The sequence below is a fragment of the Gymnodraco acuticeps genome, unplaced genomic scaffold (assembly GCF_902827175.1).
Source record: "Gymnodraco acuticeps unplaced genomic scaffold, fGymAcu1.1, whole genome shotgun sequence".
Lineage (NCBI taxonomy): Eukaryota > Metazoa > Chordata > Actinopteri > Perciformes > Bathydraconidae > Gymnodraco > Gymnodraco acuticeps.
This window is the reverse complement of record NW_022991582.1, coordinates 11,632-72,579: the sequence shown is the minus strand read 5'-3', so window position 1 is coordinate 72,579 and position 60,948 is coordinate 11,632. Positions and strand designations below refer to the sequence as shown.

General features: G+C 40.3%; 4 protein-coding genes across 4 annotated transcripts in view; 2 read left to right on the top strand and 2 right to left on the bottom strand.

Annotated features, from left to right (window-relative positions):
* The first annotated feature begins 1,097 nt into the window (after window positions 1-1,097).
* On the top strand, window positions 1,098-12,549 carry LOC117533708. The gene is made up of 10 exons (XM_034197605.1): window positions 1,098-1,180; window positions 6,641-6,679; window positions 7,238-7,511; window positions 9,060-9,211; window positions 10,051-10,202; window positions 10,386-10,662; window positions 11,570-11,715; window positions 11,855-12,083; window positions 12,239-12,414; window positions 12,533-12,549. Exons 5-10 carry the CDS (start codon window positions 10,085-10,087, stop codon window positions 12,547-12,549), a joined length of 963 nt encoding a protein of 320 aa, XP_034053496.1. The 5' UTR covers window positions 1,098-1,180; window positions 6,641-6,679; window positions 7,238-7,511; window positions 9,060-9,211; window positions 10,051-10,084.
* A 6,603-nt stretch (window positions 12,550-19,152) lies between these two features.
* Window positions 19,153-44,054, bottom strand: LOC117533735 (crossover junction endonuclease MUS81-like). Its single transcript, XM_034197641.1, has 9 exons — window positions 44,036-44,054; window positions 22,526-22,614; window positions 22,187-22,384; window positions 21,500-21,667; window positions 21,290-21,417; window positions 19,932-20,104; window positions 19,622-19,698; window positions 19,412-19,508; window positions 19,153-19,237 (listed from the first exon to the last, which is right to left on the bottom strand). The coding sequence occupies exons 2-7, from the start codon at window positions 22,549-22,551 to the stop codon at window positions 19,666-19,668; spliced, it is 726 nt and encodes a 241-aa protein (XP_034053532.1). The 5' UTR covers window positions 22,552-22,614; window positions 44,036-44,054; the 3' UTR covers window positions 19,153-19,237; window positions 19,412-19,508; window positions 19,622-19,665.
* Window positions 44,055-47,114: 3,060 nt separating this feature from the next.
* Window positions 47,115-56,229, bottom strand: LOC117533707 (FACT complex subunit SPT16-like). The gene is made up of 5 exons (XM_034197604.1): window positions 56,159-56,229; window positions 53,417-53,546; window positions 50,218-50,347; window positions 50,004-50,078; window positions 47,115-47,970 (listed from the first exon to the last, which is right to left on the bottom strand). Exons 1-5 carry the CDS (start codon window positions 56,227-56,229, stop codon window positions 47,858-47,860), a joined length of 519 nt encoding a protein of 172 aa, XP_034053495.1. The 3' UTR covers window positions 47,115-47,857.
* Window positions 56,230-56,950: 721 nt separating this feature from the next.
* The window catches only part of LOC117533734, a 6,861-nt gene continuing 2,863 nt past the window's right edge, over window positions 56,951-60,948 (top strand). The window contains exons 1-6 of the mRNA XM_034197639.1: window positions 56,951-57,159; window positions 58,143-58,216; window positions 58,429-58,657; window positions 58,813-58,988; window positions 59,245-59,631; window positions 59,754-60,086. Coding sequence (XP_034053530.1) covers window positions 56,951-57,159; window positions 58,143-58,216; window positions 58,429-58,657; window positions 58,813-58,988; window positions 59,245-59,631; window positions 59,754-60,086 — 1,408 coding nt within the window. The remainder of the gene's footprint in view (window positions 57,160-58,142; window positions 58,217-58,428; window positions 58,658-58,812; window positions 58,989-59,244; window positions 59,632-59,753; window positions 60,087-60,948) is intronic.

Here is a 60,948-nt window from a genome sequence, read left to right as displayed (position 1 = left end):
TTTTAATCAAATAAATACATAAGTATCAACTAATGTATCCATATATATATATATATATATATATATATATATATATGACATGACTTACCCCAAATAAAGAAGAATGTCCACCTCCACCCCATCATCTTCTGAGCGTTCTAGTTGTATTCGTGGTGTCAGGCAGAGAATAACCAGCTCGAATCCAAAATGTGTGATATAATGTATCGACAATGGTTGACATTGAGTTGCTGACATCCTGTGTCCTTAATTATTTCTGTGATGTTCAATATAATTTACCTACACACAAATTAATTCAAAACACATTGAAATGATAATGTGCATGACTCACTCTGAAGTGTTGTCAACACCTGCCTGGTGTACGAATCAAGTGTTTGTTTGTGACACAGACACGAGAGCCCTTTCAAAATAAAATGGTAGTATTGACTGCAGGGGGCCGTTGTAAATTAATTGTAAAAAAAATTGAAATCCCTCCATACATACAGTATATGTATGCAGACTAGAAAAGACAAACTAAATCTATTGATATATACATCATTTGACTTTCAAAAGCTGTTTCTTTAAAGATCTCCTATCATGCAAAATGCACTTTTGATGTATGTACAGAAGAAATTCAAAAATGTTTACAATGAATTTACAGCGGCCCCCTGCAGTCAATACTACCATTTTATTTTGAAAGGGCTCTCATGTCTGTGTCACAAACAAACACTTGATCCGAACACCAGGCAGGTGCTGGCAACACTTTAGAGCAGTGGTTCTCAACTGGTGGGTCGCGACCCAAAAGTGGGTCTAGGACCCGTTTCGAGTGGGTCGCGGATGTGTGAGTGAAGAAAAAAACATTGGAGAAAAAAAAAAAAACTTTTATTTTGAAGGCCCGATTTTCTAACGCTGTGCATGCAGTCGGCGTTGGACTGGAAGTACCGGAGACCATAAACGGTTTTGAAAACTTCTGTCACATAGTGATCATTTTCTCAATACAATATCTTCGAGTATTCTGGCCAATCAGAATCAAGATTGTTGCCGGAAGTCCCCACGGAGAATAACTTTGCGGTAGAACTCTTCTTTATACATCCATGGTTACAACTTCAGATAAAAATGAACACATAATGAAATATGACCCCCGGTCTGATGACTGACAGGTCACAGAACAATGGGAGCTATCTACCCTTACCCACAATTTAAAGTAAGTCACACAGACTATCTCCTCTTTACTCTTCTCGCAGCAAGATGTCAGAACAAAGTGAAAAACAAACAATGGCATAAAATATTATTAATATATCGGGTAGTAATAGATTTATTTATTTTTCTTCTCAGTGTACCAGAATGCATAGTTTATGTTAGTATTTCTAAAAATCTCCTGGGGGAGAATCCCCCCAGACCCCCCTGCTGGGGTTGGGTTTTCAGCATGCGTGCCTTTTTATGTTAGTTCAGCTTTGATTCCATCATCTCATTAAACATTTGTTCAGGGTCGGCTCTAGAACAAATCGAATGGGGGGGAAATCATTTACCAAGGGGGGGCACACACTGCCGTCAACAACCAACACACAAACACCAACGCAATTTCAAAAAACATGCTGTAAAGTCTATTGTCTTTCACACACATTGCAGGGGTGTAGTGCTATTGTATAGCGCACCTATGACTTGTGCATATATGCACGGTTGTGGCACGACCACCAAAACAGAAACATATAAGGACAGAGGGTGTCGTTTTCTCATACTGATATTCTGCATAAACTGTGCCGTTGTATTTGCTGTAAAGTGTCTTTACTGTAGGTTATTTTTTATTATATGTAGGCCTACAGCACTTTGGCTCGACCAAAAATCGTTGAAAAATGTGCTATATAAATAAAACTTGATTTGATTTGATATGGACATAGGCCACCATATAAAAAGTGTGCAAATGTATTTAGTATCCTATCCATGTGAACATGTTTTAGGTGGGGGTGGACCTAACCTCCTCTAGGAGGGTCTGGGGGCATGCTCCCCCGGGAAGATTATTTTTGAAATATTGAAGTTAAAAGCATCAATCTGGTGCACTTTGAGAGCAAAGTGAAGAGATCTATGGATAGCCTACATCTCTCAACATACATATGAAACAGAACTGTACACAGATTTACTTTTTCTTTATGGATATTTTACTAATCATTCCCCTTTTAAACTGTATTCTTGTGTTACTGTGTTACTGTTATAGTATTTCATACCCGTTTTTCATTTATTCTCTCTTTAATAACTATCATGATCATATAAAGGTATTCCTCGAAAATACTTACATAAATGGTGACCAAACCGTTTGAGACCCACTGAGATAACTTACACTAAAGTGAACTATCTAAACGAGGAGAGAGTCCTTACCTCACTGAGCTGACGTTATAAGATCCTCTCAGTCTGACAGGAGAGGACTGTCCTCCACCTTGGTGTAGAAGCAGCCCTTTATATCCGTTAGCATAGCTAGCTAACCAGATGCTAACAACAACATTCCACGTTACCGCTCGCGCACTCACAAAATGCTCTCGTGCCACACACACACAGAGATTGAATGAAACACAGAGACCCATGTACTTGTACTGTACTGTATATCATATTATTTTCGATGGCTTTACTGTATAATCAGTATAACAGATGAACAGATCGCCACTGGGCTTTCATCTAAACACACAGCCACGTAATGATAACAAAAAAAAGGTCGGGGGTCATTGGTCAAGCAACACACCAATCAGAGAGCAGCAGTGAGCACACCTCAGGCTGTGTTTTATATTTGTATTCTTTATTTCTGATGTATTACACACAAAAAACCTTTAGTGGAAACCTTTTCACTTATATGATTAAAAAAAGAAAACAACGGCAAAGTGGCAAGGCTTGCCCTCCCTGCGTTGGGGGGGCATGGCCCGTGAATGACCCCCCATGACGCCGACCCTGCATTTTTTTAAAGCATACTTTAGTTCTGTGAAGGGATATATGGGATATATCAATCCAGTCTCACGGCATTTCGTGTTCACCAACACGATTTTTAATCTATTGATTCGTGTTCACCAACACGATTTGCCCCTTTTTTTCGTGTTGCACAGCACGATTTGAAAAGCAATGTATTTCTACTGCGTGCAGCACGTCTTTTTCTCCGGTCGGGTCGAGGAAGACCGGAAACTGTGTGGTTCATAAAAACACAAAAAAATACTCAATATCAAGCCACAGTTATTGCTTTTATTTGAAATCGTATAATTTTGGACTTTTGTTGCAGTCTGTGAGGAAACTAAATGGGGCTCAGAGCCTCAGGATACTGAAATCTGTATTTTTTTAAATCTTTTTTTCCTTCTAATTTGTTATTCTTTTCAAAATAACACACTGTTATTTACTCACCAATAACACACAATTATCCTTGCTTTTATTTATTGGTTTAATTCCATAATCTCTGGCTTTTTTGGCGTCCGTCAGGAACTGAATTTCAAAATAAAAATAACCGGAAACAGACGTAGGCATTTCGAGCGATTACCCAAGATCCTCAGCTATGGTTTTAAGCTCGCTTATTGGATGTTTTAGCCGCAATGCATGCTGGGATTTGGTGTTTATATGATATGAAATCCAGAAAACATTTTAAAAGAATAAAATAATACTTAATTCCGAGCGCTCTTGCTTTTCTCTTTGAAAGTCATCACATAACGGCATTGTAATACACGGTTCGGCTGCATTGTATATTACAGATCTGCCGTAGTTCTTTATTTATAGAGCCCTGATGAGAAGACCTTTGGAAAAACTGAGAAAAAATGCCGCCGAAACTGAATACTTGACGTGGATCATAAATATATTCAACAATTAAACAACATCTTCAATTTCTCTTTACACAATACGTCTCCTTGCAGTATCAACACTAATTCGGCTGACTTTTACATTTGATCTAATTCATAGATAGGTTATATTTAAACCATAACGGTGCACAGCTGATATAAAAGGACTGTAGTTTTTAAAGATATTACTGATTTTCTTTGAATGTAAGAATGTAAATACTGAGTCTGAAATAGTATAGCAATATGCTGTAAAATTATGTGAAAGCATGCATAAAACTACACATCTTCAGATGTTGTACTAAAACACAAGTGTCCTACACTAATAATACAAAGTTATTATGGCTGTGTGTACCTTGTGTGCACCTCCTAGTGGTTAAAGCACGTTATTGAATTATTGTGTTTTATTTGATTAAAAAAATATTAAGAGTACATACTTTCATAGGGGGAAAGTATAAATATAGAATATAAAAAATCAAGAAGATACTATAAGTGATCTCTACAATAAAACAGTTTAGTGCAGAATGTACAAAGATATTAATAGGAGGAGGTGCAAAACAGAACAACGAATTAACCTTTATTTAAATATTAAATAACAGATTAAGGTCTTCTTTTAAATAAGAAAAAAACGTTGGGGGTATCTATCTACAGATAAATATTAAGCCTGACAAAGTACTTAACGTCTAATATATTGCTTTCCTGCAATGTTAACTATGTTGAAGCACTTAGCAATTATACTCTTATGTATATTATGTAGATAGAATAAGAAATGTGCAGAATATGACAGTTTAATAGTGGAGGTACACACATATTGATAGATGTCTTGTAATGCACTGTTGAGGAACCTGTGACCCAAGTGTTTCATTCATTGCATAACTACACCGTAGTTGTGTATATGATATGTCAATAAACCTTTGAAAATCTTGAAAGGGATGTGCAAAATAGCCATAATATACAGTCTTTAATTAACTATTAGTAGAGAATAACGAGTAATGAATATACTTTATTACTCGCTTCCATTCATGTCAATTGCAGATACATGTTTAGTCTTCTCAAGCACCAACTATCAAATATCTCTCCTGATTGTTGGCACTTGACAATCACCTTACCTGCATTTTACTCAGGTGTAACTAAAGTCTGATTTAAGGGTTGTTTATATTTCACATAATTAATCAGAATCTGCAAAGTAACTCAAATAAATGCAGTGGAGTAAAAATACCAGGTTAACCTCTGAATTGTAGTGGAGTAGAATTACAAAGTAACAATGACCTGTCATGTGGGTATTAATGCTGCGCATTAATATGGACACAAGCGATTTTCACCCATTTATTAATTATATGTTTTACATTTGATAACACCAATGTGTTTAATACTGGCAACTTCTAATTGTGGGGAAAACCAAAACGTTCAGTAGAGACGTCCCATAGAACATTTTGCGAAACACAATAGCCAGCATGTGTAGTTCTGGGGGGGCGTTCGATTCCAGTTTTGGATAGTCTGGCGTGGTTTCGTTCCATTTCACACAGCTGTTTGACGCTCTGCGTAACCTTACGGGGACTGTAGTCCTAAACGATAGCTGGGGATTATGGGTAGTGTAGTGTCTTCGGCCATCCTAAACTCAGAAATGTTGACAATCGCAATGATGCTCGAAATGTCCCTTATAGGCCTACGTCTGTTTCCGGTTATTTTTATTTTGAAAATCAGTTCCTGACGGACGCCAAAAAAGCCCGAGATTATGGAATTAAACCAATAAATAAAAGCAAGGATAATTGTGTGTTATTGGTGAGTAAATATTAGTGTGTTATTTTGAAAAGAATAACGAATTAGAAGGAAAAAAATATTTAAAAATACAGATTTCCGTATTCTGAGGCTCTGAGCCCCATTTATTTTCCTCACAGACGGCAACAAAAGTCAGAAATTATACGATTTAAAATAAAAGCAATAATTGTGGCTTGATATTGAGTAACAACATGTTTTTATGAACCACACAGCTTCCGGTCTCCCACGACCCGACCGGAGAAAAAGACGTGCTGCAGGCAGTAGAAATACATTGCTTTTCAAATCGTGCTGTGCAACACGAAAAAAAGGGGCAAATCGTGTTGGTGAACACGAATCAATAGATTAAAAATCGTGTTGATGAACACGAAATGCCGTGAGACTGGGTTGGATATATGCACTGTACTTCACTTTTATTAATATTGTATGCTGAAAAGCGTATATATTACAGCATGATTTTTTGTTGAATAGATTTGAGTGCTTCAAAATGTTGGGTATTGACCAAGTAAAAAGTGGGTCCCGAGGCCTGACTAGTTGAGAACCACTGCTTTAGAGTGACAGACATGCACATTATAATTTCAATATTTTTTGAATTCATTTGTGTGTAGGTAAATTCAAATGAACGTCACAGAAATAATTAAGGACACAGGATATCAGCAACTCAATGTGAACCATTGTCGAGACATCATAACACACATTTTGCATTTGAGCTAGTTCATAAAACATTCTCTGCCTGACACCACGAATAAAACTAAAACGCTCAGAAGATCATGGGGTGGAGGTGGAAATTATTCTTTATTTGGGGTAAGTCATGTCATACATTTATATATATCGATAAATGAGTTGATTCTTAGGCCTTTGTTTGATTACAAAAAAGGATAAAATCACTATTACACAAGAATACATTTCTTTATTTTAAAGAAAGCATGTTATTTCACTTCATTTGTCTCATTTACAGATTAGATCCTAGATGGTGACATATCAGATTTGTCAGTAGGCCACATTTAGAAACTAAAATGTATTTTTTAGCCACATGGAAACTATAATTGTGTATCGATCAGACTTCATTAGATATATATTTGTTTTTGCAGGGGCGATACTTCTCAGTTTGAGGATAACTCATCAGGCAAGTAAGTGACTGTTTAGTATGAAAAGCATGGATAGAAGAAATACTCAGACCCTTAAGTTATAGTATAAGTAACAATTCAACAATGTCTAGGTATTGTCCTGTAGTAAAATGTCCCCTGTTAACTCTATACGATTTGTGATATGAATGTAAAAAGAAGTAATGCAAAGTTCTGTGGCTGAAAATGACTTTTATCTAATGCCTCACATTGAAAATATAAATAATTTGACCTCTCGGCCTTAAACAGTTACTTACGATATCTGCAGGTCTTGAAAAAGTATTTTAAGAGCATTTTAAAAGCATTTGTATTTTAGTTTTGTGGCATTTAAAACAAGGGAAGTAACTTTTTGGTAGAACTGCTAACTTTTGAGAAACCATTGGTAAGCATACTATTTGTTTCTTTTGATGTAAAACCTTAATCAGACAACAAAACGACAGCTGTCAAAAATGTACTGGAGTAAAAAGAAACATATATGTAAGCTTCTCAACAAGTGTATTCCTGTCTAGATGTTTTACTATTTGGCATGGTGAACATATCTTTGTCACTGTCCTTACCCTGCAGCTAACTTGGCTCTGGGAGGAGCGGCTGTATCGTCAACAATGTGGGACTACGCCCATCGACCAAGCAATGCAATTGATGGCAGAGATGAAACAAACCAATTTATCCACAGGAGCTGTTTTGCCTCTCTGGTGGAGAAGGACCCCTGATGGAGGGTTGATTTGGGGGGTCTGTTTGACATCTCAACCATTGAAATCCTCCGAAGAACAGATTGCTGCGGCTATGAACTTGACTCGGCAGGAATCCTCATTAGTAGCCCACTGGAGAACACTACCAGGTGATCGAATAGGTTAAACTAGCCTGACAATCGGACAGGGTTTTCATTTTCTTCTCCCCCCAGCATAACATTACATTATATTTCATTTGGCAGACGCTTTTATCCAAAGCGACTTACAGTAAGTGCATTCAACCAGGAGGGTACAGATTAACAAGAATCATGTAGGTACATTAGTTTGAACTATGCCAAATCATTCGAAGCGCTAGTACCTTAGCTTCAACTAAGCCAAACCATTTGAAGTGCTATACCTTAGCTTCAACTATGCAAAACCATTCTAAGCGCTAGTACCTTAGCTTCAACTAAGCCAAATCATTCGAAGCGCTAGTACCTTAGCTTCAACTAAGCCAAACCATTTGAAGCGCTAGTACCTTAGCTTCAACTAAGCCAAACCATTTGAAGTGCTAGTACCTTAGCTTCAACTAAGCCAAACCATTTGAAGTGCTATACCTTAGCTTCAACTATGCAAAACCATTCGAAGCGCTAGTACCTTAGCTTCAACTAAGCCAAATCATTCGAAGCGCTAGTACCTTAGCTTCAACTAAGCCAAACCATTTGAAGCGCTAGTACCTTAGCTTCAACTAAGCCAAACCATTTGAAGCGCTAGTACCTTAGCTTCAACTATGCAAAACCATTCGAAGCGCTAGTACCTTAGCTTCAACTAAGCCAAACCATTCGAAGCGCTAGTACCTTAGCTTCAACTAAGCCAAACCATTTAAAGTGCTAATACATTAGCTTCAACTAAGCCAAACCATTTAAAGGAGACCTATCATGCTATATTTGAATAATATATTGTCGGGCCATACCTATATAAGGTATATTTATACGTTTTCTTTTTGAAAATACCAAACAGATCATGCCTTTTAGCCATGCCTAATTTCGCTCTATTTTGCTCTCCTCCACCCCTGTCTTTGCATGCACTGCAGCTGACCACGCCCCCCTGCAAAGGAGGGGGCCGAGTTACGAGCGTCATGTTACCATGGTGTTACCATGATGCCACGGCAACCTCTCATTCCCCTGATTGGTGGAGAGTTGCCCATATAGGCGGAGCTCCTCGTCACTGACGTCAGACTATTTTCAAATCTGTATCAGTCTGTATCAGATCCGTTAAAGCCCAGTTTTTAGAGATTTTGGGTTTGGAGGAAAAGAGAGAGGGTTGTGTTTTCTGACACTTAGTGAGTTCCCTGACACACCGGGGACACATCTTCATGTATAAAAGACGTGCAAAGGTGCATTTTGCATGATACAGTAGGTCCCCTTTAAAGTGCTAATACATTGGCTTCAACTAAGCCAAACCATTCAAAGTGCTAGTACCTTAGCTTCAACTAAAACATTCCGTTCTAAGTGCTTGAACATTATTACAATATGTATAGAGATTTCATTGGCCGAGGTGCAGTCAAAAAAAGTGTGTTTTCAGTCTGCAAAGGAACTTATCACATCACACTTACTTTATGTTCATGTTGAATATTTTTCAGGTGAGTTAAGTTGCCAGGAATCACTGATTGAGGTTTTAAATCTGTACTGTACTTCCTGTCTGTCCTCCTCCCTCAGATGTGCAGTCATTCCTGTGAGCAGTTCAGTTAAAATGACCTTCCATTGCAACCAGAAGCAAGTACGCTACGTCCACATTATCCGTCCAGGAAATGATACTACACTTCAAGTTTGTGAGGTCAAAGTGTTCGCTGCAACCCCCATCACAGGAGGTAACAAACACTAAACAATGGCACCTAAAGCTGATTCAATTAAGCACTGGGAACATAATTAAGTAGATATCTGAACAATATTGTTAGTGTTTTGATACTTACATAAAGTGATCAGCTCATTTTCAGACAGGTTTTTATATAAATGGATCAGGACAAAAAGTGGGAGAATCTTTTTTCCTGAAACTTTCAGAATCTCTTTACGAAGAGGGGACACATGTTGATGTAGAAGAGACATGAAGAAGTGGATTTAGCATAATAGGTGACCTTTAAGGGCTTTCATGTGTAGATGTTTTACATATTTTGCATTGCAAACATAAATCTTTGTCACTGTGCTCACACTGCAGTGAATGTGGCTCTGGGTGGAGTGGCTGCGGCGTCATCACAGTACGACATTTACCATCGACCAAGCTTAGCCATTGATGGCAAACCTTATTCAGACCATAGTCTGTACCAGAGCTGTTTTAGCTCTTTGACGAATAGTAACCCCTGGTGGAGATTGGACATGCGGGGTCTGTATGACATCTTATCCATTGAAGTCCTTCGAAGAACAGATTGCTGCGGCAATGTGGTTAATGGGGCAGAAATACGCATTGGTAACTCACTGGAGAACAATGGCAACAACAATCCCAGGTGATGAGAAGACATTTTGTTTTCACAATATTATTCACACTGACATTGTGTTCATGTGGGATATTTTCCTCTGGATAAAGTAGGCCGACTTTGTTTAGTTTGGCCTTAACCAATCAGCATAAGGCATCTTGTTCCTAAAATAGTGACATAATGGGTACCCATTGCTAGCCAATATGCATTTTCTAACTGTCCCTTTTACCCTCCTTTAGATGTGCAGTCATCACCGTGACCAGTAATGCTACCATGACCTTCAACTGTAACCACATGCAAGGACGCTACGTCAACATAATCAACCCTGGAGTAGGAAAAGATCTTCATCTGTGTGAGGTCAAAGTGTACACCACTACCCAACTTACAGGAGGTAATGCGTCACTAAACAATGGCATCCAAGCTTGATTAACTGATGGAGTGTTTCTTATGGGAACATCATGAAGTATACATTTACACAATTTGGTTAAGTATTGCTTCTATGGTTAAAGCACCGATTTCCACCTGATTGTTTTCATTAATTTTGTCATAACTGCCTTTATACCACTCTTGCCAGCTAATGTTGCACCAAGAGGAATAGCTACGCTGTCTTCAGCACCTGCTTCTACACAAACTTCTCAACATATGGCTATTGATGAACACCCTGGGCCGACGGATGCTCTGGAAACCTGTGCCTCCGTCGCACTGCAAGACAACCCGTGGTGGCAACTTGACCTGAGGAATATCTACCGCATAACTGCTGTGTCTATCCTCAGCTCAGGAGACTGCTGCTCGGAGCAGCTGAACGGGGCGGAGGTCCGCATCGGCCTCAGCAAGGACGTTACCAACCAGAGGTGATACAAGCACGAACAAAAGATACAGTAACTTACTTGCCGCATAGCATTAAAGATATTATACTGTTTTTCATCAATATACTATAGGTCTCAGATATATACAGAACATGTCTCTGAAGTGTTCTGCTCGAAATACCAAACAGATCATTGCAGCATTACCCATAATCCCCTCTGTTTCAGCCCTGTTTCCAAAGTGCTGATTCTCTGTCTGTTACTTTAGATGAAAATAAGGAGCCACTCCCCACGCCCCTCTGAGAGACATTTGGTTACAAAGAACACAATGGTGCTCTAGGAGGAGATTCAGGTGATAAGGTGGGGGGGGGGGGGTTACCTTGGTTGCTGATTGGCTAATGGTTACACAAGACAAAAAATTGGGCAAAATCTGATCAGCTCATTTTCAGACAGGTTTTTATAGAAATGGATCAGGACAAAAAGAGAGAGAATCTTTTTTCCTGAAACTTTCAGAATCTCTTTCCACAGAGGGGACAAATGTTGATGTAGAAGAGACATGAAGAAGAGGGGACACATGTTGATGTAGAGGAGACATGAAGAAGAGGGGACACATGTTGATGTAGAGGAGACATGAAGAAGAGGGGACACATGTTGATGTAGAGGAGACATGAAGAAGAGGGGACACATGTTGATGTAGAAGAAACATGAAGAAGAGGGGACACATATTGATGTAGAAGAGACATGAAGAAGAGGGGACACATGTTGATGTAGAAGAGACATGAAGAAGAGGGGACACATGTTGATGAAGAAGAGACATGAAGAAGAGGGGACACATGCTGATGTAGAAGAGACATGGAGAAGAGGGGACACATGTTGATGTAGAAAAGACGTGAATAAGTGGAATTTGCATAATAGGTGACCTTTATTCTCCCTTTTAACATCCTCCTTCTTTCAGGTGTGCCATCATCTTCGTTTCAGAGGGAGAGCAGAAATACAACTACCAATGTGGAATAATGGAAGGACGCTTCGTACATGTTTACCTTCCTGGTCTACAGAAGACTTTGACTCTTTGTGAAGTAGAGGTGTATGGTACTCTGCTTGGTAAGCTCCAAATGATAATGGCTGTTTAGACTTCTCCTAAATCTCCAGACTGCATTGTTTACTTGACATTAAACAGAAGCCTTTGTTATATTTCTTCCAGTAAAGAATGCTTTTCTTGGTTCTGTTTGACCCTCACTAGAAAACGTTGCTTTGAGAGGACTGGCTTTTCATTCTTCCTCAAGTCTGGAAAACAGTGTAGCCAGCAAAGTCATTGATGGCAATCAGTCTTCCACCTGCAGCGTAGCCATTGAGCAGCCAGGTCCGTGGGTAACAGTGGATCTACTGCTTCCTTACAGTGTGACTGCAGTCCAACTCGCCTACAGCTCCGACTGCTGCTTCAGGTACGATGTCCGTGTAGACGACACAAGGTGATATATAGTTGGACAATGTTGGAGGAATGCATAGCTCGACCTATTTCTCATAATTTGTCTCGTGGGTAGAACACTTTTTGAAATTATATAAATTAAGTTTAAAGGTAAATCAAGCAGAGTTTCATATACTTCTTCTTCTTTATCTTTTTCAGCTGTAAGGTCATCTCCAGTAATTCATATTCTTTGATGACCCTGGATTGCGGTGGGATTGTGGGTCGCTATGTGACTGTGATCCATCATGGCGTAGCACCGCCTCTGTGCGAGGTGGAGGTCTATAGCACTTTGGAAAATCTTCAAAACAGATTCCCTCAGCTGCCCCCGCCCCATGGTAAACATATAACGCTGTATTACAATCTCTTTACAATACAAACATCCAACCAGGATTGTAAGGCTCATACCATTTGCAGACGATACTGTCATCTATCAGTATCTTGTTAAAACCAAAGATCAAATCATCTACTGAATGAAAATGTAAAATGTTACTCCAACAAAGACTTTTGGATTGGGCTGTATGAAGACGTTGCTACCTGGAGGTGGTCTCTGTCAGGTTATTATGGAGCGAGTGAAGCTGAGTTCAGGAACTGGGGTGCTGGTGAACCCAATCTGGAGAGGGCCACCCAGGACTGTGCAGGCATACAACACACGGGAGAATGGAGAGACCTGCAATGTGACTTACTTAACTTCTTCCTATGCTTTGATGGTAATATGAAGGAAAATATTATGCACACATCAACATTTATTCAAAGCTAATGCTCTTTTATTCCAGGAACGAGTAGGTTTTCGTTGTGTTTCGGTGCATCATGATTCTTTCTGTGTTCACAGGCAGAACAGGTGCACTCAAAAGCAAGATTCTCCTGGAAACAGCTATGAATTGGGCCGACGCTCACAGCTACTGTAGGAAACACCACACAGACCTGCTCAGTGTGAGAAACCAGGCGGAGAACCAGGAAGTCCAGAGCATGGTGCCGGAAAGAAAGCTGGCCTGGATCGGCCTCTTTCAAGACTCCTGGAAGTGGTCGGACGGGAGTTACTCCTCGTTCAGATACTTGTCTCAGGAACAACTCCTTTTAGGAGAGGGTCCCAACTGCGCTCATGTTTCCGACAAGAAATGGAACGCCAGGTCCTGCGACACCAAATCTATGTTTCTCTGCTACAGTAAGTGCTACAGGGGGTCAGACAATAAATCATTTTGTTTTTGGCACTTTTTAATAGCGGGTAGCTGGCTCCTCCATCAGAACTTTTTCATTTTTCAAAATAACAAACATTAATCCTAGGGCTTAGGGTTATTTAGAGAGTCTGAAAAACACAAAAATAGTGCGTATTTAGAGAGTCTAAACAAAACTAAAATGGTTGCGACAGATAACCCACTAGTACAGTTTTTTTTAAATGAAAGGATTTGGTGCACCATAAATATTAAATTCAATTCATTAAAAATATAATTGTTTGATTAACTGATGATGAAAAATAATAACATAGTTTGTATCCCCACTCACATTGTTGACATGCATTATTGTTTACCTTGATTATGTTTATTTAATACATGTATATAGAGTATATGGATTTGATGTAAAGTGCCAGGTACCCAGCTATTTGTTAATATATTTGAAATGCACACGTTTGTTTCTGTGATAAATAGGGATGGGTATCGTTAGGATTTTATCGATACCGATACCGGTACTGCTTATAGGTATCGGTATTTTTCGATACTCTTATCGATACTTTTCAATAATTTGGTGCTCAAAATTATAGACATGAATACAAGATGTGAAGATTAAACAGTCATTTTATTGTAATTTTCTTGCAGGAATAACTGTATAACTTATACATTAGCTTCTCAGAAGCAGACACAAATAAATAAATAACTTAAAGGGGCCTGGCTCGCCCTATCATGCTTGTTGGGGTTTTCCCTCAGACAGAGGATGAAAAGAGGCATTTGTTTTGCGCACCCAGACCTTCGATCGCTTCGCTCTGTCCGCCATGCCTGCGGGAGTCTCACAACAATAATAAGAGCGCTGTTGAGAGAGATGACGAGTGGCATTTACAGTGGCCAATCAGAGGGGTCTCAAACAGGATACATCACACAAGATGAAGGTTCCCAACCAACCAGAATGGTTTAAAGTAAAACTAAGGAAGTAGACGTAACAGATATAGGGTGGCGAAGTCCCTCCCCTTCCGGTGGACCTCCATGGGACCTTGGCCCTTTCTAATTTCTCTAACTCCCTCCTCGACTCCTATCCTCGAGACTTAGTCCCGCCCACAGGAGATGCGAACGGAGGAGTCGAGGAGGGGAACCGAGGAGAGAGGAGGGGAAGCAGCAGGCGGTTAGAGAAATGAGAACTCCTCTCCTCTGAGCGGTCATTTTAAAGAGACGTCCATCAATGATGACAGGAGGCACAGCAGCCCTCTGTCTGATGGACAGATGTGTTCATGACGACTTATATATTTACTTTTAATTCATTCACAGTGCGGTATAATGAGACAATAACAGGCTACAGATGTGGACACACACATACACATATATATTTATATAAATATATACCATTTCAGAATCAAACAGAGCACTCTCATAATAACGTAACACTATCAGCGACTGGATATATCCCCCCCTCTCTGGTCGCTACAATGAGGGAAATAAATATTACGGGCCAAAAGTTTTATTTACAAGTATTAAAAGTAAGCAGAGGACACCAAACCAACTGAGACCTGTCTGTCCGCTGCATCTGCACACACTGTACCACACACACCTACACACTGTACAACACACACACATACACACTACCACACACACCTACAGCTCCTAAAGCATAATCAGGCTACAGCCGTTGTGTATTTTATTATGTGAAGCACTAAATGGTCTTAGAAAAATATCAACTCTTTGTTTGTAGATATCTACTAAACTAAAGCAAATAAAGAGAATAATGTTGTTCTGTTATACTGAGTGATATATATTATACACACGGCTCTGCTTTCTGCACGGACCTCACAGCTGTTCTCACTGTAAACATCGCGTTGCGATGAGAGCAGTTAATAAAATAATATCCAGGGGATGCATGCAGAGCTGTCATTGGCTGAGATAAGTCCGGCCGTGCGTCACGACTCTTTGAAACATCTCTGTTCCCGGAAATGCATCCACGAAGGAGCCGTGGAGAACCGTGGAGGACCCATCAGTGTATCCTCGGTTATAGCTGAGCCTCCTCGACGCTCGATCCTCGAAGTGCATTTAGAGAAATGAGATGTCCTTCAACATGGCGCGCTAAAATTCATTTCCGGGTCACTACCGGAGGAGTCGAGGAGTCGAGGAGGGGGATTTGATGAAATGAGAAAGGGCCCTTATTTCGAAAAAATTATGTATTGAAGTCAATGGAGAGAGAAAGATTATCTTTCGATCCCGTTTGAATTGTGCCACAAATTACACATATGATGTTTGTCAATTTAAAAGATAATTTTGCAAGTCAAAAAAAATAAAATGTGTCGTAAAACTGTGAAGTAACACATTTGTTTGTGTGAAACGCTCAATGAACTACATCTCCGGTCTAGCAGAACAACACACGTCACCAAGATGGCCGTCACTACTGTCTTGTCAACAAAACGATTGACTACCCTCACTATCACCACAATGAACTCTTCAGAGGGTTCACGAAATATGACTACTACTCTTACTGTTTAACATGTTGGGTTACTTAATGTTACTTCATGTTAAGGCTAATCAAAATGACACGGCTGTAATGCTAACCAACGTGCTAGCTACTAGCTAGGTAGCTAACTTGATCCAGCCACTCCTGGTCCTTTCATCAGACGGGAAGCGAAAGAACAAGCAAGACCCATTGCTGGTATGATAATAACCTGGTACTAAGCACACAGGCATCTTGTTAAAGTTATCTTATCTTAGCCAGTGCCATATAGATCGATTCTATCTATATGGCGCTGATCTTATATCTCTTAGTGGAGGAAAACAATTGTGACATCACTTACGCGACTTTGGGATTTGTAGTCTTTATAGTTGCATATTTTTCATAGTCTTATATTTCAACAGTTTTACGACAAACTGTGACTTTTTTGACATGGAAATTATTTTTTAAGATTGACAAACATCATATGTGTAATTCATGGCACAATTCAAACGGGATCGAAAGATACGTTTTCTCTTTCCATTGACTTCGATACATTATTTTTTCGAAATAAGGTCCCATGGACCGGAAGTAGATGGGCGTGACTTCGCCACTCTATACCGATAGCAGCACCGTTTGTCCAGCGGCTTACCGGTATACCGATACCGTCCAATCAGGTACCGGTATTGACTTAGTACCGGTTCTCGATACCCATCCCTAGGGATAAACCTGAACCATTGTCTGCCTTGGATGGATACAATTCATCTTAAAGTCACTTAATTAAAGTCAATTTACTAGAACAATGAACAAATACTAGGGCTTCTAAAATCATAAAATTCAATAACATTACCACTATTTTCCAGCGTTTAAGAAGAAGACGTTTGTGAGGATCAGTGCTGACTTTGACATAAGTGACCCAGCCGTTCAACAACAAATCGTGATCCAGGTGAGAATAATACATCTTGTTTCATATTTGCATTTATAACAGTTTACTCCCGTAGTTATTAACAATATATAAGAACTTTAGCGTATGAGTGGCTGGATTTCAAGTTGGGACAAATGTAACTCCTGGTATTTGTGTATGTTTCTTAGCTGGAGGCAAAGATGAGAGACATGGGAATCACTGATTTCAAGATCAACTGGAAGATGTCCGGACAACAAAAACAACCATGACAACCTCCCATTGAATTAACTTGTTTAGTTGTACATGCTTGTTCACTTGTATACATTCTGCAATGTTTAAGTAACCCTCTCAGAGAGACATTTTATAAAAGTTGATGTCAAACTCAAATGTTAGTTGTGTGTAAGAATATACTATACTATAAGTCTAAAATAGACAGTGTCTAAGCAAGGTGTCATAACATTTTACATGTAACGTACTTTTTTTGGCAATTTAAGTTCAATATGTGAACAACATTATGATTTTTTAGTAATGAAATGTATCTAATTTCAGTTTGACTTGTGCATTTAGTGTCGGTTTTTAAATATAGATTTTATTTGTTTTTAATCCTCTTTCGTTTTCTGTGTAAGGAGCCTTTGTGAATAGCTGAGTTTAGAAATGTGCTGCAGGAGAGTTTGCCTGTTTACTGGCTTGTAAAAACTCCAATATAAAGCCCAAATATCTTGAAGTCATCCTCAATATAATTGACCTTTACATTTTGGGCCTTGTTTTTCAAGCCTTCTATTGACAGATAAATATGTAAAGGGGGAGTAGTTGAAAAAATGTGAACTTATTTGTGTACTTGCGTAAATAAATGCAGTACCTTAAACCTCTTTGTTTTGATTTACTCAATGTAACTGGAAGAAAAGCATTGTATATTAGTTGCTTTTTGCCATGTACTGTTAAATTAAGAAGTTAATTGTCACAAAATGAAAGAGATAAGCTAGCCTGTTTTTGCATTTCAAAATGATGCATGACTAATATGGTTAATACTTGATTATTTAAGATGCATTTTGAGATCAGACATATGTATAATTTGCCCCTTCAAATGTTTCTAATACTTATTGTGAATAAAAATAAACACATTTAAAAAGAGGAATGAAAAAGCCCATTTTGTTAAAATAAATATTTTCCGAGTAATGCTCGCACATCAGACAACAGAGAGTTAAAGGGGCCTTAATGCTCTAATTTTCAGGTGTATATCAGTATGTAGTGTCTCTACTTTAAAGAGTCCTCTCCTGCTGATGTTCAGGTGTATATCAGTATGTAGTGTCTCTACTTTAAAGAGTCCTCTCCTGCTGATGTTCAGGTGTATATCAGTATGTACAGTATTTGTATTAAAATACAAATATTCAGGACGCTCTGATCAGGGTACCCTGATGTTATGGTGTATTATAAACAATAAAAACAAAGTCAATTTATTGTGGAAAAAACTGATTCAACGTTACATAGAAACCGAACTGACATTCTCAAATTAAAAAATTATAAAAAAACAAGTTAAGTAGAGTTATACAATGTTCTATCTACATTATCTTTTGTTTAATACTTTGGTGTGTGGTAGAAGAACAAAAAATAATCAAAGCAAGATTTCAGCCTCTCCTTTCTAAAATCGTTGCTGGTTCTTCATTTATACCACCGTCTAAGTCCGTTTTTTGTTATTCTCAGCGTTCTCTTCAAGCCCACCTCGATGTTTGTAGGAAGTCCTTTTTCTATCAGTAGATTGCGAAACTGACAAAGCACAAAGAATTTAATTTAGCAATAATTATTCGAACAATGGATAATTACACTGATTAATTTATGGATAAAAAACCTAAATAAAGTCAACATTAACTTACAAACTGAATGGGGATTGGCATTCTTTGTTATTTACCTGCACTTGCACCAGCTTGTTGATGTCGTCTTCACTCAGCTGTGACGTAGAGGTGAATTTGACTCTGATGTTGATGATATGTTTGCCTGTGAACACACATGTATTAAAACACACAATTACAAAGTATTAGCAAGACTTATGCTTAGCTGTGAGAACCTATAAAGGTTTTTGAAGGGTTGTTTAAGGGAATAAAGTTGACTTGGCACAAACTTTGTCAAAAATGAATAGAACAATAACATTACATTTTAGCATAAAAACTAGAAATTGTCAAATTAGGTAAAGAGACTCATTGAAGAGTTGTGGATGTGAGGTTTTCTCTTATCATGACAACATTCAGAATTAGCAGGCATACTTAATGTTCTCTCACCATTAAGGGATGTTGTTTGCAACGACTGTAAAGTTGAAAGCTGCTCAGGAGAAGTACTCTCTGTACTGGTTGAGTGTACCTTGATGGTGGTTATCTGACTTGGAGTCGCTGTGGTGGTAGAGAAAAATAGTTGTTATGAGTTTATTCTTTTTTCAAATATTTATATTGGATGGTTCCGATTTGAACCGCATCAATAACACTGAAAACGTATTCAGTTACTTGAAATGGTTCTCGTTTGTTCCACTCCTTTAGTTGAGGGCTGCTCAAATGTGGTCATCTCAGTAGTGACTAGATCTGTGGTGGATTGCATAGTTGTGGTTCTTATATTTGTAGTCACTGTTTGGCTGGTGGAAAGAGGGGTTCGGTCTGCAAATTGAAAGCATGGACTCATTTTATATGTTGTGTTGGATGAGCAAAGATTAGTGCATGTTATTCACAAGGTATGACCACTACCACCGATTACATGAAAGTGAAGTAACTTATTTAACCTCACTCTGACCCAACTGACATGCTTCCATTGATTTTACTCATGTCTCTCACCAGGAAGGGATGTTGTTTGCCCCAGAGTTGAAAGCTGCTCAGGAGAAGTTCTCTCTGTACTGGTTGAGTGTACCTTCATGGTGGTTATTTGACTTGACTTGTGGTGGGAAACAAAAATAGTTGTTTTGAGTTTCACCTGCAAAAGGGAAATAGGTATTCACAGGGGAAATGTAATTTCAATTGGCAAGAAATAAGAATGATCTAACTCACTGGATACGGTTTTTGTTTGAACCACTTCTTTGGTTGAAGGAAGCTCAGATGAGATGATATTTGTACTGGAGTTTCATCTGCAATATATTTCATAAATAATAAAATAACAGACAGATGTTGCTTCGAACAGTTTGTATAAGAAGCTCTTATTTTAGGAGAAATGTTGCTGTGTAAATGTTTGGAAATGTGTTCTTCTGAGGGTTACATATTGTATCAAGGGATTCTCTCCATTAATGGTTTCTTTAGGAAAACAATAACCACTGAACCACAAGCAAAGGTCGCGTTCAGCAAAACTTAGTTAAACACTCACCATGTAGTTCATAGCAGAAAAAAGGGAGCCTTCTGCTGCAGAGTTCATCGGACCACAGGCCATTGTTGCCCAGATCAGTTGCAATACAGTTCGGACTTCGCCCATCATTATCAGGCTGTCCTGTTTTCCAGTAGCGGAAGGTGGAGCCACTTTTATCCGACCATTCCCGTGTCCTTCACAGAGAAACAAAGACTTGTCACGGAATATTCTAGGGTCCTGTATTGTATTTTACTTAAAGGTCCCCTATTATACTGTTTTTCATCAATATATCACAGGTCTCAGATATATACAAAACATGTCTCTGGTTGGCTGAAACACCAAACAGATCATTGCAGCATTACCCATAATCCCCTCTGTTTCAGCCCTGTTTCCAAAGTGCTGATTCTCTGTCTGTTACTTTAGATGAAAATAAGGAGCCCCTCCCCACGCCCCTCTGAGAGACATTTGGTTACAAAGAACTCAATGGTACTCTAGGAGGAGATTCAGGTGATAAGGGGGGGAGGGGGTTACCTTGGTTGGTGATTGGCTAATGGCTACACAAGACAAAACATCGTTATGACATCATAAAGTGGCCAAAATCTGATCAGCTCATTTTCAGACAGGTTTTTATAGAAATGGATCAAAAAGAGAGAATCTTTGTTCCTGAAACTTTCAGAGTCTCTTTCCACAGAGGGGACACATGTTGATGTAGAAGAGACATGAAGAAGAGGGGACACATGTTGATGTGGAAGAGACATGAAGAAGAGGGGACACATGTTGATGTAGAAGAGACATGAAGAAGAGGGGACACATGTTGATGTAGAAGAGACATGAAGAAGAGGGGACACATGTTGATGTAGAAGAGACATGAAGAAGAGGGGACACATGTTGATGTAGAAGAGACATGAAGAAGAGGGGACACAAGTTGATGTAGAAGAGACATGAAGAAGAGGGGACACATGTTGATGTAGAAGAGACATGAAGAAGAGGGGACACATATTGATGTAGAAGAGACATGAAGAAGAGGGGACACATGTTGATGTAGAAGAGACATGAAGAAGAGGGGACACATATTGATGTAGAGGAGACATGAAGAAGAGGGGACACATGATGATGTAGAAGAGACATGGAGAAGAGGGGACACATGTTGATGTAGAAGAGACATGAAGAAGAGGGGACACATATTGATGTAGAGGAGACATGAAGAAGAGGGGACACATGTTGATGTAGACACATGTTGATGTAGAAGAGACATGGAGAAGAGGGGACACATGTTGATGTAGAAGAGACATGAAGAAGAGGGGACACATGTTGATGTAGAAGAGACATGGAGAAGTGGATTTTGCACAATAGGCGAGTTGTTTTCTACGTTGTGTTACCTGGAATAGGCGCGACCTTTTCCCGAGCGACCCACAGGAAATCTCCCACGTTGAGCTTCCTCACATCGAACGTCACTCCGTTCCTCTGCAGCTCTTTGACCAGATCCAGCTTGCAGTTTTTGCTTCCGCTTCACAAACACACCGACCGTTCAGGAAACACACACACACACACGTTTGATTCACACAGTTTAAAACACACAGCGGTCTTACCCCGTTGTCTCAATGAAGTCCACACAGAGGATGATCTCGTAGGAGCCGGGAAGGAGACTCCAGGAATTTGGGTTTCTGCTCGGTACATTTTGGGGTTTCCCTGAAAAGAACATCCCAGGAACGAGAACCCTCGGCTGGGAAGCAGAGGAGGTCGGCCTCTCTGCAGGTCTGGAAAAAGACGGTTCAATTGCTTTTATTGTATTGACAAACAGTTCAACAACACAAGTGCAATCATAAAACATAATGGAGATATTTCGGTCTTAAATATATATTACTTACACATCTACAATTGGAGAGTTCATCAGAAACATTACAAGCTAAAACACACAAAGGAAAGTCTACGTATTTTCGTATATTAAAGTAGAAAGCACCGTATTTTTCTGTATTTACTTTTTACATGTATATAGTTGACCTATTTTTGCTTTTTACTTGCACCGTTCTATATATTTTTGGACTATATTTATTCCTTTTTATGTCGTAAGTTGTTGGAGGAGGCTGGGACTTAAGATTGTCAGAACCAAGACCACGTTATCTTGAATCTTGAATGTTTAAATGGTCTCTAAACACTTAGTCTATACAACATATGACAAAAGGAAAATAAAGGTACGACTTAAATGCATTTCAGAGTAGAGTTACTTGTTGAGATAATGATACGTTTTTGTCCCAGAAGTTTTGAAGCACACTCACTGTATTCTCTCCTCTTCCTTCTCCTCTTCGTCATCATCACTAACAGTGAGGTCCACAATCCCCGGGCCACCTTCTTCTCCCTCCTCCTGCTCGTTTCCTTCACTCCTGGCCTCCTCTCTGTCTCCTTCTGGACCTTTAGTTCCCTCTAAAGACTCGAGGCGCTCCCCTAAAGCCAGACCCTCTTCTGTCAGAGAATACCTGAAGAGGGAGGAAGAGTGAACTCCATTTAAACGAAAGAGAAGCCCCCGTTTCCACTTCAAAACACTTTGAATCTGAAATCGTACAGAAATAATGTGTGTGTCAATCAATCGTGCGTGTGTGTGTGTGTTTCCTCTGTACCTTGCAGGGTTGTGGGTCTTCATCATCAGGTTCTTCTGGATCAGAGTGCTCACTGAAGACCAGGCCGTGTACTTACTGCCCAGATCTGGCTACAGACACATAAAAGTTAACTGAATTAAAATACAAATATTCAGGACGCTCTGATCAGGGTACCCTGTGCCGTCATATCAGTCAATAAATGGCCAATAAAAAATTGTTCTCAAGCTAATTTTGTACCAAAAACATTAATATTTCATACCTACAGACTCAACATTTTTTTTGAATAAAGAGTATTATTAGGAAGTATTTTCAATTGGAGTATTTTCTCTGCTTTTGACGACAATTTTTGAGTAATAATAATGGTTTATTGTTAACAGGACATCCCAACACAAGTCCCTTTTTATTTATTAGTTTCAGAACATCGGTGTGTTCATTTTCACTGCGCTGGGGGAGCAGTTTGACGCTCTGAAGGCAGAGGGACATGTCGCGAGGCGCAAGTGTGCCTACCTCGAAAAAGCAGTGAGGGTTCTTAATGAGAAGATCGAAAATAACGTTACCGTAGAGGCGATGTTCCAGGGACTAATCCAGACAAACAAGGAATTGGAGCGTGAACGACAGATCCTCGAGGAACAGATGTTTGACAAGCTAGATGAGCTGGATAGCATCGATGCTATCAAAGCTGAGCATGAAGCTGCACTATGTGGACAGAGAGAGCTCGAAGCACAGATTAAAGAGGTGCGTTCATCGATCCAAAGCTATTCTGCTGCAGAGGAAACGCTCGATGCATTGAGAAGTGACGCAGAGGAAACCATCAGAGTAAATGATGGCCTTGAGGAAGAACTTCAGTATCTCAAACAAAGGAAAGAGCAACTTCAGGATCGTTTCCAAGTGTCTAAGGCAGAGATAGAGATGGTTATCCAGAAGAACCAGGCTCTGCAGCAGGAAGTGGGCGATCTCTGCAGGGAGCTTGAAAATGAAAGCATGGTGCAGTTTGAGATAGACGAAATGAACCGGTCGAAATATGAGGAAATGAGCCAAACCGAAGACTTGCAAGAAGAGATCTTTGAGCTTTCAAGGAGGCTTCTGGGTTTAGAGGATCTTCTGGGGTCATACAACATTGCGAAGGAAGAAAAAGAGTTGATTTTCCAGCAAATGCAATTGTTGCAACAAAAGAAAGTCGAGTTGTGCCAAGAACTTGAGAACGAGGACACCATTATGGAAAGTTGCGACGCAATGGTGACAGAAAAAGCCGCCATGAGCCTCGAACATGTCTCCCTGCGAGAAGAAGTGTTGCAGCTCAAGGAAAGGCATCTGCGTTTCATGGAGCTCGAGGACTCTTACAAGGAGGCGAAAGCTGAGAGAGAGGACGTTACGAGGAAGAACGAGGCTTTGATTAAAAAGATCCAGGGTTTGAGCAATGAGGTTCACAAGGAAAAGCATCTCATGATCAAGTACAAGGCTTTGAAGGCATCCAACGAGACCTTGAGGTGTGATAGGGCCGCCATGTCGAAGGATCTCGTGGATCTTAACCTACAGATTGGTGTTTTGAGGAAGGGTCGTTCTCAGAACAAAACCGTGCAGGAAAAGATAAACGACCTGCAGTCTATGTGTGATGAGCCGCTGAGGGAAAGAAACACAGCGGTTCAGAATCCAAACGGCGATCAGGACCGAATGAACGGCTTGAATGTGAACAACGTCACCGTTGACAATGACTTCCTTGAACACATGAAAACGGTTCAGGAGCCAGGAGATAAAAGCCACTAACTTATCCGTGGCATAACGGGTTTTCTCCGGGGGCACCGGGTTTTTCCCAAAATGTACGATTTAAAAAAAACAAACATTAGTAAGATGTCTTAGCATGACATCAGGGGGCTTAGATATTCTTCCAGCAAGCTACAATTACAACGAGATAAATACCACGGGTTAAAGTTCATTAACTTGTCCGTGGCATAGCGGGATTTCTCTGGGAGCGCCGGGTTTTCCCAAATGTACGATTTAAAAAAAAAAAAAACATTATTAACATGGATCTTTTTTTTATTATTACATGTTACTTGTTAGACGCTTTTATCCAAAGCGACTTACATACTCAATACTGTGGCTCCCACAGGAGCAATTTGGGGTGAAGAGTCTCAGGGACACAACGACATGCTGACTGCAGTGGGGTTTGAACCTGTGACCCCCTGACCCCAACACCTAGGCACTAACCCACTACGCCACACGCCTCCATCTTAATCTAGAGCTTGGCGTTTTGAAGAAGGGTCGGTCTCATGTGGTGACATTCGATCACTTGGATGGTTTGAAAGCGGAAAATGACCTCCAGCTAAATAATCTGGATGATGTCAACGAAGAGATTTAGGTTCAACGGTGACTTTTAAACATTATTAAGATTGTCTTAGCATGGCATCAAGGGGCTACACATGTTTTTACCAGCAAGCTACAACCTTACATTCATAATGTCAGCGGAGGGAGGGGGGCGGCGCTGCGGAACAGCAGAGTGGCGAGGGAGAGCTGTCGTCTTCCCTTTACAAGCTTCAAACATGTATTTATCGTGTGATTTTGGAAATAAAAGTTTCATATTCTGAAAGCCAACACTTTGTTTATTTAAAATCAAGCAAAACACCCGAACCCCGAAAAACTTTTTTTTTTACGCAAATCCACGTTTATTTTGAAATGAGACTTTGCGCCTTCCGACTGATTTCGATAGAGCAGAGGCCTGTACTACGAAGCCGGTTCAACCTAACCTGGATATGTTTGAGTTAGCCGGTTGGCCTAATCCAAAACATAGGCGCTCTCGCTAAACTGTACTACGACGCGGGTTATCAAGTGGATTGCTCAAGCCAGCCGTTTCCTATCTAGTTAGGTGTTCACATGAAAGGGGTGGTATCTGGAGCATTCGACCAATCACAAACATGGAGAAGCGTACTGACAGCGCAGCGTCATACTTCCTGAATGAAAAGTCAACTTTAATATTAGACATATGAAGAAGTTAAACTTTAAACATCCATGACTTAAACACTTTATCCAGGATAAAAGCCACATAGCTGCACCTGCAAGGTGAATACAGCTGGTAACAGAACAAGTGTTTGAATGCGTACATTAACAGGTTTATGATATCACTGCCCCGTCTAAAACACGATCTGACTTTAATTACATTTGACTCGAGTGTTTCGTCAACTTAATGTGTTGCTTAAAATAATACTTCTGCATACAGTATGTGACACTGTGAGTGTTGCACGGCCAGATACGGCTCAGCTGACTCAGATAAGAAAATATGATACATTATGAAGTGATATGCCGCGGACTGTACTTAATGTTACTCTGATCCGTTATGTCGTGGCAGATATTTAAGTAAGCTTTCTTAACGCCAATGTTATAATAGTCAGATTATTCTGAAGATAGGAGGTGATATTCTATTAATGTTCACGTTCACACAGTCGGTGATTTTTGCCGGCCGTCTTTCCTGTGACGGCAGCTTTTCTGTATTTCCTTTCTCCTGTAATATGACTTGATCGCTTTAAACTCTGCACACTGAGCTCTGATTGGTCAGCAGGCAGTGCTTTCACTGAGTTGATCTCTTAGCCTGCAACCTAACCTGCTCCGGAGCAGGTTAACCGCTCAGCATAAGTTACCATGGAGATCTAGCCCGCTAAAAAGAGAACCAGCGTCGTAGGACCGGAAAGCCGGAGTTTTCCCTGAAGTTAGCCTGCTAAGCGAAAATCCTGCTTCGTAGTATACCCCCCGGGTCACAAATGATTTTCTGTGAGAAAAACAATATAAAAAGAAATAAGTAATAACATAATAAGTCTATTGTGATATTGGCATAGAATACCTTACTGCACATATATGACTAATATTAGCCATGTGAGGTCGGCCCAGACCCTAGGGGTTTTTAAATCTACACTAAAGACTCACTTCTTCTCTCTGGCCTTCTAGTCTGAGCGGAGCACGACTCCTGACATTTCCCTGTGTGTTGTAAGGGAAACTTCTGCAGCAATGGAAAGTCAGGACTCAGAGACACGAGGAGAGTTGGAGCTTTGATGTCAAACACGGATCTTTAATACAAGCATCGGCCGGAGAAATTCACATCACAAGTCACACAGTCAAAGGTTCTGACTGCACGGGTGGGTTGCCATGTCAAATCTGATCCGCCTCGCATCTTGGTAGACCTTTTAACTAGTATACAGAGAGTCAATTGGGGGACGGTACGTGAACACCTGGGAACAATGGAGATGTCTCTGACATCCGTGGTGCTTAGAAGCCCGCGTTCTCACAGTCGTAAAACCCCCCCTGTGCCCGCCAGGTCAGGCCATAAAACCTGGTAGTATCAACATACGACTCCATTATCACATTCCTTACGGGAGATTGGAAGCAGGGATGGTCGTAAATGTCAACACACAGAATAGGTGTGATTTTTTTATTTGTGCTGTTGTTAAGTGTTTTTATTGTAAAGTGTTTTTATTGTAAAGTATTTTGATTGTATGTACAGCACTTTGACCAAAAATCGTTTTGAAAATGTGCTATATAAATAAAACTTGATTTGATTTAAATAGTTCATTATTCTGTGTCATAATAATGCTTCGTGGTCATTTCAGAGTGTCTACCCGTGTTAAACTGTTACAGCCCACACGCAATGATCCAATACTTCTACATATTGGTGTTTAATAATGTCAAAATAAATAAAAGGAGGTAAAAGACTGACAGTTATGCACCAGAACATCTCGATTAGTGCCGTCGTCATTTTAAGTTAAGTTGCTACGCCACTATTTTATCTTAGCGAACACACACACACACACACTAGAGGGAGTTTCTTAAAGTAACTAACAGGGCTTTTCTCCTTTCTTGCAGTTGAGCGTTTAGGTGACCCAACGCAGCACCTTTGAATGAGCTCAGCCACACACACAGATATGGTGCCAACACATTCAACTTTTTATGAAGCCACACACACACACACACACACACACACACAGAGAGAGAGAGAGAGAGAGAGAGAGAGAGAGAGAGAGAGAGATTTTCAAATATATGAAATCATGTTTAAAATCATTAGAAGAAGAGACATGGAGAAGAGGGGACACGTGTTGATGTAGAAGAGACATGAAGAAGAGGGGACACATGTTGATGTAGAAGAGACATGGAGAAGAGGGGACACGTGTTGATGTGGAAGAGACATGGAGAAGTGGATTTTGCATAATAGGTGACCTTTAAAAAATGACAATCAATCAAACATACGGATGGACGATGGACATATGTAGCACTTTACAGACCTAAACAGGCCGATCCACACTCCCCTTAATGTGGCTACAGGTGGTGGGACTAAAAGTGCTGGTTCCGGGGCCCTTTTCATGATTTCTGGATTGAGCAAAACTGTGGTCAGGTCTGTGAACAAAAGACGAATGATCTGATTCTCCTTCCGGTTTCTAACCGTGGCCAGGTCTGTGTAGCGTGTCCTGCAGTAAAGCTGAGCGTCATCCCAGGTCAACTCTTGTTCAACCAAAATGAAACGCTGATCGCCTGTTCCTAATGAAGAAAAAGTAAAAGAGATGAGAGAAAGTCGAAGCATAGAGAGATGTCATGAATTGTTGTCGGAGCTTCTTTGTAATCTCTCCTGAAATAATACAACACATCAAGCCACTTGATTTATATCTATACAATCTGGACCGAGACCATCATAGCAGATGAAGGAGTTCCTCAGGGAGCACTGCTCGTCCTCCCACAACCCTCCTTCCGACATCTTCACACACATCTGGTCCCCGCCAAAGTTGTCAGGCTGACGCTCATCCCAGTTCCTGTAGAAGCTTTCATTGTCTTCGTCTGAAAATGACCACGTCCAGTTTTTGAAGTTCAGCCCGATCCAGGCCAGATCTCCAAATTCTTCCATGGAGTCCTTGGCTGTCTGCAACAGCTGGTTCATGTCTTCCATGTCAGAGACGGTGGCCAGATCAGTGTACAGTTTTCTGCAGTAAGTCTGGGCATTCAACCAGGACAATTCATCGATGAAGTGGTACTTTTTAAAGCTGCATTGTGCAATAGAACACAGCGCTGTGGATGGAAAACACAAATGCCCATCGGTAGGAAGTCACTCAGTGTTTTCAATAGTGTTCAACGTGATCGATAAGCACAAGTAGGTGAAACCAGGGGATCACCTAGATGAATTAAAGGTCCCCTATCATACTGTTCTGAGAGAGATTTGGTTCAAAAGAACTCAATGGTGCTCTAGGAGGAGATTCAGGTGATAAGGTGGGGGGGGTTACCTTGGTTGCTGATTGGCTAATGGTTACACAAGACAAAACATCGTTATGACATCATAAAGTGGCCAAAATCTGATTTGACAGGTTTTTATATAAATGGATCAGGACAAAAAGTGAGCGAATCTTTTTTTTCCTGAAACTTTCTGAATCTCTTTACACAGAGGAGACACATGTTTATGTACAAAAGACATGAACAAGTGGATTTTGCATAATAGGTGACCTTTAAGTCTGGACTACAATGATGAAGATACCAATATTGCCACCAATATAAAAAAAACATTTGTCATACTTTTTGTTTGAAAACGTGTTCCCAGAATGATGGAAAAATCCTTACATTGTTAAAACTTGTAAAACTCGTATTGATACAAATAAAGGATCCCAAGTAAACATGTTGTCGTTCAGGGGGTAAAACCAATCCTATTTCTCCTCTACCCATATGCTTTAAATATAATTAAAAGATGTTGTCCTACTGGTTAAGCGAGTTGAAAAACCGGAAACTATTTGTTGATGACATTAGTCAAATGTACCTGTGAGAAACAAGAGGACAGAAATCCTGCCCTTCATGTCTCGCAGCTTTCTTCACACGTGTTCCTGTAACACACACATCATTATTTACTGTGCACAAAACGAAAGGTTCTCATTCGCTCATTGTCATATGTAAAAGCCTTTATTTGCATGCTGTTCGACGCCCCATGCAGTAGTTAAAGGTGGGGTAGGTCAAAAACACTTTTTGTTATATTCCATGGAATGCTCTTAACATCCCGATAGCAATGAATATATTAAATGCTTTGACAATAAATACATAAACACAATTTATGAAACAATTTCATCTGTGGAAGCCGTAGCGCTGTAAAAAGCACGACCAATCATCTGAGCCGGCCCGGCTAAAATAACTGGATGGCCTACCTGGCTGTCAGCCTTCCATCTGTGCACACACTTATCTCGTGCCCTCATTGGTCATGTGTGCATTCCAGCCTGTCCTCCTACAAAAAACGACCAAATAGGTCGATTGTTTAAACAGCTTAGATTACGACCCATAGCCACGTTTTAAAGTGTAGCACCTCTAGTGGTCGTGTATGGAACAACATGCTCCCGTTTATTCGTTTAATCACAAATAACCCTCTCTGGAAAATCCTAAATTGTAGACTAGTTTGGCCATTAACCTCTTAAGCCCCAAGCCTGTTTTTCAGGTTTCAGGCTCGAAAATGACATGCCCAAAACAAAGGACTATAACTTAACTTCTAAAAGGGTTATATGAATAATTTCTTTTATCAAAGCAAGGTCACATCTGTGAGTTGGATGTAGAAGTGTCAGAATCAATAAAGATGTTTCAGTGTCAGAGTAAATCCAGATGGAACATAGTCAAAAAGTGTACATTTTTGTCTCCGCCCAAATAAAACCCATTACTTATAGTGAAAACCACCCTTGAATGATGGGTTAGTAGCCTAAAAGCTTTAGGAATCCAAAGTATAACATATAATAAGTACCCTGTATCAAGATTGAGGCAAAACAAGTGAGAATTGACCTTTTTAAGAGAGATTTAGCAAAAAAAAGTCCAAGCGGACTAAGCTTTGGGCACATTTGGTTCCATCAGTGCCATTTAACCTTTTTCAGGTACCAGACTGTGAAAATCATTGTACAACATTTAATTATCACTATAGGTATTCATTCCATAAAAAAATTAAAAATAAATTGTTAAATAAATAAATAAATTAAGTGGGTGTGTGTGTGTGGTGTGTGTGGGAAGTTCCCTCTTTGCATGAGATGCATGTTACTTGCACAATAAAAATGAGGAAACTTAGGAAACATTTGACTCCAACTGGAGCAGATTTATTAAAAAAAATTAGCAACACACTATACAACAAGCATTTTTTGGGTAAAAAAAAAACTTTATACAAACCCTGAATGTTACAGTATTACTCCAGCAAGTCATGCCATGCCCTGTAAAAGTTATTTTTGGTAGTGAAGCACAGAGGGACCTGACACTTCCTACAGTACAGGTGTCTTCACCCTTCAGTTGCCAGCATCAGAGCACCTCCTGCAGTACCTCCTGACCTTGGTGGCATCTTCCCCATAATACTCGGGCATCCAGAAGCCATATCCTCATCGCCTTCCTCACTGTGAAAACAAATGTGGAAAAAACAAATAGATTAATTCTCTGGCTTGTACTTTCAAAAATGTAACTCAAATCAGAAATAATTTCTCTACAACAACAGCAGAACATCAATTTTGAGTGTGTGAAATAACATTATATCACTCAAAATGTATACCGTGTAAATTATGTAAGACGGGGTTCATATAATCTGTTCAATATTTAATATTAATATTCTGTCTGTCATATATATGTGTGTATATTAGGGGTGTAACGGTACACGTACCGAAATTATTCGGTACGGGCCCTTCGGTTCGGTACAAGTGTGTACCGAAGTGTACCGAACGAATATAACGTTAAACGTAAAAAATTGAGAACGTGAATAACTTTTTGGAAGTAATCTCAGGTGCTGCGTCGCAGCATTCAGAGTAATTTGCTCACATTGGATTCAACGCGTCATAGAGCGAGCAAGTCATTTCATTGGATGAGAGGCATACTATGAGAGCTGGTCAGAGGGATGCGTTCAAATGTAGTCAGTAATTTGAGGAACTGTCAAAAATGAATGGCGAACGCAGATAAAGTTGAGCTCGAAAATCCTCCAGCATCATTGAAGTCTCCGGTTTGGGAACATTTTGGTTTCGCAGTTACGTACAAGGATGACGGACAAAGACAGGTGGACTGAACCAAAGCTGTTTTTCGGCATTGTTCAACTAAAATTGGTTACGCGGCTGGCAATACTTCAAACTTGCACACTCTTGAAAAGGCATCACCCGAACGTGAATATCACCGGTACGAAAAGAAAAAAGACTGAAGTGCAAACCCAACTCCCACTAGCATTTAAACCTCCACCACTCGCAGAAAGATCAGACCGAGCCAAAGCTATTACAAACACCAAATATCCTTATGTTGCCATGTTAGCAAAGCGCTACCTGGCTGTATCTGCTACCTCTGTCCCTAGAGAGAGGGTGTTCTCCACATCAGGAGACATTGTTAGTGCCAGCAGATCTGCCCTTTCAGCAAGCAATGTGGACAGGTTCATCTTTCTTTAAAAAAACATGAAAATACAATGACAAGCAAGTCATAATGTCAAACTGGCTGCTTAGGTGCTAGTACAGTACAGTTCAAATACAGATTATTTCAGTTCATCGAAATGCTGCACCTCAATGTTCATTTTATTATATTTTGTATTTATTTGAGTGAATATTCACAGTTTAATAATAATTAAAAACCCAAAACTAATAGTTTATGTTTTGTGAGTACTAGTACAGTAAAGTTCAAATACAGATTATTTCAGTTCATCGAAATGCTGCACCTTAATGTTTATTTTATTATATTTTGTATTTATTTGAGTGAATACATTATTCACAGTTTAATAATAATAATTAAAACTGCGGTCGCACTTGTGCGCGCAGTGATGAGCGGGCCCTCGCGTCCGTGCGCCTGTCGGGGAGGGCGGCCGGTCGTCCCGGCGTCAAGCAGACGCGCGCGAGTCCTGGGAAATGAGCCGTTTCTCATTTCTATAATTTTCACGTCCCAGACTCCCAGGTCCTCCGGCAGCGACCCGGAAACGGATGTCGGCGCGCCGTCTCGAAGGAAAACAAATGTCTCTAAAGGCTCGTCGAGGATCGATTATCGAGGAGGCTGTCTGGAGGAGCATAACCGAGGATACACTGATTTAGAGGAGAGAGGAGTGTCTCTAGAGGAGCTATAACCGAGGGTACACTGAAGTATTCTCCTGAGACGATTTCAGCCAACAGTGATGTTTAAAAGAGGCGTGACGCATGGCTGGACTTCTGTCAAACGAAGCACAGCTCTGCAAACTGTTCCCGTTGTGATTATAAGTTATTTGAGATGATCAAATGTGCATCAGACTTTCTGCCCTTTACCGTTTGCTTACTCACTAATCACATGTCCCCTGGATGTTAGGTGATGTTACAGTGAGAACAGCTGCTGAGGTCAGTGCAGAAAGCAGAACAGTGTGTATAATATATATCGCTCAATAACAAATGTAACAGGCCTACATGTCACACTTTATTTGTAGGCTTTAGGAGATATCTACAAATAAACATTAGGGTTAGGGTTAGCGAGTGTATAGGTGTCTGTTGTAATCAATATGCCGCCAGCAAAGGGTGTTGTTGGACTAACAGTGTGTGTGTGTGTGTGTGTGTGTGTGTGTGTGTGTGTGTGTGTGTGTGTGTGTGTGTGTGTGTGTGTGTGTGTGTGTGTGTGTGTGTGTGTGTGTGTGAGAGAGAGTTGATGTGCCAGGCAGACAGGCAGGTCTCAGTAGCTTATCTGACATATAATTGGTCAAAAACGGTACATTCTCCGTTAGCCTACGAGCTCCCCGTTTGAGCGACGGACTATTCCTTCTCAATGTATTATGACCTTGCGCTGAAGTTGTCCTGGATTGGAATTTTTCCGATCATTCCCCTAGGAGGAGTTTGGAAGAATGTGCGTAAAATGGCTGAAAACCGCAGATTTTTCAAAATGGCCGACTTCCTGGGGGGCTGGGCTAATGGAAGGCAATTTGAAATATGTGTGCAATCATAATAGCAATATGTATACAGCGTTTCGTGAATATTGGAAAAACTATATGCGAGCAGTTTGGAGCAATTTGCGCCATGTGAATCGTCAAAAATGTTGTATTCGCTGTTAGCTTACTCCACGAGTAATTTTTCAAAAATGTGCTCCTCAAATAAGTATCATATTGGATAGGGGCTAAACCCGTCATGCATTGGAATTTTTCTGATCATTCCCCTAGGAGGAGTTTGCAAGAACGTGCGTAAAATGGCTGAAAAACGCACATTTTTCAAAATGGCCGACTTTCTGGGGGGCGGGGCTAATGGAAGGCAATTTGAAATATGTGTGCAATCATAATAGCAATATGTATAGAACATTTCGTGAATATTGGAAAAAGTATACGCGAGTAGTTTGGAGTAATTTGTGACATGTAAATTGTCAAAAATGGAAAGTTCTCCGTTCGCTTACGAAGTCCTCATTTGAGCGATCAACTATTCCTTCGCAATTTAGCATCACATTGGAAATGGGCTGAACTTGTCCTGGATTGGATTTTTTCCGATCATTCCCCTAGGAGGAGTTCGCAAGAACGTGCGTAAAATGGCTGAAAACCGCACATTTTGGAAAATGGCCGACTTTCTGGGGGGCGGGGCTAATGGAAGGCAATTTGAAATATGTGTGCAATCATAATAGCAATATGTATACTACGTTTCGTGAATATCGGATTAACTATATTCGAGTAGTTTGGAGTAATTTGCAACATGTAAATCGTCAAAAATGGTGTATTCGCTGTTAGCTTACGACCTCCACGATTGAGATATCAAATATGTTCTTCTCAATTAAGTATCATATTGGATAGGGGCTGAACGTGTCCTGGATTGGAATTTTTCCGATCATTCCCCTAGGAGGAGTTCGCACGAATGTGCTTAAAAGGCATAAAAAACGCACATTTTTGAAAATGGCCGACTTTTTGGGGGGCGGGGCTAATGGAATGTATATACAAATATGTCCGCAATTCCATGAGGAATGTGTGTGCCAAAATTCGTGAAGTTCTGAGAAACTATATGCGACTACCACACAATAGGGGGCGCTAGTGAGCAGTTTTTTGTACGTTTTTTTTTTATATTCTCGAAAAGGTCCTGGGCTCTGACGTGTGTCCAAAGTTTTGCGTCCGAAGCTCATTTTATGCTATCGCAATTTAAAAATAATGTATAGGCCACGCCCACATTCTGCATTTGTTTCGACACTTTGAATCTAAGTTCGTAGTCGCCCCGAGAGTATGTGTAAAAAATAAAAATAAAAGATTAGTCCATCTGCTCTTGAGTTATAAATTGGTGGTGTTTTTGGTGCCCCCTATAGTCCTAAATGAAAATTATTTGGTGTGCCTATTTCCCAAGACAGACTGAACCTTTCCACCAAAATCTGTGGTGAATGGATACATTGTTGATGAGTTATGAGCATTTCTTTATAAGCCCCGCCTTTTTGCGAGTACGTTTTAATTAATGGCGGAAATATTTATCGTTTGGACATGCTCATCTCCTAGGGTAATGTGTCTGACCCTCCACCGATGCTATATACGAAGTTTGGTGTTGAAAAACTGAAAATTGAAATTTAAGTGAATATTTAACTGTTTATGTAAATTATGCCAATTAAAAAAAATAAAAGTAGGCGGAGCTTAGGGTTCCCATGGACTTATTTGTAGAGCAGGTACTCCCGAATATGTGTGCAAAATTTCAGGTCATTCGGAGTTACGGTGCGACTTTGTTAATTTTGTCCGAAATGGGATTTTGATAGGTGGCGCTAGTGAGCAGGTTGGAATATTTAACCCATTGACTCCAGAATATCAAATTTTTCACCGGTCCTGGCGTCCGTGCAAAATTATACAACTTTGTCAGCATCCTACAGGTCGAAAGCGCAGAAAAATAATAAGAAGAATTCCACCAATAACAATAGGTATCCTTGCACTTCGTGCTAGGACGCCGTTGGGTCCTAGCGCTTCGTGCTCGGGCCCTAATAAAAATATATATATATATGTTTTGTTTTGTGAAAAAAAATTCTGCTGTACCGAAAACGTACCGAACCGAACCGTGACCAAAAAACCGAGGTACGTACCGAACCGAAATGTTTGTGAACCGTTACACCCCTAGTGTATATATATATATATATATATATATATATATATATATATATATGTATGTATATGTATGTATGTATGTATATATATATATATGTGTATGTGTATGTATATATATGTATGTATGTATGTATATATATATATATATATATATATATATATATATATATGTGTATATATATGTATATATATATATATATGTGTGTATGTATATATATATATATATATGTGTGTATGTATATATATATATATATATATATATGTGTGTATGTATATATATATATGTGTGTATGTATATATATATATATGTATATATATGTGTGTATGTATATATATATATATACACGTGTGTATGTATATATATATATATATGTGTATGTATATATATATATATATATACACGTGTGTATGTATATATATATATATATGCGTGTGTGTATATATATAGTTGTAAGTCACTTTGGATAAAAGCGTCAGCTAAATGAAATGTAATACTGTGTTAAATTCAACATGTATATGTCTTGTTTATTTCAACAACAAGAACAAGAAACGGCATCCATCTTCTTTGTTGTTGTTGAGTGTGTGAAAGAACATTATATCACAAGATGGATGCCGTCGTGTTATTGTCACGTGTGTGAAATTACTATAGATGAATACACTCTTACACCAAATAAATAACAAAAAGATAAAAACAGATGAATACTCTTACACCAAATAAATAAGTAATAGATACAAACAGAGAGAATCCATACCTTTCCGGTGACGGAGGTTCATAATCAGAGTCATTACTGTCCCCTTTGTGCGTGACGAGATCACTATCTTCCGACGGAGAGTCCTGAAATACGATATCCAATGCCTCCTCGACGGACAAAAAAGTCTTCTTTCTGGCTGCCATTGTTACAATGAAGACAAAGAAAACAAATCCTGCTGTTTCGCTGATCGATCTGCCGTTCTCTGCTCTCCTGTCGCCGCGGGACATGCTATGCTACGCTATAGCCTAGTATGCAGCGTACAAAGACTGGGTCGTGCGTAAATCAGCTGATACAGCCTTTATTTATCCTTACGCAAACTCCTATCTCTGGAACCCATTGGTCGATTTGGGTGATTGACACCTTTTTTGAATCGTTAGAGCCAATCGAATCGAGTAGCAATTTCAAATTACGTAAATACGTCATGCCTGCGGAGGGGGAGCTATGCGTAAAAAGCAGCTCCCGCAGCTGAATCCACGGACTGTTAATCGTTGGACCTACTCTTCTGCCGTGAATGAAAGGATTGATTCTCAGTAATCATTTTAAAGTGACAAGAGACATTGGATTAACCCTCAGCAGCGTTTTTATTCCTTTGAACACAACTTTTGATCACAAAACAGCCAAGGTAAGACCTAATTATTGTCAGGGATTTGAAAACTGATATTGTTTACTTGCTATGTTGTGGCTGCCAGCTCGGTTAATGTTGTGCCTGTAGTGATGGGGTGTACACCCATGGAATCTGTGGAATCTCAGCTTTCAGAAAATGTGTTGTTTGTGCGGAAAGGATGAATTATAAATGATCGTTTTTGTGAGTTATGAGCAGACATAGCAATTGCCCGTTTTTGACATGGGGTCATTTAGAGGCTTCTTGTGAGACTTCTTTTTCGAATTATTTTTTTTTTTCGTATAGACAGTAAGCCAAGTTTCCTCCGGTCAGATGGGTATGAAATATTAATAGTTTCATGAATGACACTTCAGATATAGCACTGTTGCTACATATATAGCATTTTCGGACCCGAGCTCGGGTCCGTGGGGCTTAAGAGGTTAAAATGCTTTTTGATTAAAGGAGACCTATCATGCTATATTTAAATGATATAGTGTATGACCATACCTATATAAGGTATATTTATACATTTTATTTTTCAAAATACCAAACAGATCATTTTTTAGCCATGCCTCGTTTCGCTCATTTTCGCTCTTTTCCAAGCCTGTCTTTGAAAATTCTGAGCAGCAGCTGACCACGCCCCCCTGAAGAAGAGCGGGGCATGCGCCGGCGAGAGTCACGTTACCATGCTTTCTGTGATTACGAGTGTGGAATAAACATGTCATCTCAAAGCAATGCATGTGTTCAAGCGTATTATCAATTTGATCCAGAGATTGACCCTGAAGCAGCGGAGGTTTTGGTGGAGGTGCAAAGATCTCGGTTGCAGCAGGACGTTTCTGAATGGTTAGTTGACAAGCTGTTGTTCCTATTTATTTTACTCTGTTACGATGATTGCTACTTATTCCGTTTATATTTTGGCTAATTAGCAAGAATGCTATGTGTACAGTTTATAACTTAGAGCTTGTAACGCAAAAACAGCGATACATATATATATTTATAAAGGGAGACATTCATATTTTCAGCATATATACAATGGCCTCATTGCGTTTATTAATAGTTTACACCCCTTTTCTTCCAACATCGTGCAACAACCGTTGGAAAGTTCAATAACTTAGAGTGATAAAAAGTATAACTCCAACAACACCTCAGTTGTCAGCAGTGTGTGTAGTTTCATGTGTTTTTAAAAGCTCAGTTATTGACTTCTTTCTACAGGTGTACATGTGCAAATTGCGGCACGATGCCTTCTGAACGGAGAATGTGTGCTGCATGGAGATACCACAGGTAACATTTTTGATAGCTTCACTAAGTTGTCTGTTTAGAGAATGCATTTTTAACATGTCATTCAATATGTTTATCACACTAGGTGTCAAGACGGATTCAGGAACTTGAGGACTCTGTAACCTGTATGGTGGACCATCCTGGATTGGAGCCTGTGTGCCTGAATGTGTTCTCCCTGCAGAATGCATTGAATATTTACAGAGCTGAACATGGTGGACTACAGTTGAGGCAAATAGAGCAGTGAGTGGTTTGTTTCTTTTGACTGAAATTGTAAAACGAATGCTAATATTGTTCATGGAAATAAATACTGGTGTATATGGCTTTATGCAATCTTTCATTGTACATGTACTATTATATATATATATATATATTATTACACAGCAATGGCATAACACACCCATGTGTACGACAAAAAAAGTCCACACACAACCTTATGCTTTTGAAATCAGAATATTCTTTACCCATCCAAACATAAATAATCACGACACATTTGATATCAACTCGGAACTTTATTGTCAAAATCAACGGTTCTTTGAACCCATAAAAAAAAACGAAATGTACTTGTATTTTGTATAAATTACACTAAATATTTTTTTTAATGATTTCAGGCGTCACAGGTATCTAGCCTACAGAAGCTTTGTGAGCTGGTGCTGGGGCTTCCTTGGACGCAGGATCAGAGTGGTGATTCCGGCCTGCGTTGTCCTCAAGGAGGCAGGAGTTTCCTGATCCGCAAAATGTCGATGTGTAGCATACCCGGCGATGACCTCGTCCCTGTCAGGTCGCTCATAATGGTGCAGGGTCCACAAAGACTTGGTCGAAGATGAGGTCCATCAAGTTGGCCACGTAGCCTGTGCAATGTTTAAAAAAAAGCACAACAAAAAATGTGGTTTAGATTAGTATATGCATGTAAAAAACTGAAAGTTCTTTCTAATTTTATATTTGTAAATAGTTGTATAATAAATATTTTAAACACTTACGGAATGCGGGGTCAGTCTTTACTGGTTTTGCTCTGCATTCTCCCTTCCTGGCCTTTGGGAACTGCAGTTTATACAGAGGGTTTCCAGTGGATGTTGGCTTGTGCACGCTCAGCGTTTTCATTGTAGTGCAGGGCTGCCAGGTACAGTCTTTCATTTCCGCCATGATAAAAAAAAAATGTAAATAATAGCAAAGGATGTACAAATTGTCACTAATTAGTAAGTATGTGAGGTGCTGGCCTGTAAAGAAGAAAACATAGTTAGAACAAAATCATCTCAATTTAGTATTCAGGATGAGAAAATACTATTTGGATAAATATCGTCTGAAATCCCAAAAGATGGGGCTTAAAACTCTCTATTTAGCAAAGCTCTTTGCTTAGCCTTTTCCAATCTGAGTTAGTTTTGAACCGTAACGTGCATGCTGTGTTTCTGACTCAATACAGATGATATGTTGGAGAGGGGCTGAGCTCAGTAGACTGACTGTAATGAGTGCTTGCCACTAATTAGCCTGTTGCTAGGTAAGGCCTCGTCAACAACAACAGACCAACGGGGCTTTAGTTCTGTTTTACTCGTGGTGTGTGTGTCCCCTCGCATACATACACACAGTGTTGTATCCTCACACACCCCCATTTATATTTATGTGCGCAAACAAGTAAATACACAAAAGCTTTTACATATAACGCTGCAAAAAACGGCATGTCTCATTAGCGTAGCTTAGCTTACAGATCTGATCGTTCTTACAGACTACAATCACAAAAGCTTTTACATATAACGCTGCAAAAAACGGCACTTACCTACAGATGATTACGTTTGTTATTATAACTTACTCAATATGATTTTAGAGGATACAAAATACTAATAAATAGGAGAATAAATACTTGTGTTATCGGCTAGGGCGTGGCTTTACAGCCTTCACACAGATCGCCATTACTGCAGTATGTCTGAACATGTTAGCAAATGCCTGATAATTAAAATAAAAGACAAAGCAAAGACTGCGGAGCGTACAATATAAAATGTTATAAAAACATATAAACACCTAACCGATTACTATTTGGGTTTGAGGCGACATTGATACGGCGAAGCTACATGCTACATGCTACATGCTACATACTACAAGCTAGAGATAGCTTTATCAGGAAAAACACCGCTAAATAAAAACTTACAGCTTCAAAATTGGATGTGTCCTCACTGGCCTGCTCCCGGATGGTTGGTATTGATCCCGGCAATGCACGTGGCCGTGGCTCATTCCCCTGATAGGTGGAGAGTTGACCAATAAGCGGAGCACGTCTCTTTGTGACGTAGGAAAGTGTTGAAATCTGGATCCGTTTTTTTCAGATCCGTTTCAGCCACTTTTTTAGAGATTTGGCGAAGGAGGAAAATAGAGAGGGTTGTGTTTTCTGACACTTGGTGAGTTCCCTGGAACACCGGGGACACATATTCATGTATACAAGACGTCCAAAGGTGCATTTTGCATGATAGGTCCCCTATCTATTTCTATTTCTAGCGAGAAGTGTATATTTTACTTTTAGAATCCACGTCCAGTGGATGTGTAGGATCTATAGTTTGATAGATATTACGAAGATGATTTGAGGTCTCGCCAGGATAACGTGTATGCAGCTTCCATGTAAAGTTAGCGTGGGTGAAAACAGTTTTTCCGGTCTCGAAGTTTTCATAATAAAACCGGATATATTCCCCTCACTGTCAAATGATTACACAGTGATATCTCCATTACTCATCCACTAAAAAACATCAGTTTATCCTTGTTAATTACACAATATTGATTGGTTTAAATTGTGTACAATGCTTTTGTGTTTTTAACCTTCAATTCAGAGAAACAAATAGTTTTTTAGGAGTTTAGACACTACAGTTTCCGAAGACACTACACAGAATCCCCAGCTATCGTTTGGGACTACAACATCCACCTTGCTTTACAAACCCCATGATTAGTCCTCAAGCCCTGTGATTGGATGTTGGAGTGGCAGTGCGACAAGGTTACGCTGAGCGTCAACAGCTCGTTGAAATGGAATGGAACCACGGCAGACTTTCCAAAACTGGAATTGGACGGGTCCAGCCCCCGGGTCCAGCCCATACATCCATGGTCCAGCCCCCCCCCCCCCCCCCCCCCCCCAGAACTACACATGCTGGCTATTGTGTGTTTCGCAACATTATATGGCACGTCTCTTTATAAGACGTTTTCGTATTTCTCACAATTAGAAGTTGCCAGTATTAAACTGTGTACACCCCTGGAGGTTTAGGGGATACGAAACACAGTGGTGTTATCAAATGTAAAACATATAATTAATAAATGGGTGAATTAATATACCCACATGACACCTAAGGTCAGAAGAGCTTTATTTAACAGCTGGTCTTATGTCTGTGCAATTGTCACGGTTCAGAGGCAAATTTTGCAAATATGGCAGTAGCCATCGATCATCTTAAGATAAGATATACTTGATTGATCCCAAGTTGGGAAATGTTTTTGTTACAGCAGCATACTACTTTGTTCTACTCCACTACAATTCAGAGGTTAACCTGGTATTTTTACTCCACTACATGTATTTTAGTTACTTTGCAGATTCTGATTAATGATGTGAAATATAAACAACCATTAAATCAGACTTTAGTTACACCTGACTCAAATTCAGGGAAGGTGATTGTCAAGTGCCAAAATAAACTATGCAATATATTGGACGTAAAGCACGTTGTCAGACTTCATATTTATCTGTGGATAACCCCAACGTTTTTTTCTTATTCAAAAGAAGACCTTAACTTAAAGTAATGTTTAAATAAAGCCTTATTAGTTTGTCTGTTTTGCACATCCTCCTGTTAATATCTTTGGACGTCCTGCACTAAACTGTTTTATTGTAGTGATCATCTTCTTGATATTTTCAATTTTGTATGTAGGCTACTCTTAATATTTAAATGTTTTCATCAAATAAAACGTATTCAACAACAACATTCAATAACATGCTTTAACCACAAGGCGGCGCGGGTTAAAAAAACAGTGGTGTAGTTAATAAAACATAATAATATCAAACATAATATGACTATTAACTTTATTGTGAAATTAAAACAGAACGGTAAAGGAGAATACAGTTTCAGTCTCTCGATTTGAAGCTTATGCATTGTACCATGAACCTGTAACAGTCAACTGTATGAGGAGTTGGAAAGGTAGTAAATAATTTAAAAACTACAAAAAAAAACCTTTCTATCAGCTGTGCACCGTTATGGTGTAAATATAACCTATACCAATTGGATCAAATATAAAAGTCAGCCTAATTAGTGTTGATACTGTAAGGAGACGTATTGTGTGAAAAGAAATGGAAGATGTTGTTTAATTGCTAATATATTTATGATCCACGTCACGTATTCAGTTTTGGCGGCATTTCTTACAGTTTGTCAAAAGGTCTTCTGATCAAGGCTCTATAAATAAATATCTACGGCAGATATGTAATATTTAATGCAGCCGAACCGTGTATTACAATGCCGTTATGTGATGACTTCCAAAGAGAAAAGCAAGAACACTTGGAATAAAGTAATATTTTATTTAAAAAAAATGTTTTTCCGATTTCATATCGGATAAACACCATATCCCAACATGCATTGCGGCGATGTTTTAGCCTATCAAAACCTCTGAAAAAAGAAAGGCGTCTCAGAATCGAAAGAGAAAAACCTATGGGAAAAACACAAAAGCATTGTGCACAATTTAAACCGATAAATGTCGTATAATTAACAAGGATAAACTGATGTTTTTTAGTGGATGAATACTGCAGATATCACTGTTAACTCATTTGGTCATTGGTTTTATTATGAAAACGTCGAGAAACACTGTTTTCAACCAGTAACTTTACATGGAGGCTGCCGCAAACCTCAAATCATCTTCGTAATATCTATCAAACTATAGATCCTACATATCGACTGGAGGTGGATTCTAAAAGTACAATATACACTTTTCGCTAGAAATCTAATCAAAAGCGTTTTAATGGCCAAACAATTTAGGATTTTACAGAGAGGGTTATTTGTGAATAAACGACCATCTGTAACGTTGGCATTCAACGGGAGCACTAGAGGGCGAAAACTTTAAAACGTAATTATAGGACGTATTAAGCGATTGAACAAACGACATATTTGGTCGTAATAATTGGGCCTGAACAATCGGCATATTTGGTCGTAATAATTGGGCCTGAACAATCGACATATTTGGTCGTAATAATTGGGCCTGAACAATCGGCATATTTGGTCGTATGAGTTGGAGGACTTGTTGCAGCGTTCGTGTGTGTTGGAGGAGGGGCTCTGTAAGGAAGTCTGAAGGAAGAGGCAGATTTTTTTTCGGCTAAATTCTTTCAATTCTAGCGCACTCGAGCTGGTTTCTCCATTCTTACCTACCCTACCTTTAAGTACTTTACTAAAATACAGTAACAAAGCACAATTCGATGTGATTGAATTTGAAGAATGTCATTATTCATTTGCACTTGACTATTCAGAAGTAAATATTGTACATTATTCTCCATTATATTAAACATTAATGCACTAGTAATTATAATCCAATAATGTTTGTTTCTTACAATTACATTTTGATGATAATTATACTGTACTTTGTAGTCACATTTCAAAAGCTAGACCTATAATGGAGCAGTAATGTATTGCTAATTTTACCTAAATGAATGTCCAAAAATCACAACAGCTCTTTACAAGCTGCACACCATACATCGTTTTTACTACACCATGTTAAGAAAAAGAAAGTGCCAGGAGAAAATGATTACTCTGCAAAACTGCTGTTTTGAATTCTTTGAAAAATATGCATCAATGGATTTAGTCAATAATCTGAATACTCCTGCAGATGGATACATTTGGTTTTGTAAAATTGTTCAATTAAAGCACCAAGAGAAAAATATATACATTTTATTCAATTTAAAATAGTATCTATTTTGTATTTACCTGTAGCTTTGTAGAGTCGTCCTCGTCTCAAGATCTCTTACCTTCCCAAACTGTGGTCTCTAAACTTTGTTGCGCACAATTTATGTAAAGCTTTTCTTGTTATGCAACAATTAGGTAAACCCTCTTGCCCGACAAGTTTCTGGTTCTTCCCCACATTCTCACTCTGAAGTGACACAAGATTTTTGGAACAAACAGGTTTTAGTGGGAAGACTCAGGGCGCCTCAGGAGTTCAAAGAAACACTCGGACCACTAAACAGCTTCTTGGTTGAACTTTATTGAAATAAAAGCAGCCTTTCAGCAGTGACGTTTGGTGTCAAAAAGGTCACACTGGTGTCCTGACAAGTGCATAATGACTTTAAGCAGGGGTAGACATTAAGGGTAAAATTCAGCTGGCCCTCCGGGCCGGTGGAATTTTATTATCACTGGCCCCACCATTGTAACCACTGGCCCGGAGCATTCGTCCAAAAAAAATCGACTAATAATGAAGAAAATTAACACATTTGTTGCAATAGTAATTTATGCACTAACTACATACTACTTGTACTACAACATTTGAATCATCAGTTCTTCCTCATTTCCCTCAATTGTTCATATTTGGTTTATTAAAATAATGATATTGTGGTCATTGTTCAAAAATGTCTGCTATTATGAGTATTATTTGTATAATGCACTTTATGCCTTCCTGTCATCAGGAGTTAGACATGTAATGGCTATGTAATTGATTTGATTAGAACCTTCATTATCCTAAACTGCTGGGACATTTCCCTATAGCCAATACCTTTATATTGTCTACTCTTCACTTACTTGTCAGCATAGGTCGGCACCATAGGTCGGCACAGAGCCGACAGAAGACCTTATTTATATTGGTATCATATTGAGAGGTGCAGTGACGCGTCCTAAAACCAGGAAGTAAGCTGCTGGTTCCCTCCACAGAAAGCAATGGGATTTCTCCACAGGGTTTTGGAAAATAGCTGGAAATAAGGTCTGTGGAAAACAAACCTGTTTGATAAATGCACGTTTTGTTCAGCTGGATAATCTCCACATGTCTACCCTACTTTTATAATTGTATAATCATAAATCTAATCGATAGATTATAAAAGGGTTTTAGGATGCGTCACTGCACCACTAGAAGCCAACTCCATCGATCAAGCTGACTGAAACTTTCTCTCCCTCTTCTTCTCATGCTCCCTGTCACTCTCCTTTAACTCATCCGGTGACTTTCTTTTATTTGAAGATAGTTTGTTGCCCGGCGCTTGGCCGGTTACCGCTGGTATTAAAAACATGTTGGCGAATGGTAAGGTGGCGCGATAGTCTGTAGTGAAGGAGCACGCTCCCGTTCACGGGAGCCTGCTCGCGCTGCGCTCCCGTGAACGGGAGCCTGCTCGCGCTGCGCTCCCGTTCACGGGAGCCTGCTCGCGCTGGGCTCACGGGAGCCTGCTCGCGCTGCGCTCACGGGAGCCTGCTCGCGCTGCGCTCACGGGAGCCTGCTCGCGCTGCGCTCACGGGAGCCTGCTCGCGCTGCGCTCACGGGAGCCTGCTCGCGCTGCGCGCTGCGCTCACGGGAGCCTGCTCGCGCTGCGCTCACGGGAGCCTGCTCGCGCTGCGCTCACGGGAGCCTGCTCGCGCTGCGCTCCGCAACAAAACAGCTGTTTGCTTTTCACCCAACAACGACAACCGACTCACGAAACGCTATGTTGTAGCGTTAATAAACGAAACAATTTAACAAAATTGCTAGTCCAAATACCAATACCACAGGACAATATTTTTTTTTAAACAATATTTTTTGTGGCCCCAGCGGGCAAGTGGAAAGTACGTTATGCTGGCCCGGGGTGTCTAAATAGTGCTTCCGGGCCAGCGGGCCATTTATAATGTCGAGCCCTGCTTTAAGGATTTAAGTATTTGTGATTTCTAACACCTTTTCTCACCAAACGTTGAGAAAGCTGAAAGACTGGACAAATGTTGCTCTGAACATCTGAGACAATTCTTTAATGACTACATTGAAAATGATTACCTTAAAGCATGATTTCCACCCCAAAGAAGTCTGGACTATTGCTTACACTTGTATGCTTCTTCTCAATAAAAATATTTGAAACGAAGATGATTACCTTGTGAAAAATCTAAGGAAATAACTGAGGGTGTTTCTCAATGTCGAGGACGCTTCCTTGGTAGGACATGTCCCTCCGAGTCAGGTCCATCAGAGGCTAGGCAAGAATCCTTCCTTTCATTCAGAGAATGAAGAATGGAACAGGCTAGCAAGTGTGCGTCATATGAGAGGCCCCGCCTTACATTTTCCGACGAAGATTTGGGAAATTGTCCGTGTGCAAAGCATTGTGGGGATTTTAAGACAGTGGAGGATACACTGGGTGTTTCTCAATGTCGAGGACGCTTCCTTGGTAGGACACGTCTTCCGATTCAGTTCCTTCATAAGCGAGGCAAGAATCCTTCCTAGCCACGGAAAATGAATAATTGTGGAACAGGTTAACAGGTGTGCATCATATGAGGCCCCGCCTTAAATGGAGCACGATTTCCACCAAAGATTTGGAAATTGGTCCGTGCGCAAAGCATTGTGGGGATTTTAAGACCGCCGAGTCTACACATGTACAGCCTCGAAATTTCTCGCTACGAAGTACGCCGGCCTCGGTAGAATTCCAAGTATGCTGGACATTGGAACAGTCCTTTGGCGGCACTCGATGATGTAGCATGTCTTTTGTAAAGAAATTAAATCATTAAACCTTTAAAATCGCTAAGCAATATCAGCAGAAATTCACAAGTTGGATCATTCTAAAACAACCATTTGTTAATGATTGAAATAGCCTTTGGACAAATCAACTTACTTATGATCCTTAATGGCCTCAAATGTAACGATTACAGTTGAAAAGTTAAAGCATTAAAAAAATATATATTCCGAGTGCGAGGAGGTTTCCACGCAGATTGACGAGGGTGACACATTTTCTACTTTCTGTAAAAACAGCCACAGAAATGTCACCCCGCGTTTGTGTGTGTCTGTGTGTGTGTGTTGTGCAGCCCTTGAACAAGTCTAGTGTTACGTTTCCAAATGTGCCGACAAAGAAAAAGAGCATTCAAATCTACAGTTCCTTTTAATTTTATTACAAAAACAAAAAACAGGATTTTCAGAATTAACAGTACAACAACAAATCTACTGAAAAAAAAGGAAGGGGGAAACAGAGAACAAGTGCGAGGGAAGTGGTGTGTGTGTGTGTGTGTGCGCATAAGTTTACGATCCCCATTAAAAAGAAGAATAAATCAGAGAATGTATCCGTCCCCCCCCTTCAAAAAAATTCCATATTATTACTTCAATTGAACAAATATTGAAGAAAACATGAGGGGAAGTGAAACGTACACGAGGAGAGTTTCTCAGATTTGATATAAAACACTTGGCAGAGGATATGTCAAGCCTTTTTTCATTTTATTATCCATTAGTTAAGAAAAACAAATCTTTTTTTCCAAACGGAAAACAAACAATGCTCGCAATAAAAACCCATTTAAACACACATGCACGCACACAGACACACAAACATGACACCTGATGGGTGGATGGAGATGGAAGGAATTAAGGGGGGGGGGGGGGGTGATGAATGAAGTGTGTGTGACCGCTCGTTCTTTCCTACCATTTCAACATGACACTTCACTGACCAACACGAAAAATAAGGGGCGTCTACGTCTATATACACATTGTGTGTGTGTCTGAGTGTGTGTGTTTGTAAATGTATGAGTGAGAAGAGCCATTTGGGGTTAATGAAAGGTCTAGGTTTGGCAGTGTGTGTGTGTGTGTGTGTGTACGTGTGTGTTTGTAAGAGACATTTAGGACCGTCGCTTCTTCTTGGCGGCGGGGCGGCTTGGGGGGGGTGGGCGGATCTTTCTCTTCCTGGGGTTGGTGGTGGTGTCCTCTTCCTCGTAGACGCTCTCTTTGTCAGCTATAAAACAGAAAAATATGGCACGTTTAACAATAAAGACGATTCACATTTCATGTATTTAAAAAAAAAGGACATTAAATTGCACTGCAATAAAAACACAAACGTATTTTCTTTGTATGAGACTGCTTTCAGACAGAGGGTGAAAAGAGGCACCACATACTGATATACACCTGAACATCAGCAGGAGAGGACTCTTTAAAGTAGAGACACTACATACTGATATACACCTGAACATCAGCAGGAGAGGACTCTTTAAAGTAGGGACACTACATACTGATATACACCTGAACATCAGCAGGAGAGGACTCTTTAAAGTAGAGACACTACATACTGATATACACCTGAACATCAGCAGCAGAGGACTCTTTAAAGTAGAGACACTACATACTGATATACACCTGAACATCAGCAGGAGAGGACTCTTTAAAGTAGAGACACTACATACTGATATACACCTGAACATCAGCAGGAGAGGACTCTTTAAAGTAGAGACACTACATACTGATATACTCCTGAACATCAGCAGGAGAGGACTCTTTAAAGTAGAGACACTACATACTGATATACACCTGAACATCAGCAGGAGAGGACTCTTTAAAGTAGAGACACTACATACTGATATACACCTGAACATCAGCAGGAGAGGACTCTTTAAAGTAGAGACACTACATACTGATATACACCTGAACATCAGCAGGAGAGGACTCTTTAAAGTAGAGACACTACATACTGATATACACCTGAACATCAGCAGGAGAGGACTCTTTAAAGTAGAGACGCTACATACTGATATACACCTGAACATCAGCAGGAGAGGACTCTTTAAAGTAGAGACACTACATACTGATATACACCTGAACATCAGCAGGAGAGGACTCTTTAAAGTAGAGACACTACATACTGATATACACCTGAACATCAGCAGGAGAGGACTCTTTAAAGTAGAGACACTACATACTGATATACACCTGAACATCAGCAGGAGAGGACTCTTTAAAGTAGAGACACTACATACTGATATACACCTGAACATCAGCAGGAGAGGGACTCTTTAAAGTAGAGACACTACATACTGATATACACCTGAACATCAGCAGGAGAGGACTCTTTAAAGTAGAGACACTACATACTGATATACACCTGAACATCAGCAGGAGAGGACTCTTTAAAGTAGAGACACTACATACTGATATACACCTGAACATCAGCAGGAGAGGACTCTTTAAAGTAGAGACACTACATACTGATATAGACCTGAACATCATCAGGAGAGGACTCTTTAAAGTAGAGACACTACATACTGATATACACCTGAACATCAGCAGGAGAGGACTCTTTAAAGTAAAGACTCTGATATACACCTGAACATCAGCAGGAGAGGACTCTTTAAAGTAGAGATACTACATACTGATATACACCTGAACATCAGCAGGAGAGGACTCTTTAAAGTAGAGGCACTACATACTGATATACACCTGAACATCAGCAGGAGAGAACTCTTTAAAGTAGAGACACTACATACTGATATACACCTGAACATCAGCAGGAGAGAACTCTTTAAAGTAGAGACACTACGTACTGATATACACCTGAACATCAGCAGGAGAGGACTCTGTTACTTTAGATGAAAATAAGGAGCCCCTCCCCACGCCCCTCTGAGAGATATTTGGTTGAAAATAACTCAATGGTGCTCTAGGAGGAGATTCAGGTGATAAGGGGGGGGGGGGGGGGGTTACCTTGGTTGCTGATTGGCTAATGGTTACTCAAGACAAAACATCGTTATGACATCATAAAGTGGCCAATATCTGATCAGCTCATTTTCAGACAGGTTTTTATAGAAATGGATCAAAAAGAGAGAGAATCTTTGTTCCTGAAGCTTTCAGAGTCTCTTTCCACAGAGGGGACACATGTTGATGTAGAAGAGACATGAAGAAGAGGGGACACATGTTGATGTAGAAGAGACATGAAGAAGAGGGGACACATGTTGATGTAGCAACACATCCTGAATGTTAGCCATGAAAAGCTTTACAGACCTCTCCTGGCTTCTTCCTCCAGCTCGTCCCAGTCTTTCCCGCTCTCCTCCTCGCTGCCGACAGACTCGCTGTAATCTGCAAGAAAAAATACATACATGTAAACTAATATCACTGCAAAGAGAACGGTTTCTAACGGCAACAATTAAAAAAACTGTTTGTGTTTTCGCAAGGTGCGGCATGCTGGAAAAAGGAGAAAGAAATCAAAAAGTCGTACTGGAGTCCTCTGTCTCCGAGTCGTAGTCTTCGTCACTGTCCGCCTCCTCCTCTTCCTCCTCTTCATCTCCAGACGGGTTGAATGTTTCATCCTCTATTTCCGACTCGGAGTCTTCCTCCCGACCGCTTCCCTGAGAACAAACAAAAATACAAATGTGTTGTTTGATAAAAAAATAAATGAAATAAAACGGTGTAGCAAGAACGAGGAAAATCTGGTCCGCACCGCTGTTCAACACAAACTAGAATATCAGTGTTTCCACTAGGATGGAGTCATAGCAGCGGTGCGAAGGCAAAATGTGAGCGAGTGCGAAGTGCGCCCCGCCAATATGTTTCTATGTGTCTGCCAGCACAAGAAAGGCCTAGTTCATACAGTGTCTCAAGATTAAACCTTTATTGAACATACAGTAACACAAATACTACAAATCCACAAAACGAGCACTAGGGGGCGCCACTTGTTAAAAAACTAATTTGCGCCGCCACTATTTGTATATAAGGGAAACACTGAATATATCTTTTTTGTCATCATTCAAAGTATAACGAAATCTCTTTGGCAACTCTCACTGCAGTAAAAAATAGACACTATAAATAAGAGTGGTGAAAGCAGAGGTAGTAGCGATGACAGTGCAACGAGACAAAATTCAATGTCAATGTGCATATTTACACTTACTTACTACAGAACTGTTACAGGTGTGTATTATCAGGGTATATGCAGGAATCCTGAAGTCAAATGTAACACCTTTTAAGACCCTTTCCATACATTTTAAGTAGGGATGCACGATAATTATCGGCCCGATAATAGGAATTATGACGTCATCCCGATAAACCCGATACCAGTATTAATAGCCCCGATAATATACAATATATTTTTTGGGTAAAAAAAAAAGAAAGAAATACTGCGGGGGTGGTGGATTGGGATGAGGGGCGCTTGTTTTTCACTCGGCTCCTCCCATTTTGCCAGTACTGTGGTATTAGTGGTTTAGGAAGAGGGGAGTTTTACACAAATCCAGCGCTCCCTAACTCATGCCTGGCTGTGACGTAAATGGTGTGCGGCTGTGAAGCCAGGACAGTAAACAAACATGTCGTCGGTGGTATGGGCGTTGGAGCTATGTGCAACTCAAGGCATATGCTCGAACCGGAGCTGCCTGGACGCTGCAATCATGTTGCGCACTATCCGTGCTGAGTGTGCTGACTTTTCGTACAATGTCCCACTGTCTGGCTTCCTACATAAAGTCAAGTGCTCGGCGCAGTTGTGGCGAAATGTCGCTCCTCTGTTTTCATTTAAACAGCTCCGTATATCCGTTAGCGCAGCTAGCTAGCACCAGATGCTATCAACAACAATGCACGTAAGGTCTCTCTCTCGCTCGGGCCACACATACACACACCCTCTCGGTCCTCCAGATGGCCAGTCGGTGCCTGCCGGTGAGCGTGGAAGTGTGGTCTGCCACAAGCGGGTGGCAGGAGCGGGGCTGTCAGCATCAGCTTGTAGATGGTATTTTAAACTCGATGCGCTCTGAAACTACGGGGCGGCCGAGGAAAAAAAATACACATGCGTTAATCGCGTTAAAATAATTAGTGGCGTAAACATTTTTTTATTATCGGTTATCGGTATCGGTCTTGAGAAGCAGGAAGTTATTGGTATCGGTTTAAAAAAAACAATATCGTGCATCCCTAATTTTAAGACCTCATCGCCACTTTGAGTTTTAACCGGTTACCTTGGCGACACACTTTACCTCACATTGACTGTATACAGTATTGATTGTCCTTCCTCCTTATCTTCCAACTGTTTGGACGCAAACTTGCATTTCCCCATAACGATGTTGCTTAGCAACCGGCGTAAACGGACCTCCGCGCTATCAAGCAGTGAGCGTGCGATGTCCTGTTCAGATGACGTCAAACCCAACGGGATGCCATCAATAAACTACACAGAATCACACTACACACCTACGCCATGATTACATTCAGGCAGACTGTAGAACACAACCTCTTTGGACCATTTATATACTTATTGAAAACAAGCTACAAAATGTGATACCTTGGAAGATGCCGGTTAATACTTTTTAATAGCCTTCATTTAAGCCTTGCTTTTTAAGACCCCGCGGACACCCTGATTATGTAAATTGTGTAATTTTCTTTTTTCATCTTTAATATATTTTGTATGCATGCTTCTTAGGTAACATCAAGCTGTCTTTGGGTCTTTTCTGTTGTAACAAATGTAAATGTCCTTTCTGTGGAACGAATAAAAGTATTCCGATTTCTTTCTGCGTGGAAAATCAAATGAAATGCCCCGAAATGTTCCCCGTTTGTTTCCGCAGATTGTTTGTGCTTTGCTATATAATAATAATCTTTATTTGTATTGCACCTTTCATGCACAAAGCAGCCCGAAGTGCTTTACAGAAAACATAACAACAATATTAAAATGAATACAGCACAAGATAAAACATCAAAAGTGATCCTAATGAAATTCCCGTGAATTAAACCCGACAACAAATTAAAATATGTTAAAATAAAGCAATTTAAAATGTAAAATAAAAGCAAAACACAGCAAAACATGGACAATGATACTGGTGAGAATTTAAAGTTAACCCAAATTAAAAGCCATGTTAAAAAGATTTGCTGTTCTAAGATCCACGGGGACATTTCTAAAAGCAGGGCACTGGAGGATCTAAGGCAGGGGTGTCAAACTCAAGGCCCGGGGGCCAAATCCGGCCCGCCACTTCATTTTATGCGGCCCCACAAGAGCTTGCAAAGAACATAATACGTTTATTATAAGGTTCCGCTTTACAGAAGCACGTTGCTCATAAACTACATGTCCCACAATGCATCTCATTTTGTGACATTCTCACTGAAGAGACTTGCAATTATTTGCCCAAGCCTTCTGCTTTCAGACGTAGTTAATTATGAAGTTATCACCCTATCCGATAATAATCCAATGCAGAGGAAATAATACATTATTTTATATATTTATATAATCTTAAAGTTACCACCGGCCCTTTGAGTGCAACCATAATTCTAACGTGGCCCGTGATGAAATTGAGTTTGACACCCGTGATCTAAAGGGTTCTTGTTGGAACATAAAAAGAAAGGCAGTCGCTGAGATGAGAAGGTGAAGTAAAGCTTATAGTTAATAAGACTCTAAAAGAAACGGGTAACCAGTGGAGTGATGCCAGCACAGGGGAAATGTGTTCTCTATGTGTACGTACATCGCCCTCGGGGTCCAAGAAAGACCAGCCTCCCTGCTCGAAGAAGCCCTCGGGGTCGTCCACGATGGTCTTCATGATCTTGGTCCAGTTCAGGGACTGCACGCCCTCCGTGTACTTGATGTCGCAGGAGCTGAGGAGAGACAGGACACTTTTAGCCTGTGTGCGAACAAGAGTTGATGTTTGGATGTCATTTAAAAAGGTCCCCTATTATACTATTACAATGGTGCTCTAGGAGGAGATTCAGGTGATAAGGGGGGGGGGGGTTACCTTGGTTGGTGATTGGCTAATACAAGCCAACACATCGTTATGACATCATAAAGTGGCAAAAATCTGATCAGCTCATTTTCAGACCGGTTTTTATAGAAATGGATCAAAAAGAGAGAAAATCTTTGTTCCTGAAACTTTCAGAGTCTCTTTCCACAGAGGGGACACATGTTGATGTAGAAGAGACACGAAGAAGAGGGGACACATGTTGATGTAGAAGAGACATGAAGAAGAGGGGACACATGTTGATGTAGAAGAGACATGAAGAAGAGGGGACACATGTTGATGTAGAAGAGACATGAAGAAGAGGGGACACATGTTGATGTAGAAGAGACATGAAGAAGAGGGGACACATGTTGATTTAGAAGAGACATGAAGAAGAGGGGACCCATGTTGATGTAGAAAAGACATGAAGAATAGGGGACACATGTTGATGTAGAAGAGACATGAAGAAGAGGGGACACATGTTGATTTAGAAGAGACATGAAGAAGAGGGGACCCATGTTGATGTAGAAAAGACATGAAGAATAGGGGACACATGTTGATGTAGAAGAGACATGAAGAAGAGGGGACACATGTTGATGTAGAAGAGACATGAAGAAGAGGGGACACATGTTGATGTAGAAGAGACATGAAGAATAGGGGACACATGTTGATGTAGAAGAGACATGAAGAAGAGGGGACACATGTTGATGTAGAAGAGACATGAAGAAGAGGGGACACATGTTGATGTAGAAGAGACATGAAGAAGAGGGGACACATGTTGATTTAGAAGAGACATGAAGAAGAGGGGACCCATGTTGATGTAGAAAAGACATGAAGAATAGGGGACACATGTTGATGTAGAAGAGACATGAAGAAGAGGGGACACATGTTGATTTAGAAGAGACATGAAGAAGAGGGGACCCATGTTGATGTAGAAAAGACATGAAGAATAGGGGACACATGTTGATGTAGAAGAGACATGAAGAAGAGGGGACACATGTTGATGTAGAAGAGACATGAAGAAGAGGGGACACATGTTGATGTAGAAGAGACATGAAGAATAGGGGACACATGTTGATGTAGAAGAGACATGAAGAAGAGGGGACACATGTTGATGTAGAAGAGACATGAAGAAGAGGGGACACATGTTGATGTAGAAGAGACATGAAGAAGAGGGGACACATGTTGATGTAGAAGAGACATGAAGAAGAGGGGACACATGTTGATGTAGAAGAGACATGAAGAAGAGGGGACACATGTTGATGTAGAAGAGACATGAAGAAGAGGGGACCCATGTTGATGTAGAAGAGACATGAAGAAGAGGGGACACATGTTGATGAAGAAGAGACATGAAGAAGAGGGGACACATGTTGATGTAGAAGAGACATGAAGAAGAGGGGACACATGTTGATGTAGAAGAGACACGAAGAAGAGGGGACACATGTTGATGTAGAAGAGACACGAAGAAGAGGGGGACACATGTTGATGTAGAAGAGACATGAAGAAGAGGGGACACATGTTGATGTAGAAGAGACATGAAGAAGAGGGGACACATGTTGATGTAGAAGAGACATGAAGAAGAGGGGACACATGTTGATGTAGAAGAGACATGAAGAAGAGGGGACCCATGTTGATGTAGAAGAGACATGAAGAAGAGGGGACACATGTTGATGAAGAAGAGACATGAAGAAGAGGGGACACATGTTGATGTAGAAGAGACATGGAGAAGAGGGGACACATGTTGATGTAGAAGAGACATGGAGAAGAGGGGACACATGTTGATGTAGAAGAGACATGAAGAAGAGGGGACACATGTTGATGTAGAAGAGACATGAAGAAGAGGGGACACATGTTGATGTAGAAGAGACATGAAGAAGAGGGGACACATGTTGATGTAGAAGATACATGAAGAAGAGGGGGCACATGTTGATGTAGAAGAGACATGAAGAAGAGGGGACACATGTTGATGTAGAAGAGACATGAAGAAGAGGGGACACATGTTGATGTAGAAGAGACATGAAGAAGAGGGGACACATGTTGATGTAGAAGAGACACGAAGAAGAGGGGACACATGTTGATGTAGAAGAGACATGAAGAAGAGGGGACACATGTTGATGTAGAAGAGACATGAAGAAGAGGGGACACATGTTGATGTAGAAGAGACATGAAGAAGAGGGGACACATGTTGATGTAGAAGAGACATGAAGAAGAGGGGACACATGTTGATGTAGAAGAGACATGAAGAAGAGGGGACACATGTTGATGTAGAAGAGACATGAAGAAGTGGATTTAGCATAATAGGTGACCTTTAAGGGCTTTCATGTGTAGATGTTTTACATATTTTGCATTGCAAACATAAATCTTTGTCACTGTGCTCACACTGCAGTGAATGTGGCTCTGGGTGGAGTGGCTGCGGCGTCATCACAGTACGACATTTACCATCGACCAAGCTTAGCCATTGATGGCAAACCTTATTCAGACCATAGTCTGTACCAGAGCTGTTTTAGCTCTTTGACGAATAGTAACCCCTGGTGGAGATTGGACATGCGGGGTCCGTATGACATCTTATCCATTGAAGTCCTTCGAAGAACAGATTGCTGCGGCAATGTGGTTAATGGGGCAGAAATACGCATTGGTAACTCACTGGAGAACAATGGCAACAACAATCCCAGGTGATGAGAAGACATTTTGTTTTCACAATATTATTCACACTGACATTGTGTTCATGTGGGATATTTTCCTCTGGATAAAGTAGGGCCGACTTTGTTTAGTTTGGCCTTAACCAATCAGCATAAGGCATCTTGTTCCTAAAATAGTGACATAATGGGTACCCATTGCTAGCCAATATGCATTTTCTAACTGTCCCTTTTACCCTCATTTAGATGTGCAGTCATCACCGTGACCAGTAATGCTACCATGACCTAAAACTGTAACCACATGCAAGGACGCTACGTCAACATAATCAACCCTGGAGTAGGAAAAGATCTTCATCTGTGTGAGGTCAAAGTGTACACCACTACCCAACTTACAGGAGGTAATGTGTCACTAAACAATGGCATCCAAGCTTGATTAACTGATGGAGTGTTTCTTATGGGAACATCATGAAGTATACATTTACACAATTTGGTTAAGTATTGCTTCTATGGTTAAAGCACCAATTTCCACCTGATTCTTTTCATTAATTTTGTCATAACTGCCTTTATACCACTCTTGCCAGCTAATGTTTTACCAAGAGGAATAGCTACGCTGTCTTCAGCACCTGCTTCTACACAAACTTCTCAACATATGGCTATTGATGAACACCCTGGGCCGACGGATGCTCTGGAAACCTGTGCCTCCGTCGCACTGCAAGACAACCCGTGGTGGCAACTTGACCTGAGGAATATCTACCGCGTAACTGCTGTGTCTATCCTCAGCTCAGGAGACTGCTGCTCGGAGCAGCTGAACGGGGCGGAGGTCCGCATCGGCCTCAGCAAGGACGTTACCAACCAGAGGTGATACAAGCACGAACAAAAGATACAGTAACTTACTTGCCGCATAGCATTAAAGATATTATACTGTTTTTCATCAATATACTATAGGTCTCAGATATATACAGAACATGTCTCTGAAGTGTTCTGCTCGAAATACCAAACAGATCATTGCAGCATTACCCATAATCCCCTCTGTTTCAGCCCTGTTTCCAAAGTGCTGATTCTCTGTCTGTTACTTTAGATGAAAATAAGGAGCCCCTCCCCACGCCCCTCTGAGAGAGATTTGGTTACAAAGAACACAATGGTGCTCTAGAGGAGATTCAGGGGATAAGGGGGGGGGGGGGGGGGGTTACCTTGGTTGGCAATTGGCTATTGGTTACACAAGACAAAAAATTGGGAAAAATCTGATCAGCTCATTTTCAGACAGGTTTTTATAGAAATGGATCAGGACAAAAAGAGAGAGAATCTTTTTTCCTGAAACTTTCAGAATCTCTTTCCACAGAGGGGACAAATGTTGATGTAGAAGAGACATGAAGAAGAGGGGACACATGTTGATGTAGAGGAGACATGAAGAAGAGGGGACACATGTTGATGTAGAAGAAACATGAAGAAGAGGGGACACATGTTGATGTAGAAGAGACATGAAGAAGAGGGGACACATGTTGATGTAGAAGAGATATGAAGAAGAGGGGACACATGTTGATGAAGAAGAGACATGAAGAAGAGGGGACACATGCTGATGTAGAAGAGACATGAAGAAGAGGGGGACACATGTTGATGTAGAAGAGATATGAAGAAGAGGGGACACATGTTGATGAAGAAGAGACATGAAGAAGAGGGGACACATGCTGATGTAGAAGAGACATGAAGAAGAGGGGACACATGTTGATGTAGAAGAGACATGAAGAAGAGGGGACACATGTTGATGTAGAAAAGACGTGAATAAGTGGAATTTGCATAATAGGTGACCTTTATTCTCCCTTTTAACATCCTCCTTCTTTCAGGTGTGCCATCATCTTCGTTTCAGAGGGAGAGCAGAAATACATTCTACCAATGTGGAATAATGGAAGGACGCTTCGTACATGTTTACCTTCCTGGTCTACAGAAGACTTTGACTCTTTGTGAAGTAGAGGTGTATGGTACTCTGCTTGGTAAGCTCCAAATGATAATGGCTGTTTAGACTTCTCATAAATTTCCAGACTGCATTGTTTACTTGACATTAAACAGAAGCCTTTGTTATATTTCTTCCAGTAAAGAATGCTTTTCTTGGTTCTGTTTGACCCTCACTAGAAAACGTGGCTTTGAGAGGACTGGCTTTTCATTCTTCCTCAAGTCTGGAAAACAGTGTAGCCAGCAAAGTCATTGATGGCAATCAGTCTTCCACCTGCAGCGTAGCCATTGAGCAGCCAGGTCCGTGGGTAACAGTGGATCTACTGGTTCCTTACAGTGTGACTGCAGTCCAACTCGCCTACAGCTCCAACTGCTGCTTCAGTTACGATGTCCGTGTAGATGACACAAGGTGATATATAGTTGGACAATGTTGGAGGAATGCATAGCTCGACCTATTTCTCATAATTTGTCTCGTGGGTAGAACACTTTTTGAAATTATATAAATTAAGTTTAAAGGTAAATCAAGCAAAGTTTCATATACTTCTTCTTCTTTATCTTTTTCAGCTGTGAGGTCATCTCCAGTAATGCATATTCTTTGATGACCCTGGATTGCGGTGGGATTGTGGGTCGCTATGTGACTGTGATCCATCATGGCGTAGCAACGCCTCTGTGCGAGGTGGAGGTCTATAGCACTTTGGAAAATCTTCAAAACAGATTCCCTCAGCTGCCCCCGCCCCATGGTAAACATATAACGCTGTATTACAATCTCTTTACAATACAAACATCCAACCAGGATTGTAAGGCTCATACCATTTGCAGACGATACTGTCATCTATCAGTATCTTGTTAAAACCAAAGATCAAATCATCTACTGAATGAAAATGTAAAATGTTCCTCGTTACATTTTTACTGATTGAATCGAGCATGATGTGTAACAGGCATTCATACTGGTACTTTCTGACTACGTCATTCCCGTATTTTCTATTCAAATTACAGTTAAAGATTACTGCTCCGATGTGTCCTGTGGACGAGACTACATTCTCATTCCTGATGAACCCAAAACATGGTTTGAAGCCCAGAGCTACTGCAGAGAGAAGTACACTGACCTGGCCACCATCAACGACGTTCAGGACATGTATAGGGTCATGGAAAAGATGGAGAATTACTCCAAAAAAGACTTTTGGATTGGGCTGTATGAAGACGTTGCTACCTGGAGGTGGTCTCTGTCAGGTTATTATGGAGCGAGTGAAGCTGAGTTCAGGAACTGGGGTGCTGGTGAACCCAATCTGGAGAGGGCCACCCAGGACTGTGCAGGCATACAACACACGGGAGAATGGAGAGACCTGCAATGTGACTTACTTAACTTCTTCCTATGCTTTGATGGTAATATGAAGGAAAATATTATGCACACATCAACATTTATTCAAAGCTAATGCTCTTTTATTCCAGGAACGAGTAGGTTTTCGTTGTGTTTTGGTGCATCATGATTCTTTCTGTGTTCACAGGCAGAACAGGTGCACTCAAAAGCAAGATTCTCGTGGAAACAGCTATGAATTGGGCCGACGCTCACAGCTACTGTAGGAAACACCACACAGACCTGCTCAGTGTGAGAAACCAGGCGGAGAACCAGGAAGTCCAGAGCATGGTGCCGGAAGGAAAGCTGGCCTGGATCGGCCTCTTTCAAGACTCCTGGAAGTGGTCAGACGGGAGTTACTCCTCGTTCAGATACTTGTCTCAGGAACAACCCCTTTTAGGAGAGGGTCCCAACTGCGCTCATGTTTCCGACAGGAAATGGAACGCCAGGTCCTGCGACACCAAATCTATGTTTCTCTGCTACAGTAAGTGCTACAGGGGGTCAGACAATAAATCAATTTGTTTTTGGCACTTTTTAATAGTGGGTAGCTGGCTCCTCCATCAGAACTTTTTCATTTTTCAAAATAACAAACATTAATCCTAGGGCTTAGGGTTATTTAGAGAGTCTGAAAAACACAAAAATAGTGCGTATTTAGAGAGTCTAAACAAAACTAAAATGGTTGCGACAGATAACCCACTAGTACAGTTTTTTTTAAATGAAAGGATTTGGTGCACCATAAATATTAAATTCAATTCATTAAAAATATAATTGTTTGATTAACTGATGATGAAAAATAATAACATAGTTTGTATCCCCACTCACATTGTTGACATGCATTATTGTTTACCTTGAGTATGTTTATTTAATACATGTATATAGAGTATATGGATTTGATGTAAAGTGCCAGGTACCCAGCTATTTGTTAATATATTTGAAATGCACACGTTTGTTTCTGTGATAAATAGGGATGGGTATCGTTAGGATTTTATCGATACCGATACCGGTACTGCTTATAGGTATCGGTATTTTTCGATACTCTTATCGATACTTTTCAATAATTTGGTGCTCAAAATTATAGACATGAATACAAGATGTGAAGATTAAACAGTCATTTTATTGTAATTTTCTTGCAGGAATAACTGTATAACTTATACATTAGCTTCTCAGAAGCAGACACAAATAAATAAATAACTTAAAGGGGCCTGGCTCGCCCTATCATGCTTGTTGGGGTTTTCCCTCAGACAGAGGATGAAAAGAGGCATTTGTTTTGCGCACCCAGACCTTCGATCGCTTCGCTCTGTCCGCCATGCCTGCGGGAGTCTCACAACAATAATAAGAGCGCTGTT

Coding starts and splice junctions, on each gene's coding strand:
- LOC117533707 (XM_034197604.1), bottom strand. CDS start 56,229: ATGTCATACGGACCCCGCATGTCCAATCTCCACCAGGGGTTACTATTC. Junction 53,547..56,158: donor AAAGAGCTAAAACAGCTCTG/GTACAGACTATG, acceptor GTCTCTCCTCAG/CTCCTGCGACATCAAGTACA. Junction 47,971..50,003: donor GGAGGAAGAAGCCAGGAGAG/GTCTGTAAAGCT, acceptor TCTGTTTTATAG/CTGACAAAGAGAGCGTCTAC.
- LOC117533735 (XM_034197641.1), bottom strand. CDS start 22,551: ATGATGAAGACCCACAACCCTGCAAG. Junction 21,668..22,186: donor AAGGAAGAGGAGAGAATACA/GTGAGTGTGCTT, acceptor GTCTTTTTCCAG/ACCTGCAGAGAGGCCGACCT. Junction 19,699..19,931: donor TTTCTGCTATGAACTACATG/GTGAGTGTTTAA, acceptor AATATATTGCAG/ATGAAACTCCAGTACAAATA.
- LOC117533708 (XM_034197605.1), top strand. CDS start 10,085: ATGACCTTCAACTGTAACCACATGCAAGGACGCTACGTCAACATAATC. Junction 10,663..11,569: donor AAGGACGTTACCAACCAGAG/GTGATACAAGCA, acceptor TCCTTCTTTCAG/GTGTGCCATCATCTTCGTTT. Junction 12,084..12,238: donor GTCCGTGTAGACGACACAAG/GTGATATATAGT, acceptor TATCTTTTTCAG/CTGTAAGGTCATCTCCAGTA.